The sequence below is a fragment of the Brugia malayi genome (assembly GCF_000002995.4).
Source record: "Brugia malayi strain FR3 genome assembly, contig: Bm_026, whole genome shotgun sequence".
NCBI lineage: Eukaryota > Metazoa > Nematoda > Chromadorea > Rhabditida > Onchocercidae > Brugia > Brugia malayi.
Window position 1 is genome coordinate 1 of NW_025062301.1, and position 59495 is coordinate 59495.

At 27.5% G+C, this 59495-nt stretch overlaps 1 protein-coding gene and 6 pseudogenes across 7 annotated transcripts; 3 read left to right on the forward strand and 4 right to left on the reverse strand.

The window, feature by feature from the left end:
* The first annotated feature begins 28035 nt into the window (after nucleotides 1–28035).
* Bm18382 lies at nucleotides 28036–28224 on the forward strand (annotated as a pseudogene). The gene has a single exon. A coding segment is annotated over exon 1 (189 nt).
* A 389-nt stretch (nucleotides 28225–28613) lies between these two features.
* Bm18383 lies at nucleotides 28614–28910 on the reverse strand (annotated as a pseudogene). Its single transcript has one exon. A coding segment is annotated over exon 1 (297 nt).
* Nucleotides 28911–29831: 921 nt separating this feature from the next.
* Nucleotides 29832–30065, forward strand: Bm18384 (annotated as a pseudogene). Its single transcript has one exon. A coding segment is annotated over exon 1 (234 nt).
* A 206-nt stretch (nucleotides 30066–30271) lies between these two features.
* On the reverse strand, nucleotides 30272–32489 carry Bm17151 (Uncharacterized protein; the record flags this gene model as incomplete). The annotated part of the gene is made up of 2 exons (XM_043082918.1): nucleotides 30272–30480; nucleotides 32261–32489. 2 exons carry the CDS (start codon nucleotides 32487–32489, stop codon nucleotides 30272–30274), a joined length of 438 nt encoding a protein of 145 aa, XP_042938852.1.
* Bm18385 lies at nucleotides 30611–30781 on the forward strand (annotated as a pseudogene). Its single transcript has one exon. A coding segment is annotated over exon 1 (171 nt).
* Bm18387 lies at nucleotides 31645–32286 on the reverse strand (annotated as a pseudogene). The gene has a single exon. A coding segment is annotated over exon 1 (642 nt).
* Bm18386 lies at nucleotides 31783–32280 on the reverse strand (annotated as a pseudogene). The gene has a single exon. A coding segment is annotated over exon 1 (498 nt).
* Nucleotides 32490–59495: the final 27006 nt, after the last annotated feature.

The window sequence follows — 59495 nt, forward strand, 5'->3', positions numbered from 1 at the left end:
AATCAATTAAGTTCGAAATATCTAACTTTTTTTTAATGAATTGCTATTTTTTAATAGTTCATCAACATTTAATTAAAATCAAAATTGAAAAAACTAGAAATTATTTTCCGTTTAATATACAAAAACTCTTGCAATTATAAAATTTTCACCAAAATTGATTTTTAGATTTGAAATAATGCTTAAGCCTAAGCCTAAGTATACCCTAAAGCTTAAGCCTAAGTACACCTAAGCCTAAGCCTAAGCATTATTTCATTATTTAAGATGTCAAATGACAACAATGTATGTGACCAGTTCCTGCACTATGCGTATATAATAATCATTTTTTTTTTATTAAATGATATTTTTTAATACTTTTAACATCCTTTGAAATTAAATTTTGATAATAGTAGGACTTCTTACCTAGTTTAGTAATCAAAACACCCGTACAAATTATGGATTTTATAAATGTATTTTTTAAATTTGAAATATAAATTAATTTTAATCGTAAGAAATGAATTAAAATCGTGAAAAATTAAAAATTTAATTAATTTGCTAATAAAATATTGATTAAAACTTAATTTTCTAAAGTTTATTTTTATTTTTTTGCTTGTCAAAATGGCCACGGTGTGTGTGACCAGTACCTTGCAACGCAATAAAATTCAATCAATTAAGTACAAAATATCTATTTCTTTAATGATTTGAGATTTTTTAATACTTAAAATTTAATTAAAAATAGTTTTTGATGATTTGATATTATTTAATATCTTAACATTTTAAATGTTAAGATATTATTTAATATCTTAACATTTTAATAATATCAAATTGATAATAACAGGGTTTATTTTCCAGTTTATTATGCAAAAATTCTTACAAATTATAAGGATTTTCATAAAAATCAATTTTAAATTTAAATTAAAATTAGCATGTATTGTAAAAAATGAATTAGATCTATGACTAATTAAAATTTATTATTTTCACGAGTGAAATTTAATTCAAAAACTCATTCTTAAAGTTTATTTAATTATTTATGCTGATCAAATGACCACAATGTATGTGACCAGTACCTGTACAATGCAAACAAATTAATCAATTAAGTTCAAATTATCTAATTTTTTAAATGATTCGATTTTTTTAATATTTCAACATTTAATCAAAATGATTCTTTGATATTGCTAGAATTTATTTTATAGTTTAATATACAAAATCCTAACAAATTATTGAATTTTCATAAAATTTGAAATAAGAATTGATTTCAATTGTAAGAATGAATCAAAAACCGTGATAAATAAAAATTTTAGTAATTTTGCCTATCAATTATTAATTAAAACTTAATTATTAAAGTTTATTTATTATTAATGTTTGTCAAATGACCACACGTAAATAACTAGTACTATGGAACGCTTATAAATTAATCAGTTAAGCCTCAAATTATCTATTTTTTTTTTTTAAACAATTGATATTTTGAAATTTTAAACATTTAATTAAATAAATTTTGACAACACAGGGATTCATTTTACTTTTAATATACAAAACTCTAATAAATCATTAAATTTTCACAGAATTTGATATTTAAATTTGAAATAAAAATTAATTTGAATTGTAAGGATGAATTAAAACCGTGATAAATTAAAATTTAATCAATTTTGCTAGTCGAATATTGATTGAAACTTAATTTTTAAAGTTTATTTAGTTATTTATGCTGATCAAATGAGCAACCGTAGATGACCAGTACCTGTGCAATGCATACAAATTAATCAATTAAGCTCAAAATATCTAACTTTTTTTAATGAATAATATATTTTTTAACAGTTTTAACATTTAATTAAAGTAAAATTGATATTACTAGAATTATAGAAAAAGTCTAATATACAAAAAAGGTTTTGATTCATTGCAAATCATAATAAATCATTAAATTCTATCTTAAGCTTTCAAACAAAAATTAATTTTTAGCTGCAGAAATGAATAAATCTACGACAAATTAAAAATCTTATTAATATCACTTCTCGAATATTAAAAAAGACATAGTTATTAAAGTTTATTTTCTTATTTATGTTGTCAATTGACCACACCGTAAATGACCAGTACCTATGAAATGCACACAAATTAATCAATTAAGTTCGAAATATCTAACTTTTTTTAATGAATTGCTATTTTTTAATAGTTTCAACATTTAATTAAAATCAAAATTGAGAAAACTAGAAATTATTTTCCCGTTTAATATACAAAAACTCTTGCAAATTATAAATTTTCACCAAAATTGATTTTAGATTTGAAATAATGCTTAAGCCTAAGCTAAGTATACCTAAGCTTAAGCTAAGTACACCCTAAGCCTAAGCCTAAGCATTATTTCATTATTTAAGATGTCAAATGACAACAATGTATGTGACAGTTCCTGCACTATGCGTATATAATAATCAATTTTTTTTTATTAAATGATATTTTTTAATACTTTTAACATCCTTTGAAATTAAATTTTGATAATAGTAGGACTCTTACCTAGTTTAGTATGCAAAACACCCGTACAAATTATGGGATTTTTATAAATGTATTATTTAAATTTGAAATATAAATTAATTTTAATCGTAAGAATGAATTAAAATCGTGAAAAATTAAAAATTTAATTAATTTTGCTAATAAAATATTGATTAAAACTTAATTTCTAAAGTTTATTTTATTATTTTTGCTTGTCAAATGACCACGGTGTGTGTGACCAGTACTTGCAACGCATAAAATTCAATCAATTAAGTACAAAATATCTATTTCTTTAATGATTGAGATTTTTTAATACTTTAAATTTAATAAAAATTAGTTTTTGATGATTTGATATTATTTAATATCTTAACATTTTAATGATTTGATATTATTTAATATTTTAACATTTAATTAAGATTAAATTTGATAATAACAGGGTTTATTTTCCAGTTTATCATGCAAAAATTCTTACAAATTATAGGATTTTCATAAAAATCAATTTTAAATTTAAATTAAAAATTAGCATTAATTGTAAAAATGAATTAGATCTATGACTAATTAAAAATTTTATTATTTTCACGAGTGAAATTTTAATTCAAAACTCAATTCTTAAAGTTTATTTAATTATTTATGCTGATCAAATGACCACAATGTATGTGACCAGTACCTGTACAATGCAAACAAATTAATCAATTAAGTTCAAATTATCTAATTTTTTAAATGATTCGATTTTTTTTAATATTTCAACATTTAATCAAAATGATTCTTTGATATTGCTAGAATTTATTTTATAGTTTAATATACAAAATCCTAACAAATTATTGAATTTTCATAAAATTTGAAATAAGAATTGATTTCAATTGTAAGAATGAATCAAAACCGTGATAAATTAAAAATTTTAGTTAATTTTGCCTATCAATTATTATTAAAACTTAATTATTAAAGTTTATTTTATTATTAATGTTTGTCAAATGACCACACCGTAAATAACTAGTACTATGGAACGCTTATAAATTAATCAGTTAAGCTCAAATTATCTATTTTTTTTTTTTTTAAACAATTGATATTTATAATATTTTAACATTTAATTAAAATAAATTTTGACAACACAGGGATTCATTTTACTTTTTAATATACAAAACTCTAATAAATCATTAAATTTTCACAGAATTTGATATTTAAATTTGAAATAAAAATTAATTTGAATTGTAAGGATGAATTAAAACCGTGATAAATTAAAAATTTAATCAATTTCGCTAGTCGAATATTGATTGAAACTTAATTTTTAAAGTTTATTTAGTTATTTATGCTGATCAAATGAGCAACCGTAGATGACCAGTACCTGTGCAATGCATACAAATTAATCAATTAAGCTCAAAATATCTAACTTTTTTTAATGAATAATATATTTTTTAACAGTTTTAACATTTAATTAAAGTAAAATTTGATATTACTAGAAATTATAGAAAAAAGTCTAATATACAAAAAAGGTTTTGATTCATTGCAAATCATAAAACTTTCATAAAATTCTATCTTAAGCTTTCAAACAAAAATTAATTTTAGCTGCAGAAATGAATTAAATCTACGACAAATTAAAAATCTTATTAATATCACTTCTCGAATATTAAAAAAGACATAGTTATTAAAGTTTATTTTCTTATTTATGTTGTCAATTGACCACACCGTAAATGACCAGTACCTATGAAATGCACACAAATTAATCAATTAAGTTCGAAATATCTAACTTTTTTTAATGAATTGCTATTTTTTAATAGTTTCAACATTTAATTAAAATCAAAATTGAGAAAACTAGAAATTATTTTCCCGTTTAATATACAAAAACTCTTGCAAATTATAAAATTTTCACCAAAATTGATTTTTAGATTTGAAATAATGCTTAAGCCTAAGCCTAAGTATACCTAAGCTTAAGCCTAAGTACACCCTAAGCCTAAGCCTAAGCATTATTTCATTATTTAAGATGTCAAATGACAACAATGTATGTGACCAGTTCCTGCACTATGCGTATATAATAATCAATTTTTTTTTTATTAAATGATATTTTTTAATACTTTTAACATCCTTTGAAATTAAATTTTGATAATAGTAGGACTTCTTACCTAGTTTAGTATGCAAAACACCCGTACAAATTATGGGATTTTTATAAATGTATTATTTAAATTTGAAATATAAATTAATTTTAATCGTAAGAATGAATTAAAATCGTGAAAAATTAAAAATTTAATTAATTTTGCTAATAAAATATTGATTAAAACTTAATTTCTAAAGTTTATTTTATTATTTTTGCTTGTCAAATGACCACGGTGTGTGTGACCAGTACCTTGCAACGCATAAAATTCAATCAATTAAGTACAAAATATCTATTTCTTTAATGATTTGAGATTTTTTAATACTTTAAATTTAATTAAAATTAGTTTTTGATGATTTGATATTATTTAATATCTTAACATTTTAATGATTTGATATTATTTAATATTTTAACATTTAATTAAGATTAAATTTGATAATAACAGGGTTTATTTTCCAGTTTATTATGCAAAAATTCTTACAAATTATAGGATTTTCATAAAAATCAATTTTAAATTTAAATTAAAAATTAGCATTAATTGTAAAAATGAATTAGATCTATGACTAATTAAAAATTTTATTATTTTCACGAGTGAAATTTTAATTCAAAACTCAATTCTTAAAGTTTATTTAATTATTTATGCTGATCAAATGACCACAATGTATGTGACCAGTACCTGTACAATGCAAACAAATTAATCAATTAAGTTCAAATTATCTAATTTTTTAAATGATTCGATTTTTTTTAATATTTCAACATTTAATCAAAATGATTCTTTGATATTGCTAGAATTTATTTTATAGTTTAATATACAAAATCCTAACAAATTATTGAATTTTCATAAAATTTGAAATAAGAATTGATTTCAATTGTAAGAATGAATCAAAACCGTGATAAATTAAAAATTTTAGTTAATTTTGCCTATCAATTATTAATTAAAACTTAATTATTAAAGTTTATTTTATTATTAATGTTTGTCAAATGACCACACCGTAAATAACTAGTACTATGGAACGCTTATAAATTAATCAGTTAAGCTCAAATTATCTATTTTTTTTTTTTTAAACAATTGATATTTATAATATTTTAACATTTAATTAAAATAAATTTTGACAACACAGGGATTCATTTTACTTTTTAATATACAAAACTCTAATAAATCATTAAATTTTCACAGAATTTGATATTTAAATTTGAAATAAAAATTAATTTGAATTGTAAGGATGAATTAAAACCGTGATAAATTAAAAATTTAATCAATTTTGCTAGTCGAATATTGATTGAAACTTAATTTTTAAAGTTTATTTAGTTATTTATGCTGATCAAATGAGCAACCGTAGATGACCAGTACCTGTGCAATGCATACAAATTAATCAATTAAGCTCAAAATATCTAACTTTTTTTAATGAATAATATATTTTTAACAGTTTTAACATTTAATTAAAGTAAAATTTGATATTACTAGAAATTATAGAAAAAAGTCTAATATACAAAAAAGGTTTTGATTCATTGCAAATCATAAAACTTTCATAAAATTCTATCTTAAGCTTTCAAACAAAAATTAATTTTAGCTGCAGAAATGAATTAAATCTACGACAAATTAAAAATCTTATTAATATCACTTCTCGAATATTAAAAAGACATAGTTATTAAAGTTTATTTTCTTATTTATGTTGTCAATTGACCACACCGTAAATGACCAGTACCTATGAAATGCACACAAATTAATCAATTAAGTTCGAAATATCTAACTTTTTTTAATGAATTGCTATTTTTTAATAGTTTCAACATTTAATTAAAATCAAAATTGAGAAAACTAGAAATTATTTTCCCGTTTAATATACAAAAACTCTTGCAAATTATAAAATTTTCACCAAAATTGATTTTTAGATTTGAAATAATGCTTAAGCCTAAGCCTAAGTATACCCTAAGCTTAAGCCTAAGTACACCCTAAGCCTAAGCCTAAGCATTATTTCATTATTTAAGATGTCAAATGACAACAATGTATGTGACCAGTTCCTGCACTATGCGTATATAATAATCAATTTTTTTTTTATTAAATGATATTTTTTAATACTTTTAACATCCTTTGAAATTAAATTTTGATAATAGTAGGACTTCTTACCTAGTTTAGTATGCAAAACACCCGTACAAATTATGGGATTTTTATAAATGTATTATTTAAATTTGAAATATAAATTAATTTTAATCGTAAGAATGAATTAAAATCGTGAAAAATTAAAAATTTAATTAATTTTGCTAATAAAATATTGATTAAAACTTAATTTCTAAAGTTTATTTTATTATTTTTGCTTGTCAAATGGCCACGGTGTGTGTGACCAGTACCTTGCAACGCATAAAATTCAATCAATTAAGTACAAAATATCTATTTCTTTAATGATTTGAGATTTTTTAATACTTTAAATTTAATTAAAATTAGTTTTTGATGATTTGATATTATTTAATATCTTAACATTTTAATGATTTGATATTATTTAATATTTTAACATTTAATTAAGATTAAATTTGATAATAACAGGGTTTATTTTCCAGTTTATTATGCAAAAATTCTTACAAATTATAGGATTTTCATAAAAATCAATTTTAAATTTAAATTAAAAATTAGCATTAATTGTAAAAATGAATTAGATCTATGACTAATTAAAAATTTTATTATTTTCACGAGTGAAATTTTAATTCAAAACTCAATTCTTAAAGTTTATTTAATTATTTATGCTGATCAAATGACCACAATGTATGTGACCAGTACCTGTACAATGCAAACAAATTAATCAATTAAGTTCAAATTATCTAATTTTTTAAATGATTCGATTTTTTTTAATATTTCAACATTTAATCAAAATGATTCTTTGATATTGCTAGAATTTATTTTATAGTTTAATATACAAAATCCTAACAAATTATTGAATTTTCATAAAATTTGAAATAAGAATTGATTTCAATTGTAAGAATGAATCAAAACCGTGATAAATTAAAAATTTTAGTTAATTTTGCCTATCAATTATTAATTAAAACTTAATTATTAAAGTTTATTTTATTATTAATGTTTGTCAAATGACCACACCGTAAATAACTAGTACTATGGAACGCTTATAAATTAATCAGTTAAGCTCAAATTATCTATTTTTTTTTTTTAAACAATTGATATTTATAATATTTTAACATTTAATTAAAATAAATTTTGACAACACAGGGATTCATTTTACTTTTTAATATACAAAACTCTAATAAATCATTAAATTTTCACAGAATTTGATATTTAAATTTGAAATAAAAATTAATTTGAATTGTAAGGATGAATTAAAACCGTGATAAATTAAAAATTTAATCAATTTTGCTAGTCGAATATTGATTGAAACTTAATTTTTAAAGTTTATTTAGTTATTTATGCTGATCAAATGAGCAACCGTAGATGACCAGTACCTGTGCAATGCATACAAATTAATCAATTAAGCTCAAAATATCTAACTTTTTTTAATGAATAATATATTTTTTAACAGTTTTAACATTTAATTAAAGTAAAATTTGATATTACTAGAAATTATAGAAAAAAGTCTAATATACAAAAAAGGTTTTGATTCATTGCAAATCATAAAACTTTCATAAAATTCTATCTTAAGCTTTCAAACAAAAATTAATTTTAGCTGCAGAAATGAATTAAATCTACGACAAATTAAAAATCTTATTAATATCACTTCTCGAATATTAAAAAAGACATAGTTATTAAAGTTTATTTTCTTATTTATGTTGTCAATTGACCACACCGTAAATGACCAGTACCTATGAAATGCACACAAATTAATCAATTAAGTTCGAAATATCTAACTTTTTTTAATGAATTGCTATTTTTTAATAGTTTCAACATTTAATTAAAATCAAAATTGAGAAAACTAGAAATTATTTTCCCGTTTAATATACAAAAACTCTTGCAAATTATAAAATTTTCACCAAAATTGATTTTTAGATTTGAAATAATGCTTAAGCCTAAGCCTAAGTATACCCTAAGCTTAAGCCTAAGTACACCCTAAGCCTAAGCCTAAGCATTATTTCATTATTTAAGATGTCAAATGACAACAATGTATGTGACCAGTTCCTGCACTATGCGTATATAATAATCAATTTTTTTTTTATTAAATGATATTTTTTAATACTTTTAACATCCTTTGAAATTAAATTTTGATAATAGTAGGACTTCTTACCTAGTTTAGTATGCAAAACACCCGTACAAATTATGGGATTTTTATAAATGTATTATTTAAATTTGAAATATAAATTAATTTTAATCGTAAGAATGAATTAAAATCGTGAAAAATTAAAAATTTAATTAATTTTGCTAATAAAATATTGATTAAAACTTAATTTCTAAAGTTTATTTTATTATTTTTGCTTGTCAAATGGCCACGGTGTGTGTGACCAGTACCTTGCAACGCATAAAATTCAATCAATTAAGTACAAAATATCTATTTCTTTAATGATTTGAGATTTTTTAATACTTTAAATTTAATTAAAATTAGTTTTTGATGATTTGATATTATTTAATATCTTAACATTTTAATGATTTGATATTATTTAATATTTTAACATTTAATTAAGATTAAATTTGATAATAACAGGGTTTATTTTCCAGTTTATTATGCAAAAATTCTTACAAATTATAGGATTTTCATAAAAATCAATTTTAAATTTAAATTAAAAATTAGCATTAATTGTAAAAATGAATTAGATCTATGACTAATTAAAAATTTTATTATTTTCACGAGTGAAATTTTAATTCAAAACTCAATTCTTAAAGTTTATTTAATTATTTATGCTGATCAAATGACCACAATGTATGTGACCAGTACCTGTACAATGCAAACAAATTAATCAATTAAGTTCAAATTATCTAATTTTTTAAATGATTCGATTTTTTTTAATATTTCAACATTTAATCAAAATGATTCTTTGATATTGCTAGAATTTATTTTATAGTTTAATATACAAAATCCTAACAAATTATTGAATTTTCATAAAATTTGAAATAAGAATTGATTTCAATTGTAAGAATGAATCAAAACCGTGATAAATTAAAAATTTTAGTTAATTTTGCCTATCAATTATTAATTAAAACTTAATTATTAAAGTTTATTTTATTATTAATGTTTGTCAAATGACCACACCGTAAATAACTAGTACTATGGAACGCTTATAAATTAATCAGTTAAGCTCAAATTATCTATTTTTTTTTTTTTAAACAATTGATATTTATAATATTTTAACATTTAATTAAAATAAATTTTGACAACACAGGGATTCATTTTACTTTTTAATATACAAAACTCTAATAAATCATTAAATTTTCACAGAATTTGATATTTAAATTTGAAATAAAAATTAATTTGAATTGTAAGGATGAATTAAAACCGTGATAAATTAAAAATTTAATCAATTTTGCTAGTCGAATATTGATTGAAACTTAATTTTTAAAGTTTATTTAGTTATTTATGCTGATCAAATGAGCAACCGTAGATGACCAGTACCTGTGCAATGCATACAAATTAATCAATTAAGCTCAAAATATCTAACTTTTTTTAATGAATAATATATTTTTTAACAGTTTTAACATTTAATTAAAGTAAAATTTGATATTACTAGAAATTATAGAAAAAAGTCTAATATACAAAAAAGGTTTTGATTCATTGCAAATCATAAAACTTTCATAAAATTCTATCTTAAGCTTTCAAACAAAAATTAATTTTAGCTGCAGAAATGAATTAAATCTACGACAAATTAAAAATCTTATTAATATCACTTCTCGAATATTAAAAAAGACATAGTTATTAAAGTTTATTTTCTTATTTATGTTGTCAATTGACCACACCGTAAATGACCAGTACCTATGAAATGCACACAAATTAATCAATTAAGTTCGAAATATCTAACTTTTTTTAATGAATTGCTATTTTTTAATAGTTTCAACATTTAATTAAAATCAAAATTGAGAAAACTAGAAATTATTTTCCCGTTTAATATACAAAAACTCTTGCAAATTATAAAATTTTCACCAAAATTGATTTTTAGATTTGAAATAATGCTTAAGCCTAAGCCTAAGTATACCCTAAGCTTAAGCCTAAGTACACCCTAAGCCTAAGCCTAAGCATTATTTCATTATTTAAGATGTCAAATGACAACAATGTATGTGACCAGTTCCTGCACTATGCGTATATAATAATCAATTTTTTTTTATTAAATGATATTTTTTAATACTTTTAACATCCTTTGAAATTAAATTTTGATAATAGTAGGACTTCTTACCTAGTTTAGTATGCAAAACACCCGTACAAATTATGGGATTTTTATAAATGTATTATTTAAATTTGAAATATAAATTAATTTTAATCGTAAGAATGAATTAAAATCGTGAAAAATTAAAAATTTAATTAATTTTGCTAATAAAATATTGATTAAAACTTAATTTCTAAAGTTTATTTTATTATTTTTGCTTGTCAAATGACCACGGTGTGTGTGACCAGTACCTTGCAACGCATAAAATTCAATCAATTAAGTACAAAATATCTATTTCTTTAATGATTTGAGATTTTTTAATACTTTAAATTTAATTAAAATTAGTTTTTGATGATTTGATATTATTTAATATCTTAACATTTTAATGATTTGATATTATTTAATATTTTAACATTTAATTAAGATTAAATTTGATAATAACAGGGTTTATTTTCCAGTTTATTATGCAAAAATTCTTACAAATTATAGGATTTTCATAAAAATCAATTTTAAATTTAAATTAAAAATTAGCATTAATTGTAAAAATGAATTAGATCTATGACTAATTAAAAATTTTATTATTTTCACGAGTGAAATTTTAATTCAAAACTCAATTCTTAAAGTTTATTTAATTATTTATGCTGATCAAATGACCACAATGTATGTGACCAGTACCTGTACAATGCAAACAAATTAATCAATTAAGTTCAAATTATCTAATTTTTTAAATGATTCGATTTTTTTTAATATTTCAACATTTAATCAAAATGATTCTTTGATATTGCTAGAATTTATTTTATAGTTTAATATACAAAATCCTAACAAATTATTGAATTTTCATAAAATTTGAAATAAGAATTGATTTCAATTGTAAGAATGAATCAAAACCGTGATAAATTAAAAATTTTAGTTAATTTTGCCTATCAATTATTAATTAAAACTTAATTATTAAAGTTTATTTTATTATTAATGTTTGTCAAATGACCACACCGTAAATAACTAGTACTATGGAACGCTTATAAATTAATCAGTTAAGCTCAAATTATCTATTTTTTTTTTTTTAAACAATTGATATTTATAATATTTTAACATTTAATTAAAATAAATTTTGACAACACAGGGATTCATTTTACTTTTTAATATACAAAACTCTAATAAATCATTAAATTTTCACAGAATTTGATATTTAAATTTGAAATAAAAATTAATTTGAATTGTAAGGATGAATTAAAACCGTGATAAATTAAAAATTTAATCAATTTTGCTAGTCGAATATTGATTGAAACTTAATTTTTAAAGTTTATTTAGTTATTTATGCTGATCAAATGAGCAACCGTAGATGACCAGTACCTGTGCAATGCATACAAATTAATCAATTAAGCTCAAAATATCTAACTTTTTTTAATGAATAATATATTTTTTAACAGTTTTAACATTTAATTAAAGTAAAATTTGATATTACTAGAAATTATAGAAAAAAGTCTAATATACAAAAAAGGTTTTGATTCATTGCAAATCATAAAACTTTCATAAAATTCTATCTTAAGCTTTCAAACAAAAATTAATTTTAGCTGCAGAAATGAATTAAATCTACGACAAATTAAAAATCTTATTAATATCACTTCTCGAATATTAAAAAAGACATAGTTATTAAAGTTTATTTTCTTATTTATGTTGTCAATTGACCACACCGTAAATGACCAGTACCTATGAAATGCACACAAATTAATCAATTAAGTTCGAAATATCTAACTTTTTTTAATGAATTGCTATTTTTTAATAGTTTCAACATTTAATTAAAATCAAAATTGAGAAAACTAGAAATTATTTTCCCGTTTAATATACAAAAACTCTTGCAAATTATAAAATTTTCACCAAAATTGATTTTTAGATTTGAAATAATGCTTAAGCCTAAGCCTAAGTATACCCTAAGCTTAAGCCTAAGTACACCCTAAGCCTAAGCCTAAGCATTATTTCATTATTTAAGATGTCAAATGACAACAATGTATGTGACCAGTTCCTGCACTATGCGTATATAATAATCAATTTTTTTTTATTAAATGATATTTTTTAATACTTTTAACATCCTTTGAAATTAAATTTTGATAATAGTAGGACTTCTTACCTAGTTTAGTATGCAAAACACCCGTACAAATTATGGGATTTTTATAAATGTATTATTTAAATTTGAAATATAAATTAATTTTAATCGTAAGAATGAATTAAAATCGTGAAAAATTAAAAATTTAATTAATTTTGCTAATAAAATATTGATTAAAACTTAATTTCTAAAGTTTATTTTATTATTTTTGCTTGTCAAATGACCACGGTGTGTGTGACCAGTACCTTGCAACGCATAAAATTCAATCAATTAAGTACAAAATATCTATTTCTTTAATGATTTGAGATTTTTTAATACTTTAAATTTAATTAAAATTAGTTTTTGATGATTTGATATTATTTAATATCTTAACATTTTAATGATTTGATATTATTTAATATTTTAACATTTAATTAAGATTAAATTTGATAATAACAGGGTTTATTTTCCAGTTTATTATGCAAAAATTCTTACAAATTATAGGATTTTCATAAAAATCAATTTTAAATTTAAATTAAAAATTAGCATTAATTGTAAAAATGAATTAGATCTATGACTAATTAAAAATTTTATTATTTTCACGAGTGAAATTTTAATTCAAAACTCAATTCTTAAAGTTTATTTAATTATTTATGCTGATCAAATGACCACAATGTATGTGACCAGTACCTGTACAATGCAAACAAATTAATCAATTAAGTTCAAATTATCTAATTTTTTAAATGATTCGATTTTTTTTAATATTTCAACATTTAATCAAAATGATTCTTTGATATTGCTAGAATTTATTTTATAGTTTAATATACAAAATCCTAACAAATTATTGAATTTTCATAAAATTTGAAATAAGAATTGATTTCAATTGTAAGAATGAATCAAAACCGTGATAAATTAAAAATTTTAGTTAATTTTGCCTATCAATTATTAATTAAAACTTAATTATTAAAGTTTATTTTATTATTAATGTTTGTCAAATGACCACACCGTAAATAACTAGTACTATGGAACGCTTATAAATTAATCAGTTAAGCTCAAATTATCTATTTTTTTTTTTTTAAACAATTGATATTTATAATATTTTAACATTTAATTAAAATAAATTTTGACAACACAGGGATTCATTTTACTTTTTAATATACAAAACTCTAATAAATCATTAAATTTTCACAGAATTTGATATTTAAATTTGAAATAAAAATTAATTTGAATTGTAAGGATGAATTAAAACCGTGATAAATTAAAAATTTAATCAATTTTGCTAGTCGAATATTGATTGAAACTTAATTTTTAAAGTTTATTTAGTTATTTATGCTGATCAAATGAGCAACCGTAGATGACCAGTACCTGTGCAATGCATACAAATTAATCAATTAAGCTCAAAATATCTAACTTTTTTTAATGAATAATATATTTTTTAACAGTTTTAACATTTAATTAAAGTAAAATTTGATATTACTAGAAATTATAGAAAAAAGTCTAATATACAAAAAAGGTTTTGATTCATTGCAAATCATAAAACTTTCATAAAATTCTATCTTAAGCTTTCAAACAAAAATTAATTTTAGCTGCAGAAATGAATTAAATCTACGACAAATTAAAAATCTTATTAATATCACTTCTCGAATATTAAAAAAGACATAGTTATTAAAGTTTATTTTCTTATTTATGTTGTCAATTGACCACACCGTAAATGACCAGTACCTATGAAATGCACACAAATTAATCAATTAAGTTCGAAATATCTAACTTTTTTTAATGAATTGCTATTTTTTAATAGTTTCAACATTTAATTAAAATCAAAATTGAGAAAACTAGAAATTATTTTCCCGTTTAATATACAAAAACTCTTGCAAATTATAAAATTTTCACCAAAATTGATTTTTAGATTTGAAATAATGCTTAAGCCTAAGCCTAAGTATACCCTAAGCTTAAGCCTAAGTACACCCTAAGCCTAAGCCTAAGCATTATTTCATTATTTAAGATGTCAAATGACAACAATGTATGTGACCAGTTCCTGCACTATGCGTATATAATAATCAATTTTTTTTTTATTAAATGATATTTTTTAATACTTTTAACATCCTTTGAAATTAAATTTTGATAATAGTAGGACTTCTTACCTAGTTTAGTATGCAAAACACCCGTACAAATTATGGGATTTTTATAAATGTATTATTTAAATTTGAAATATAAATTAATTTTAATCGTAAGAATGAATTAAAATCGTGAAAAATTAAAAATTTAATTAATTTTGCTAATAAAATATTGATTAAAACTTAATTTCTAAAGTTTATTTTATTATTTTTGCTTGTCAAATGACCACGGTGTGTGTGACCAGTACCTTGCAACGCATAAAATTCAATCAATTAAGTACAAAATATCTATTTCTTTAATGATTTGAGATTTTTTAATACTTTAAATTTAATTAAAATTAGTTTTTGATGATTTGATATTATTTAATATCTTAACATTTTAATGATTTGATATTATTTAATATTTTAACATTTAATTAAGATTAAATTTGATAATAACAGGGTTTATTTTCCAGTTTATTATGCAAAAATTCTTACAAATTATAGGATTTTCATAAAAATCAATTTTAAATTTAAATTAAAAATTAGCATTAATTGTAAAAATGAATTAGATCTATGACTAATTAAAAATTTTATTATTTTCACGAGTGAAATTTTAATTCAAAACTCAATTCTTAAAGTTTATTTAATTATTTATGCTGATCAAATGACCACAATGTATGTGACCAGTACCTGTACAATGCAAACAAATTAATCAATTAAGTTCAAATTATCTAATTTTTTAAATGATTCGATTTTTTTTAATATTTCAACATTTAATCAAAATGATTCTTTGATATTGCTAGAATTTATTTTATAGTTTAATATACAAAATCCTAACAAATTATTGAATTTTCATAAAATTTGAAATAAGAATTGATTTCAATTGTAAGAATGAATCAAAACCGTGATAAATTAAAAATTTTAGTTAATTTTGCCTATCAATTATTAATTAAAACTTAATTATTAAAGTTTATTTTATTATTAATGTTTGTCAAATGACCACACCGTAAATAACTAGTACTATGGAACGCTTATAAATTAATCAGTTAAGCTCAAATTATCTATTTTTTTTTTTTTAAACAATTGATATTTATAATATTTTAACATTTAATTAAAATAAATTTTGACAACACAGGGATTCATTTTACTTTTTAATATACAAAACTCTAATAAATCATTAAATTTTCACAGAATTTGATATTTAAATTTGAAATAAAAATTAATTTGAATTGTAAGGATGAATTAAAACCGTGATAAATTAAAAATTTAATCAATTTTGCTAGTCGAATATTGATTGAAACTTAATTTTTAAAGTTTATTTAGTTATTTATGCTGATCAAATGAGCAACCGTAGATGACCAGTACCTGTGCAATGCATACAAATTAATCAATTAAGCTCAAAATATCTAACTTTTTTTAATGAATAATATATTTTTTAACAGTTTTAACATTTAATTAAAGTAAAATTTGATATTACTAGAAATTATAGAAAAAAGTCTAATATACAAAAAAGGTTTTGATTCATTGCAAATCATAAAACTTTCATAAAATTCTATCTTAAGCTTTCAAACAAAAATTAATTTTAGCTGCAGAAATGAATTAAATCTACGACAAATTAAAAATCTTATTAATATCACTTCTCGAATATTAAAAAAGACATAGTTATTAAAGTTTATTTTCTTATTTATGTTGTCAATTGACCACACCGTAAATGACCAGTACCTATGAAATGCACACAAATTAATCAATTAAGTTCGAAATATCTAACTTTTTTTAATGAATTGCTATTTTTTAATAGTTTCAACATTTAATTAAAATCAAAATTGAGAAAACTAGAAATTATTTTCCCGTTTAATATACAAAAACTCTTGCAAATTATAAAATTTTCACCAAAATTGATTTTTAGATTTGAAATAATGCTTAAGCCTAAGCCTAAGTATACCCTAAGCTTAAGCCTAAGTACACCCTAAGCCTAAGCCTAAGCATTATTTCATTATTTAAGATGTCAAATGACAACAATGTATGTGACCAGTTCCTGCACTATGCGTATATAATAATCAATTTTTTTTTTATTAAATGATATTTTTTAATACTTTTAACATCCTTTGAAATTAAATTTTGATAATAGTAGGACTTCTTACCTAGTTTAGTATGCAAAACACCCGTACAAATTATGGGATTTTTATAAATGTATTATTTAAATTTGAAATATAAATTAATTTTAATCGTAAGAATGAATTAAAATCGTGAAAAATTAAAAATTTAATTAATTTTGCTAATAAAATATTGATTAAAACTTAATTTCTAAAGTTTATTTTATTATTTTTGCTTGTCAAATGACCACGGTGTGTGTGACCAGTACCTTGCAACGCATAAAATTCAATCAATTAAGTACAAAATATCTATTTCTTTAATGATTTGAGATTTTTTAATACTTTAAATTTAATTAAAATTAGTTTTTGATGATTTGATATTATTTAATATCTTAACATTTTAATGATTTGATATTATTTAATATTTTAACATTTAATTAAGATTAAATTTGATAATAACAGGGTTTATTTTCCAGTTTATTATGCAAAAATTCTTACAAATTATAGGATTTTCATAAAAATCAATTTTAAATTTAAATTAAAAATTAGCATTAATTGTAAAAATGAATTAGATCTATGACTAATTAAAAATTTTATTATTTTCACGAGTGAAATTTTAATTCAAAACTCAATTCTTAAAGTTTATTTAATTATTTATGCTGATCAAATGACCACAATGTATGTGACCAGTACCTGTACAATGCAAACAAATTAATCAATTAAGTTCAAATTATCTAATTTTTTAAATGATTCGATTTTTTTTAATATTTCAACATTTAATCAAAATGATTCTTTGATATTGCTAGAATTTATTTTATAGTTTAATATACAAAATCCTAACAAATTATTGAATTTTCATAAAATTTGAAATAAGAATTGATTTCAATTGTAAGAATGAATCAAAACCGTGATAAATTAAAAATTTTAGTTAATTTTGCCTATCAATTATTAATTAAAACTTAATTATTAAAGTTTATTTTATTATTAATGTTTGTCAAATGACCACACCGTAAATAACTAGTACTATGGAACGCTTATAAATTAATCAGTTAAGCTCAAATTATCTATTTTTTTTTTTTAAACAATTGATATTTATAATATTTTAACATTTAATTAAAATAAATTTTGACAACACAGGGATTCATTTTACTTTTTAATATACAAAACTCTAATAAATCATTAAATTTTCACAGAATTTGATATTTAAATTTGAAATAAAAATTAATTTGAATTGTAAGGATGAATTAAAACCGTGATAAATTAAAAATTTAATCAATTTTGCTAGTCGAATATTGATTGAAACTTAATTTTTAAAGTTTATTTAGTTATTTATGCTGATCAAATGAGCAACCGTAGATGACCAGTACCTGTGCAATGCATACAAATTAATCAATTAAGCTCAAAATATCTAACTTTTTTTAATGAATAATATATTTTTTAACAGTTTTAACATTTAATTAAAGTAAAATTTGATATTACTAGAAATTATAGAAAAAAGTCTAATATACAAAAAAGGTTTTGATTCATTGCAAATCATAAAACTTTCATAAAATTCTATCTTAAGCTTTCAAACAAAAATTAATTTTAGCTGCAGAAATGAATTAAATCTACGACAAATTAAAAATCTTATTAATATCACTTCTCGAATATTAAAAAAGACATAGTTATTAAAGTTTATTTTCTTATTTATGTTGTCAATTGACCACACCGTAAATGACCAGTACCTATGAAATGCACACAAATTAATCAATTAAGTTCGAAATATCTAACTTTTTTTAATGAATTGCTATTTTTTAATAGTTTCAACATTTAATTAAAATCAAAATTGAGAAAACTAGAAATTATTTTCCCGTTTAATATACAAAAACTCTTGCAAATTATAAAATTTTCACCAAAATTGATTTTTAGATTTGAAATAATGCTTAAGCCTAAGCCTAAGTATACCCTAAGCTTAAGCCTAAGTACACCCTAAGCCTAAGCCTAAGCATTATTTCATTATTTAAGATGTCAAATGACAACAATGTATGTGACCAGTTCCTGCACTATGCGTATATAATAATCAATTTTTTTTTATTAAATGATATTTTTTAATACTTTTAACATCCTTTGAAATTAAATTTTGATAATAGTAGGACTTCTTACCTAGTTTAGTATGCAAAACACCCGTACAAATTATGGGATTTTTATAAATGTATTATTTAAATTTGAAATATAAATTAATTTTAATCGTAAGAATGAATTAAAATCGTGAAAAATTAAAAATTTAATTAATTTTGCTAATAAAATATTGATTAAAACTTAATTTCTAAAGTTTATTTTATTATTTTTGCTTGTCAAATGACCACGGTGTGTGTGACCAGTACCTTGCAACGCATAAAATTCAATCAATTAAGTACAAAATATCTATTTCTTTAATGATTTGAGATTTTTTAATACTTTAAATTTAATTAAAATTAGTTTTTGATGATTTGATATTATTTAATATCTTAACATTTTAATGATTTGATATTATTTAATATTTTAACATTTAATTAAGATTAAATTTGATAATAACAGGGTTTATTTTCCAGTTTATTATGCAAAAATTCTTACAAATTATAGGATTTTCATAAAAATCAATTTTAAATTTAAATTAAAAATTAGCATTAATTGTAAAAATGAATTAGATCTATGACTAATTAAAAATTTTATTATTTTCACGAGTGAAATTTTAATTCAAAACTCAATTCTTAAAGTTTATTTAATTATTTATGCTGATCAAATGACCACAATGTATGTGACCAGTACCTGTACAATGCAAACAAATTAATCAATTAAGTTCAAATTATCTAATTTTTTAAATGATTCGATTTTTTTTAATATTTCAACATTTAATCAAAATGATTCTTTGATATTGCTAGAATTTATTTTATAGTTTAATATACAAAATCCTAACAAATTATTGAATTTTCATAAAATTTGAAATAAGAATTGATTTCAATTGTAAGAATGAATCAAAACCGTGATAAATTAAAAATTTTAGTTAATTTTGCCTATCAATTATTAATTAAAACTTAATTATTAAAGTTTATTTTATTATTAATGTTTGTCAAATGACCACACCGTAAATAACTAGTACTATGGAACGCTTATAAATTAATCAGTTAAGCTCAAATTATCTATTTTTTTTTTTTTAAACAATTGATATTTATAATATTTTAACATTTAATTAAAATAAATTTTGACAACACAGGGATTCATTTTACTTTTTAATATACAAAACTCTAATAAATCATTAAATTTTCACAGAATTTGATATTTAAATTTGAAATAAAAATTAATTTGAATTGTAAGGATGAATTAAAACCGTGATAAATTAAAAATTTAATCAATTTTGCTAGTCGAATATTGATTGAAACTTAATTTTTAAAGTTTATTTAGTTATTTATGCTGATCAAATGAGCAACCGTAGATGACCAGTACCTGTGCAATGCATACAAATTAATCAATTAAGCTCAAAATATCTAACTTTTTTTAATGAATAATATATTTTTTAACAGTTTTAACATTTAATTAAAGTAAAATTTGATATTACTAGAAATTATAGAAAAAAGTCTAATATACAAAAAAGGTTTTGATTCATTGCAAATCATAAAACTTTCATAAAATTCTATCTTAAGCTTTCAAACAAAAATTAATTTTAGCTGCAGAAATGAATTAAATCTACGACAAATTAAAAATCTTATTAATATCACTTCTCGAATATTAAAAAAGACATAGTTATTAAAGTTTATTTTCTTATTTATGTTGTCAATTGACCACACCGTAAATGACCAGTACCTATGAAATGCACACAAATTAATCAATTAAGTTCGAAATATCTAACTTTTTTTAATGAATTGCTATTTTTTAATAGTTTCAACATTTAATTAAAATCAAAATTGAGAAAACTAGAAATTATTTTCCCGTTTAATATACAAAAACTCTTGCAAATTATAAAATTTTCACCAAAATTGATTTTTAGATTTGAAATAATGCTTAAGCCTAAGCCTAAGTATACCCTAAGCTTAAGCCTAAGTACACCCTAAGCCTAAGCCTAAGCATTATTTCATTATTTAAGATGTCAAATGACAACAATGTATGTGACCAGTTCCTGCACTATGCGTATATAATAATCAATTTTTTTTTTATTAAATGATATTTTTTAATACTTTTAACATCCTTTGAAATTAAATTTTGATAATAGTAGGACTTCTTACCTAGTTTAGTATGCAAAACACCCGTACAAATTATGGGATTTTTATAAATGTATTATTTAAATTTGAAATATAAATTAATTTTAATCGTAAGAATGAATTAAAATCGTGAAAAATTAAAAATTTAATTAATTTTGCTAATAAAATATTGATTAAAACTTAATTTCTAAAGTTTATTTTATTATTTTTGCTTGTCAAATGACCACGGTGTGTGTGACCAGTACCTTGCAACGCATAAAATTCAATCAATTAAGTACAAAATATCTATTTCTTTAATGATTTGAGATTTTTTAATACTTTAAATTTAATTAAAATTAGTTTTTGATGATTTGATATTATTTAATATCTTAACATTTTAATGATTTGATATTATTTAATATTTTAACATTTAATTAAGATTAAATTTGATAATAACAGGGTTTATTTTCCAGTTTATTATGCAAAAATTCTTACAAATTATAGGATTTTCATAAAAATCAATTTTAAATTTAAATTAAAAATTAGCATTAATTGTAAAAATGAATTAGATCTATGACTAATTAAAAATTTTATTATTTTCACGAGTGAAATTTTAATTCAAAACTCAATTCTTAAAGTTTATTTAATTATTTATGCTGATCAAATGACCACAATGTATGTGACCAGTACCTGTACAATGCAAACAAATTAATCAATTAAGTTCAAATTATCTAATTTTTTAAATGATTCGATTTTTTTTAATATTTCAACATTTAATCAAAATGATTCTTTGATATTGCTAGAATTTATTTTATAGTTTAATATACAAAATCCTAACAAATTATTGAATTTTCATAAAATTTGAAATAAGAATTGATTTCAATTGTAAGAATGAATCAAAACCGTGATAAATTAAAAATTTTAGTTAATTTTGCCTATCAATTATTAATTAAAACTTAATTATTAAAGTTTATTTTATTATTAATGTTTGTCAAATGACCACACCGTAAATAACTAGTACTATGGAACGCTTATAAATTAATCAGTTAAGCTCAAATTATCTATTTTTTTTTTTTTAAACAATTGATATTTATAATATTTTAACATTTAATTAAAATAAATTTTGACAACACAGGGATTCATTTTACTTTTTAATATACAAAACTCTAATAAATCATTAAATTTTCACAGAATTTGATATTTAAATTTGAAATAAAAATTAATTTGAATTGTAAGGATGAATTAAAACCGTGATAAATTAAAAATTTAATCAATTTTGCTAGTCGAATATTGATTGAAACTTAATTTTTAAAGTTTATTTAGTTATTTATGCTGATCAAATGAGCAACCGTAGATGACCAGTACCTGTGCAATGCATACAAATTAATCAATTAAGCTCAAAATATCTAACTTTTTTTAATGAATAATATATTTTTTAACAGTTTTAACATTTAATTAAAGTAAAATTTGATATTACTAGAAATTATAGAAAAAAGTCTAATATACAAAAAAGGTTTTGATTCATTGCAAATCATAAAACTTTCATAAAATTCTATCTTAAGCTTTCAAACAAAAATTAATTTTAGCTGCAGAAATGAATTAAATCTACGACAAATTAAAAATCTTATTAATATCACTTCTCGAATATTAAAAAAGACATAGTTATTAAAGTTTATTTTCTTATTTATGTTGTCAATTGACCACACCGTAAATGACCAGTACCTATGAAATGCACACAAATTAATCAATTAAGTTCGAAATATCTAACTTTTTTTAATGAATTGCTATTTTTTAATAGTTTCAACATTTAATTAAAATCAAAATTGAGAAAACTAGAAATTATTTTCCCGTTTAATATACAAAAACTCTTGCAAATTATAAAATTTTCACCAAAATTGATTTTTAGATTTGAAATAATGCTTAAGCCTAAGCCTAAGTATACCCTAAGCTTAAGCCTAAGTACACCCTAAGCCTAAGCCTAAGCATTATTTCATTATTTAAGATGTCAAATGACAACAATGTATGTGACCAGTTCCTGCACTATGCGTATATAATAATCAATTTTTTTTTTATTAAATGATATTTTTTAATACTTTTAACATCCTTTGAAATTAAATTTTGATAATAGTAGGACTTCTTACCTAGTTTAGTATGCAAAACACCCGTACAAATTATGGGATTTTTATAAATGTATTATTTAAATTTGAAATATAAATTAATTTTAATCGTAAGAATGAATTAAAATCGTGAAAAATTAAAAATTTAATTAATTTTGCTAATAAAATATTGATTAAAACTTAATTTCTAAAGTTTATTTTATTATTTTTGCTTGTCAAATGACCACGGTGTGTGTGACCAGTACCTTGCAACGCATAAAATTCAATCAATTAAGTACAAAATATCTATTTCTTTAATGATTTGAGATTTTTTAATACTTTAAATTTAATTAAAATTAGTTTTTGATGATTTGATATTATTTAATATCTTAACATTTTAATGATTTGATATTATTTAATATTTTAACATTTAATTAAGATTAAATTTGATAATAACAGGGTTTATTTTCCAGTTTATTATGCAAAAATTCTTACAAATTATAGGATTTTCATAAAAATCAATTTTAAATTTAAATTAAAAATTAGCATTAATTGTAAAAATGAATTAGATCTATGACTAATTAAAAATTTTATTATTTTCACGAGTGAAATTTTAATTCAAAACTCAATTCTTAAAGTTTATTTAATTATTTATGCTGATCAAATGACCACAATGTATGTGACCAGTACCTGTACAATGCAAACAAATTAATCAATTAAGTTCAAATTATCTAATTTTTTAAATGATTCGATTTTTTTTAATATTTCAACATTTAATCAAAATGATTCTTTGATATTGCTAGAATTTATTTTATAGTTTAATATACAAAATCCTAACAAATTATTGAATTTTCATAAAATTTGAAATAAGAATTGATTTCAATTGTAAGAATGAATCAAAACCGTGATAAATTAAAAATTTTAGTTAATTTTGCCTATCAATTATTAATTAAAACTTAATTATTAAAGTTTATTTTATTATTAATGTTTGTCAAATGACCACACCGTAAATAACTAGTACTATGGAACGCTTATAAATTAATCAGTTAAGCTCAAATTATCTATTTTTTTTTTTTTAAACAATTGATATTTATAATATTTTAACATTTAATTAAAATAAATTTTGACAACACAGGGATTCATTTTACTTTTTAATATACAAAACTCTAATAAATCATTAAATTTTCACAGAATTTGATATTTAAATTTGAAATAAAAATTAATTTGAATTGTAAGGATGAATTAAAACCGTGATAAATTAAAAATTTAATCAATTTTGCTAGTCGAATATTGATTGAAACTTAATTTTTAAAGTTTATTTAGTTATTTATGCTGATCAAATGAGCAACCGTAGATGACCAGTACCTGTGCAATGCATACAAATTAATCAATTAAGCTCAAAATATCTAACTTTTTTTAATGAATAATATATTTTTTAACAGTTTTAACATTTAATTAAAGTAAAATTTGATATTACTAGAAATTATAGAAAAAAGTCTAATATACAAAAAAGGTTTTGATTCATTGCAAATCATAAAACTTTCATAAAATTCTATCTTAAGCTTTCAAACAAAAATTAATTTTAGCTGCAGAAATGAATTAAATCTACGACAAATTAAAAATCTTATTAATATCACTTCTCGAATATTAAAAAAGACATAGTTATTAAAGTTTATTTTCTTATTTATGTTGTCAATTGACCACACCGTAAATGACCAGTACCTATGAAATGCACACAAATTAATCAATTAAGTTCGAAATATCTAACTTTTTTTAATGAATTGCTATTTTTTAATAGTTTCAACATTTAATTAAAATCAAAATTGAGAAAACTAGAAATTATTTTCCCGTTTAATATACAAAAACTCTTGCAAATTATAAAATTTTCACCAAAATTGATTTTTAGATTTGAAATAATGCTTAAGCCTAAGCCTAAGTATACCCTAAGCTTAAGCCTAAGTACACCCTAAGCCTAAGCCTAAGCATTATTTCATTATTTAAGATGTCAAATGACAACAATGTATGTGACCAGTTCCTGCACTATGCGTATATAATAATCAATTTTTTTTTTATTAAATGATATTTTTTAATACTTTTAACATCCTTTGAAATTAAATTTTGATAATAGTAGGACTTCTTACCTAGTTTAGTATGCAAAACACCCGTACAAATTATGGGATTTTTATAAATGTATTATTTAAATTTGAAATATAAATTAATTTTAATCGTAAGAATGAATTAAAATCGTGAAAAATTAAAAATTTAATTAATTTTGCTAATAAAATATTGATTAAAACTTAATTTCTAAAGTTTATTTTATTATTTTTGCTTGTCAAATGGCCACGGTGTGTGTGACCAGTACCTTGCAACGCATAAAATTCAATCAATTAAGTACAAAATATCTATTTCTTTAATGATTTGAGATTTTTTAATACTTTAAATTTAATTAAAATTAGTTTTTGATGATTTGATATTATTTAATATCTTAACATTTTAATGATTTGATATTATTTAATATTTTAACATTTAATTAAGATTAAATTTGATAATAACAGGGTTTATTTTCCAGTTTATTATGCAAAAATTCTTACAAATTATAGGATTTTCATAAAAATCAATTTTAAATTTAAATTAAAAATTAGCATTAATTGTAAAAATGAATTAGATCTATGACTAATTAAAAATTTTATTATTTTCACGAGTGAAATTTTAATTCAAAACTCAATTCTTAAAGTTTATTTAATTATTTATGCTGATCAAATGACCACAATGTATGTGACCAGTACCTGTACAATGCAAACAAATTAATCAATTAAGTTCAAATTATCTAATTTTTTAAATGATTCGATTTTTTTTAATATTTCAACATTTAATCAAAATGATTCTTTGATATTGCTAGAATTTATTTTATAGTTTAATATACAAAATCCTAACAAATTATTGAATTTTCATAAAATTTGAAATAAGAATTGATTTCAATTGTAAGAATGAATCAAAACCGTGATAAATTAAAAATTTTAGTTAATTTTGCCTATCAATTATTAATTAAAACTTAATTATTAAAGTTTATTTTATTATTAATGTTTGTCAAATGACCACACCGTAAATAACTAGTACTATGGAACGCTTATAAATTAATCAGTTAAGCTCAAATTATCTATTTTTTTTTTTTTAAACAATTGATATTTATAATATTTTAACATTTAATTAAAATAAATTTTGACAACACAGGGATTCATTTTACTTTTTAATATACAAAACTCTAATAAATCATTAAATTTTCACAGAATTTGATATTTAAATTTGAAATAAAAATTAATTTGAATTGTAAGGATGAATTAAAACCGTGATAAATTAAAAATTTAATCAATTTTGCTAGTCGAATATTGATTGAAACTTAATTTTTAAAGTTTATTTAGTTATTTATGCTGATCAAATGAGCAACCGTAGATGACCAGTACCTGTGCAATGCATACAAATTAATCAATTAAGCTCAAAATATCTAACTTTTTTTAATGAATAATATATTTTTTAACAGTTTTAACATTTAATTAAAGTAAAATTTGATATTACTAGAAATTATAGAAAAAAGTCTAATATACAAAAAAGGTTTTGATTCATTGCAAATCATAAAACTTTCATAAAATTCTATCTTAAGCTTTCAAACAAAAATTAATTTTAGCTGCAGAAATGAATTAAATCTACGACAAATTAAAAATCTTATTAATATCACTTCTCGAATATTAAAAAAGACATAGTTATTAAAGTTTATTTTCTTATTTATGTTGTCAATTGACCACACCGTAATAGTAGGACTTCTTACCTAGTTTAGTATGCAAAACACCCGTACAAATTATGGGATTTTTATAAATGTATTATTTAAATTTGAAATATAAATTAATTTTAATCGTAAGAATGAATTAAAATCGTGAAAAATTAAAAATTTAATTAATTTTGCTAATAAAATATTGATTAAAACTTAATTTCTAAAGTTTATTTTATTATTTTTGCTGGTCAAATGACCATGGTGTATGTGACCAGTATCCGTGCAATGCATATAAATTAATCAATTAAGTTCAAAATATCTATTTGTTTTAAGGAGTTGAAATTTTTCAATATTTTATCATTTAATTAAAATTAGTTTTTGATGATTTTATATTATTTAATATTTTAACATTTTAATGATTTGATATTATTTAATATTTTAACATTTAATTAAGATTAAATTTGATAATAGCAGGGTTTTTTCCCAGTTTATTACGCAAAAATTCTTACAAATTATAGAATTTTCGCAAAAATCAATTTTAAATTTGAATTAAAAATTAGCATTAAATGCAAAAATGAATTAGATCGATGACTAATTAAAAATTTTATTATTTTCGCAACTGAAATTTTAATCAAAACTCAATTTCTAAACTTGATTTTATTATTTTTGCTGGTCAAACGACCACAATGTATGTGACCAGTATCCATGCAATGCATATAAATTAATCAATTTAGTTCAAAATATCTATTTGTTTTAAGGAGTTGAAATTTTTCAATATTTTATCATTTAATTAAAATAAATTTTTGGTATTATTAGAATTTTTTTTATAGTTTAACATGCAAAATTCTAATAAATTATTGTTTTTTCATAAAATTTCCTATTTCCTTTAAGGGTTAGACGGTTGTACTCTAGAGCCTATAATTCAAATGGTGGAGAAATTGAAAATGGTGCTAAAATATTTCAGTTTTGCAACCACATACCTGAAGTTTATGACGGGGTATCAGAAATTGAGTGCGCTTTTTTGTTTTTTTCTCAAAACAATTTTTTTGAAAAACTGAGGGACTCTACCAATTATTATTAGGTTCCTTGTATAACCGTACACTTGATAGCATTCTGTCATTCTGTCCGCGTCCCGCGTTGGGTTAACTGATGAGCGTCTTCTGATCCTGCATTATTTTCATTTTCACTGATGGAAAGACCAGTAAACTTGAGAATAGTATTGGTGTCAACACTATCAGCCAGCCTTTGTCTTTGCCACTTCAATTTTTCCTTCTTCCATACCTTGCAAGTTTCTTTTCAAGGATAGCTTCCTCTCTGTACAGATTCATTATTCTTTCTTCATACGCTGTTAGGTACTTTTCATCCCAATGAAACTTGTTTAACTCATCATATGCTTAATTTATGATTAATACTTCTCCTGCTATCTTTTTTGAGTTTTTATCTGTTATTTCTTCTGCATACTTAAAGAAAGAAACACCAGCGTTCTACTATGCTTGTTAATTAGTCTACTTTACTTTTAGGAAATTTAGATAGTTCAATGAACACGAATTGAAAATCTTGTAAATCATGCTCACTAGTTTCATCGTCTCTTATGTTATAGCTAGATATATAATTGACTCACTCATCGGGAAATAAAGTGCAGTTTGATATTATAATAAAGAAAATCTTTTGTAAATCCACCAGATAGCCTTGAGAAGCTTTGGCAGTGTAATATTGAGCACATTTTTCAAAGTCCTTGTCACGAGTAAGCTCCATTTCAACCACAAACTTATTACCAACAGAATCGTTGAGAGAACATCAACCATGCTTTGTTTCTCAGAAGCAAATTCAGAATTCATAATGACGCTGATGAATTCTATTTTTTGCATAGTATTAACTTCAGTATACCCTAAAACTTCGCTCAAAAATGGGTAAGAATATTCTTACTTCTTTCGTGCCAAAGATCTTTTTGAAAGTCAGGTCCAGTTTTGGTAAGGAATTTAGAAAAAGCCATAAGAAATTAACTTAATAGTAATACACTATTTTTTGCAAATATTCAACTATATTTTTTAACTTATAATTTTAAGCTTCCTTATAACATTTAAAGTGTAGATGCAAAATATAATTCATCGAAATTTCGAAAAAAGTATAGATAATTGGCTTGAGACGCATTTAACAGCCTTACATTACCATTTTATAGCTCTATAGATCTTAGAAACTCTCTTACAAAATTGCCCCCCTAGAGGCCAATTTTCTATTGTCCTCTCTTGCAATCTTACCTAAATTTCAGGTTTTTACCTCTACAAATCGAAACGCACCTATAAAAAGTTTAAGACACTACGGCAATTTACAGGATTAGAGAGTGAACAACTTCTATATGAAGTTCTTTTACCTTTAATCTGCTGCTAACTTTGGATATCTCAATTCACTTTATTCCACAATTTACAATAAACATAGGGGTAACGTTGGACACTCTTCTAACCACTTAGCATAACTTTGCCACTGCTTAGCTACGGCGGCTCCTCTTTTTTCGAGCATTGCATTTGGCATAATGCTGTCCTCAGTAGAAATCAGACTATCATATTAAATCTTCGTGAGCGTATTTCTTTTAAAAGACAAGCTATAGACTAGTTCCTTTATACTATACCTTTCCTCTTTCTCCTGAAGTCAAAATCCATAACTTAACTTTAGAAACTTCAAAATAAGATGCGATCTAATACCAGGCAATTATTTCATTACATAAAACCTAATCTGCATTATTTCATCTTAACGATTCTCCTTGTTGGCAGAGGCTTGAGTAACATAATCGATTGTGGTGCAGAGCACAACTTCACCGCTAAGCTATTAGTTACTATATTCATAGTTTTAGCCATTTCTCGCAGTGCATTTATTAAATTGTATTTCATTGGGATTGGCAGTGAGAAAGTTACTGCAAGAATAGATGTGACTTATATGGTAATATCACTGATTTGCAACCAAGTTTCTTTGAGAATACAAGTGTTCCTGCTATTGCTACTGTAATCAATAATACCAATGCTATCTATTTATTGTCATGACGTCACTTGGGAAGAAAGTGCGCAAATGTGCATGTTTTGCCCAGAATAAGCTAAGTAAGTGAGCTTGCATCACTCTTTGACGCCTTATCCTTAACTCCAGCTCTTGCCTCTCTTGTTGCTCTTGCAATTACCGAGCGCTGCGCCTGTTACAGTGCCATTACCCATCCCTGCCACATGCTCCTCCATCGATGACTCTCCTGCTGCACCCTTGCCGACATCTCCTACCTCTGAAGGGTAACGCTCTACCCAGCTGAATATTGCTTGTGTAAAACGTGTACAGTCTTCTTTGCAAGCTGTGTCTATTGAATATGGAGAAAATAAGCAATTTTTTGTCTTTTTCTGAAATATCTCCAAATTATTTCAATATGGAGAAAGGAACTTTCTTTGAGGGTTGTTTGAATGATGATTGTGCAGAGGAAGGAGTGAATCAAAGGTAATATAATAACTCCAAAATCGATACTTGATACATACGGTGCAGATGTAGTGCGTTATTGGACAGCAGACTGAAGGCTTGGAGTTGATACAGTCTACTCTGAAAACATACTCAAAATTGGCAAGTGCCTGGTTACAAAACTTTTCAATGCCAGCAAGTTTGTTTCTAATTCATGGAAAGGTATCCAGATGAGATAGTGGATCAATAGATACTGTCTAAACTATATAAAGTTATAGCAACGAATAACTTATTAAAATTTGAATACTGTGAAGCTTTGGGTGCAGTAGAAGGATTTTTTTGGAAAGACTTTTGTGACAATCACTTGGAATTAGCAACAAACAACAAGTGCATATGGAGATAAAGTAAGCAGAGAGGCAAACAAAGTTTGACATATGTGTTGAATACTACTTTGCGGTTATTTGCTTTGCACCTTCTCTGCCATACATTACTGAACAAATATATCACCAACTATAGCTGTAATTCTGTGCACAATCGAATTGGCCGAATAAGGAAGGAGGAGCTTATCTGTGATAAGCATTCTGAAGAAATGGAAGATATTCATGTAGATAGATATTAAACCACGTGAGGAAAATAAAAGCAAATGTAAAAGAGGATAAGTTGAATCAGTCGGCGCAGAATGATTTACAGACAGCCTGCAATGCCGAAATGATAGAATGGAGTGAAAACGCACAAGAGGACTTATAACTGATAATGGGAAGTTTATTGTTGGTAGGATTTCCTCATGTAACGACATCATGTGGTCGATTTGAGGGTATGGGTGAGCATACTCCTCATACTGTTTCAGGAGGTGAACCAGTAGCGATGGTAGTTGTTGATGTGTGCGTTAGACTTCTTCCTGATGTGGTAAATAATTCCGGTAGTATTCATTTGTTTCTGCATTAGAATGATTTTCATTACTATCCTTGCTAGCATCTGAAGTTATTGATTTCATAATTATTTGTTCTATTTTTATTTTTTCTACTAGGTTTAGTTCTTTTGATTTTATTATTTCTCTTTTCAACGTTGGAAGACTTATAGACATACCTGCCTTAAGTGAATTTTTCGGTACTGCTATTTTAGCTTTCTTCACTCTACCTTTCTCTGCTCCAATTTGATGCCTCTCTCTTTGCTGGTTTTGACACCTTCTCCTCTACCTTTTTTAGTAGCTGTATTCAAGGATGGCTTTGTCTTTCTGTAGATTCATTAGATTCCTCTTTCTTCATACGCTATTTTATCTTCTTCATTCCAACGGAACTCATCTAACCCATCGTATGCTAGCTTTTACATCTGTTTCAGTGGTATCCTCTGCATTCTTAAAAAAGAAGCGTCAATGCTCTACTATATTTATTAATTGCTCTACTTTACTCCTAGACAATTTAGGTAGTTCAATAAAAATAAATTGAAAATCTTTCAAGTAATAGCCATTGGTTTTTGTATCATGTATATTATGAGTAGATACACAATCAACCTTTTTAGAGAGTAAGTTACAATTGGAAATTACAATAAAGAAAACCTTCTTTAAATCAATGTCTAATTGAGCAAGCCTTAACCGATTTATTTAATTGCCTTAGTAAGCCTTAGCAGCATAAAGTTGAACACGTTCCTTAAAGTCTTTGTTTATAGCGAGCTACACTTCAATTATACACCTGGTTCCAGTGGCATCCTTGCGAAAACATCAACTATGCTTTGTTTGTCAGAGGTAATATCAGGATCGATTATAGCGCTTAAGAATTCTACCGCTTGTATAGCATTTATTTCAGTGAATCCTAAAATATCATTGAGAAAGCGAATAAGAATCTTCTTATTCTTTTCAGTGCCAAAGATTTTCTTAAATATTAGGTCAAATTTCAGATCAGGAAATTTTGATAAAGCCATGATACAATAACCTTTAAAACTTTAATATTATATATTACGATACAAAATTTATCAAAAATTTTTTTATATAGTAAAATCGGCATATATATTAAACTGTAGAATGTAGAATGATACCATTTAATTGAGCAACCAATATATTACCCAAGTTTGAGGTAATTGAATGTTTCGGCCCAGAGTTTAGGCTACTGTGGCTTGAAGTAAAATTTTGGAACGTCCTGCATATTTGTGGGACAATAATAAATGCTTTTAGCAAGAATGAGATTTTGCTCAGGTTTTATCATTTGTATAAAATATATCATCAATCTATATTACTTACTTTGAATGCATGAAGATCGAAATTTTTCTCTACTTGCAATCTGTTTTGTTCCAGTGATAATGTAAATTTAGCAATTGAAATATTGTTGAATAATAAATTTGGGCGCAAATGTTGCTTGAAGTGAAGTAAAAATCATCGCTACAATTAAATGTGTGCTATTATCGAAAGTGATAAAAAATGGATCACAGTTTGATCTGTTCGCCGAATAATAATCAGCTGAATGTTGAATACACAACAACTATATGATAATGATGCAGGTATGATCGACGGTTTAATTACCCAAGTTTGAGGTAATTGAATGTTTCGGCCCAGAGTTTAGGCTACTGTGGCTTGAAGTAAAATTTTGGAACGTCCTGCATATTTGTGGGACAATAATAAATGCTTTTAGCAAGAATGAGATTTTGCTCAGGTTTTATCATTTGTATAAAATATATCATCAATCTATATTACTTACTTTGAATGCATGAAGATCGAAATTTTTCTCTACTTGCAATCTGTTTTGTTCCAGTGATAATGTAAATTTAGCAATTGAAATATTGTTGAATAATAAATTTGGGCGCAAATGTTGCTTGAAGTGAAGTAAAAATCATCGCTACAATAAATGTGTGCTATTATCGATTGGATGTGATTTATGCTTCAACATATTTGTAACAATAGTCTACGACCATACCACGTTGAAAGCACGACATCTCGTCCGATCTGTCAAGTTAAGCAACGTTGGGCCTGGTTAGTACTTGGATCGGAGACGGCCTGGGAATCCCAGGTGTTGTAGACATATTTTTGGTGTTTTTTAGACATGCATTAAATGTGATAAAAAAAATGGTTCATAGTTTGATCTGTTTGCCGAAAAATAATCAGCTGAATGTTGAATACACAACAACTATATGATAATGATGCAGGTATGATCGACGGTTTAATTACCCAAGTTTGAGGTAATTGAATGTTTCGGCCCAGAGTTTAGGCTACTGTGGCTTGAAGTAAAATTTTGGAACGTCCTGCATATTTGTGGGACAATAATAAATGCTTTTAGCAAGAATGAGATTTTGCTCAGGTTTTATCATTTGTATAAAATATATCATCAATCTATATTACTTACTTTGAATGCATGAAGATCGAAATTTTTCTCTACTTGCAATCTGTTTTGTTCCAGTGATAATGTAAATTTAGCAATTGAAATATTGTTGAATAATAAATTTGGGCGCAAATGTTGCTTGAAGTGAAGTAAAAATCATCGCTACAATTAAATGTGTGCTATTATCGAAAGTGATAAAAAATGGATCACAGTTTGATCTGTTCGCCGAAAAATAATCAGCTGAATGTTGAATACACAACAACTATATGATAATGATGCAGGTATGATCGACGGTTTAATTATCCAAGTTTGAGATAATTGAATGTTTCGGCCCAGAGTTTAGGCTACTGTGGCTTGAAGTAAAATTTTGGAACGTCCTGCATATTTGTGGGACAATAATAAATGCTTTTAGCAAGAATGAGATTTTGCTCAGGTTTTATCATTTGTATAAAATATATCATCAATCTATATTACTTACTTTGAATGCATGAAGATCGAAATTTTTCTCTACTTGCAATCTGTTTTGTTCCAGTGATAATGTAAATTTAGCAATTGAAATATTGTTGAATAATAAATTTGGGCGCAAATGTTGCTTGAAGTGAAGTAAAAATCATCGCTACAATTAAATGTGTGCTATTATCGAAAGTGATAAAAAATGGATCACAGTTTGATCTGTTCGCCGAAAAATAATCAGCTGAATGTTGAATACACAACAACTATATGATAATGATGCAGGTATGATCGACGGTTTAATTACCCAAGTTTGAGGTAATTGAATGTTTCGGCCCAGAGTTTAGGCTACTGTGGCTTGAAGTAAAATTTTGGAACGTCCTGCATATTTGTGGGACAATAATAAATGCTTTTAGCAAGAATGAGATTTTGCTCAGGTTTTATCATTTGTATAAAATATATCATCAATCTATATTACTTACTTTGAATGCATGAAGATCGAAATTTTTCTCTACTTGCAATCTGTTTTGTTCCAGTGATAATGTAAATTTAGCAACTGAAATATTGTTGAATAATAAATTTGGGCGCAAATGTTGCTTGAAGTGAAGTAAAAATCATCGCTACAATAAATGTGTGCTATTATCGATTGGATGTGATTTATGCTTCAACATATTTGTGACAATGCCACGTTGAAAGCACGACATCTCGTCGGGTCTGTCAAGTTAAGCAACGTTGGGCCTGGTTAGTACTTGGATCGGAGACGGCCTGGGAATCCCAGGTGTTGTAGACATATTTTTGGTGTTTTTTAGACATGCATTAAATGTGATAAAAAAAATGGTTCATAGTTTGATCTGTTTGCCGAAAAATAATCAGCTGAATGTTGAATACATAACAACTATATGATAATGATGCAGGTATGATCGCGAAGTAAAAATCATCGCTACAATAAATGTGTGCTATTATCGAAAGTGATAAAAAATGGATCACAGTTTGATCTGTTCGCCGAAAAATAATCAGCTGAATGTTGAATACACAACAACTATATGATAATGATGCAGGTATGATCGACGGTTTAATTATCCAAGTTTGAGATAATTGAATGTTTCGGCCCAGAGTTTAGGCTACTGTGGCTTGAAGTAAAATTTTGGAACGTCCTGCATATTTGTGGGACAATAATAAATGCTTTTAGCAAGAATGAGATTTTGCTCAGGTTTTATCATTTGTATAAAATATATCATCTATCTATATTACTTACTCTGAATGCATGAAGATCGAAATTTTTCTCTACTTGCAATCTGTTTTGTTCCAGTGATAATGTAAATTTAGCAATTGAAATATTGTTGAATAATAAATTTGGGCGCAAATGTTGCTTGAAGTGAAGTAAAAATCATCGCTACAATAAATGTGTGCTATTATCGATTGGATGTGATTTATGCTTCAACATATTTGTGACAATGCCACGTTGAAAGCACGACATCTCGTCGGGTCTGTCAAGTTAAGCAACGTTGGGCCTGGTTAGTACTTGGATCGGAGACGGCCTGGGAATCCCAGGTGTTGTAGACATATTTTTGGTGTTTTTTAGACATGCATTAAATGTGATAAAAAAAATGGTTCATAGTTTGATCTGTTTGCCGAAAAATAATCAGCTGAATGTTGAATACATAACAACTATATGATAATGATGCAGGTATGATCGACGGTTTAATTACCCAAGTTTGAGGTAATTGAATGTTTCGGCCCAGAGTTTAGGCTACTGTGGCTTGAAGTAAAATTTTGGAACGTCCTGCATATTTGTGGGACAATAATAAATGCTTTTAGCAAGAATGAGATTTTGCTCAGGTTTTATCATTTGTATAAAATATATCATCAATCTATATTACTTACTTTGAATGCATGAAGATCGAAATTTTTCTCTACTTGCAATCTGTTTTGTTCCAGTGATAATGTAAATTTAGCAATTGAAATATTGTTGAATAATAAATTTGGGCGCAAATGTTGCTTGAAGTGAAGTAAAAATCATCGCTACAATAAATGTGTGCTATTATCGATTGGATGTGATTTATGCTTCAACATATTTGTGACAATGCCACGTTGAAAGCACGACATCTCGTCGGGTCTGTCAAGTTAAGCAACGTTGGGCCTGGTTAGTACTTGGATCGGAGACGGCCTGGGAATCCCAGGTGTTGTAGACATATTTTTGGTGTTTTTTAGACATGCATTAAATGTGATAAAAAAAATGGTTCATAGTTTGATCTGTTTGCCGAAAAATAATCAGCTGAATGTTGAATACATAACAACTATATGATAATGATGCAGGTATGATCGACGGTTTAATTACCCAAGTTTGAGGTAATTGAATGTTTCGGCCCAGAGTTTAGGCTACTGTGGCTTGAAGTAAAATTTTGGAACGTCCTGCATATTTGTGGGACAATAATAAATGCTTTTAGCAAGAATGAGATTTTGCTCAGGTTTTATCATTTGTATAAAATATATCATCTATCTATATTACTTACTCTGAATGCATGAAGATCGAAATTTTTCTCTACTTGCAATCTGTTTTGTTCCAGTGATAATGTAAATTTAGCAATTGAAATATTGTTGAATAATAAATTTGGGCGCAAATGTTGCTTGAAGTGAAGTAAAAATCATCGCTACAATTAAATGTGTGCTATTATCGAAAGTGATAAAAAATGGATCACAGTTTGATCTGTTCGCCGAAAAATAATCAGCTGAATGTTGAATACACAACAACTATATGATAATGATGCAGGTATGATCGACGGTTTAATTACCCAAGTTTGAGGTAATTGAATGTTTCGGCCCAGAGTTTAGGCTACTGTGGCTTGAAGTAAAATTTTGGAACGTCCTGCATATTTGTGGGACAATAATAAATGCTTTTAGCAAGAATGAGATTTTGCTCAGGTTTTATCATTTGTATAAAATATATCATCAATCTATATTACTTACTTTGAATGCATGAAGATCGAAATTTTTCTCTACTTGCAATCTGTTTTGTTCCAGTGATAATGTAAATTTAGCAACTGAAATATTGTTGAATAATAAATTTGGGCGCAAATGTTGCTTGAAGTGAAGTAAAAATCATCGCTACAATAAATGTGTGCTATTATCGATTGGATGTGATTTATGCTTCAACATATTTGTGACAATGCCACGTTGAAAGCACGACATCTCGTCGGGTCTGTCAAGTTAAGCAACGTTGGGCCTGGTTAGTACTTGGATCGGAGACGGCCTGGGAATCCCAGGTGTTGTAGACATATTTTTGGTGATTTTTAGACATGCATTAAATGTGATAAAGAAAATGGTTCATAGTTTGATCTGCTTGCCGAAAAATAATCAGCTGAATGTTGAATACACAACAACTATATGATAATGATGCAGGTATGATCGACGGTTTAATTACCCAAGTTTGAGGTAATTGAATGTTTCGGCCCAGAGTTTAGGCTACTGTGGCTTGAAGTAAAATTTTGGAACGTCCTGCATATTTGTGGGACAATAATAAATGCTTTTAGCAAGAATGAGATTTTGCTCAGGTTTTATCATTTGTATAAAATATATCATCAATCTATCTTACTTACTTTGAATGCATGAAGATCGAAATTTTTCTCTACTTGCAATCTGTTTTGTTCCAGTGATAATGTAAATTTAGCAATTGAAATATTGTTGAATAATAAATTTGGGCGCAAATGTTGCTTGAAGTGAAGTAAAAATCATCGCTACAATAAATGTGTGCTATTATCGATTGGATGTGATTTATGCTTCAACATATTTGTAACAATAGTCTACGACCATACCACGTTGAAAGCACGACATCTCGTCGGGTCTGTCAAGTTAAGCAACGTTGGGCCTGGTTAGTACTTGGATCGGAGACGGCCTGGGAATCCCAGGTGTTGTAGACATATTTTTGGTGTTTTTTAGACATGCATTAAATGTGATAAAAAAAATGGTTCATAGTTTGATCTGTTTGCCGAAAAATAATCAGCTGAATGTTGAATACATAACAACTATATGATAATGATGCAGGTATGATCGACGGTTTAATTACCCAAGTTTGAGGTAATTGAATGTTTCGGCCCAGAGTTTAGGCTACTGTGGCTTGAAGTAAAATTTTGGAACGTCCTGCATATTTGTGGGACAATAATAAATGCTTTTAGCAAGAATGAGATTTTGCTCAGGTTTTATCATTTGTATAAAATATATCATCTATCTATATTACTTACTTTGAATGCATGAAGATCGAAATTTTTCTCTACTTGCAATCTGTTTTGTTCCAGTGATAATGTAAATTTAGCAATTGAAATATTGTTGAATAATAAATTTGGGCGCAAATGTTGCTTGAAGTGAAGTAAAAATCATCGCTACAATAAATGTGTGCTATTATCGATTGGATGTGATTTATGCTTCAACATATTTGTAACAATAGTCTACGACCATACCACGTTGAAAGCACGACATCTCGTCCGATCTGTCAAGTTAAGCAACGTTGGGCCTGGTTAGTACTTGGATCGGAGACGGCCTGGGAATCCCAGGTGTTGTAGACATATTTTTGGTGTTTTTTAGACATGCATTAAATGTGATAAAAAAAATGGTTCATAGTTTGATCTGTTTGCCGAAAAATAATCAGCTGAATGTTGAATACACAACAACTATATGATAATGATGCAGGTATGATCGACGGTTTAATTACCCAAGTTTGAGGTAATTGAATGTTTCGGCCCAGAGTTTAGGCTACTGTGGCTTGAAGTAAAATTTTGGAACGTCCTGCATATTTGTGGGACAATAATAAATGCTTTTAGCAAGAATGAGATTTTGCTCAGGTTTTATCATTTGTATAAAATATATCATCAATCTATATTACTTACTTTGAATGCATGAAGATCGAAATTTTTCTCTACTTGCAATCTGTTTTGTTCCAGTGATAATGTAAATTTAGCAATTGAAATATTGTTGAATAATAAATTTGGGCGCAAATGTTGCTTGAAGTGAAGTAAAAATCATCGCTACAATAAATGTGTGCTATTATCGATTGGATGTGATTTATGCTTCAACATATTTGTGACAATGCCACGTTGAAAGCACGACATCTCGTCGAGTCTGTCAAGTTAAGCAACGTTGGGCCTGGTTAGTACTTGGATCGGAGACGGCCTGGGAATCCCAGGTGTTGTAGACATATTTTTGGTGTTTTTTAGACATGCATTAAATGTGATAAAAAAAATGGTTCATAGTTTGATCTGTTTGCCGAAAAATAATCAGCTGAATGTTGAATACACAACAACTATATGATAATGATGCAGGTATGATCGACGGTTTAATTACTCCAAGTTTGAGGTAATTGAATGTTTCGGCCCAGAGTTTAGGCTACTGTGGCTTGAAGTAAAATTTTGGAACGTCCTGCATATTTGTGGGACAATAATAAATGCTTTTAGCAAGAATGAGATTTTGCTCAGGTTTTATCATTTGTATAAAATATATCATCAATCTATATTACTTACTTTGAATGCATGAAGATCGAAATTTTTCTCTACTTGCAATCTGTTTTGTTCCAGTGATAATGTAAATTTAGCAATTGAAATATTGTTGAATAATAAATTTGGGCGCAAATGTTGCTTGAAGTGAAGTAAAAATCATCGCTACAATAAATGTGTGCTATTATCGATTGGATGTGATTTATGCTTCAACATATTTGTGACAATGCCACGTTGAAAGCACGACATCTCGTCGGGTCTGTCAAGTTAAGCAACGTTGGGCCTGGTTAGTACTTGGATCGGAGACGGCCTGGGAATCCCAGGTGTTGTAGACATATTTTTGGTGTTTTTTAGACATGCATTAAATGTGATAAAAAAAATGGTTCATAGTTTGATCTGTTTGCCGAAAAATAATCAGCTGAATGTTGAATACACAACAACTATATGATAATGATGCAGGTATGATCGACGGTTTAATTACCCAAGTTTGAGGTAATTGAATGTTTCGGCCCAGAGTTTAGGCTACTGTGGCTTGAAGTAAAATTTTGGAACGTCCTGCATATTTGTGGGACAATAATAAATGCTTTTAGCAAGAATGAGATTTTGCTCAGGTTTTATCATTTGTATAAAATATATCATCAATCTATATTACTTACTTTGAATGCATGAAGATCGAAATTTTTCTCTACTTGCAATCTGTTTTGTTCCAGTGATAATGTAAATTTAGCAATTGAAATATTGTTGAATAATAAATTTGGGCGCAAATGTTGCTTGAAGTGAAGTAAAAATCATCGCTACAATAAATGTGTGCTATTATCGATTGGATGTGATTTATGCTTCAACATATTTGTGACAATGCCACGTTGAAAGCACGACATCTCGTCGGGTCTGTCAAGTTAAGCAACGTTGGGCCTGGTTAGTACTTGGATCGGAGACGGCCTGGGAATCCCAGGTGTTGTAGACATATTTTTGGTGTTTTTTAGACATGCATTAAATGTGATAAAAAAAATGGTTCATAGTTTGATCTGTTTGCCGAAAAATAATCAGCTGAATGTTGAATACACAACAACTATATGATAATGATGCAGGTATGATCGACGGTTTAATTACCCAAGTTTGAGGTAATTGAATGTTTCGGCCCAGAGTTTAGGCTACTGTGGCTTGAAGTAAAATTTTGGAACGTCCTGCATATTTGTGGGACAATAATAAATGCTTTTAGCAAGAATGAGATTTTGCTCAGGTTTTATCATTTGTATAAAATATATCATCAATCTATATTACTTACTTTGAATGCATGAAGATCGAAATTTTTCTCTACTTGCAATCTGTTTTGTTCCAGTGATAATGTAAATTTAGCAATTGAAATATTGTTGAATAATAAATTTGGGCGCAAATGTTGCTTGAAGTGAAGTAAAAATCATCGCTACAATTAAATGTGTGCTATTATCGAAAGTGATAAAAAATGGATCACAGTTTGATCTGTTCGCCGAAAAATAATCAGCTGAATGTTGAATACACAACAACTATATGATAATGATGCAGGTATGATCGACGGTTTAATTACCCAAGTTTGAGGTAATTGAATGTTTCGGCCCAGAGTTTAGGCTACTGTGGCTTGAAGTAAAATTTTGGAACGTCCTGCATATTTGTGGGACAATAATAAATGCTTTTAGCAAGAATGAGATTTTGCTCAGGTTTTATCATTTGTATAAAATATATCATCAATCTATATTACTTACTTTGAATGCATGAAGATCGAAATTTTTCTCTACTTGCAATCTGTTTTGTTCCAGTGATAATGTAAATTTAGCAATTGAAATATTGTTGAATAATAAATTTGGGCGCAAATGTTGCTTGAAGTGAAGTAAAAATCATCGCTACAATAAATGTGTGCTATTATCGATTGGATGTGATTTATGCTTCAACATATTTGTGACAATGCCACGTTGAAAGCACGACATCTCGTCGATCTGTCAAGTTAAGCAACGTTGGGCCTGGTTAGTACTTGGATCGGAGACGGCCTGGGAATCCCAGGTGTTGTAGACATATTTTTGGTGTTTTTTAGACATGCATTAAATGTGATAAAAAAAATGGTTCATAGTTTGATCTGTTTGCCGAAAAATAATCAGCTGAATGTTGAATACACAACAACTATATGATAATGATGCAGGTATGATCGACGGTTTAATTACCCAAGTTTGAGGTAATTGAATGTTTCGGCCCAGAGTTTAGGCTACTGTGGCTTGAAGTAAAATTTTGGAACGTCCTGCATATTTGTGGGACAATAATAAATGCTTTTAGCAAGAATGAGATTTTGCTCAGGTTTTATCATTTGTATAAAATATATCATCAATCTATATTACTTACTTTGAATGCATGAAGATCGAAATTTTTCTCTACTTGCAATCTGTTTTGTTCCAGTGATAATGTAAATTTAGCAATTGAAATATTGTTGAATAATAAATTTGGGCGCAAATGTTGCTTGAAGTGAAGTAAAAATCATCGCTACAATAAATGTGTGCTATTATCGATTGGATGTGATTTATGCTTCAACATATTTGTGACAATGCCACGTTGAAAGCACGACATCTCGTCGGTCTGTCAAGTTAAGCAACGTTGGGCCTGGTTAGTACTTGGATCGGAGACGGCCTGGGAATCCCAGGTGTTGTAGACATATTTTGGTGTTTTTTAGACATGCATTAAATGTGATAAAAAAAATGGTTCATAGTTTGATCTGTTTGCCGAAAAATAATCAGCTGAATGTTGAATACACAACAACTATATGATAATGATGCAGGTATGATCGACGGTTTAATTACCCAAGTTTGAGGTAATTGAATGTTTCGGCCCAGAGTTTAGGCTACTGTGGCTTGAAGTAAAATTTTGGAACGTCCTGCATATTTGTGGGACAATAATAAATGCTTTTAGCAAGAATGAGATTTTGCTCAGGTTTTATCATTTGTATAAAATATATCATCAATCTATATTACTTACTTTGAATGCATGAAGATCGAAATTTTTCTCTACTTGCAATCTGTTTTGTTCCAGTGATAATGTAAATTTAGCAATTGAAATATTGTTGAATAATAAATTTGGGCGCAAATGTTGCTTGAAGTGAAGTAAAAATCATCGCTACAATAAATGTGTGCTATTATCGATTGGATGTGATTTATGCTTCAACATATTTGTGACGACCATACCACGTTGAAAGCACGACATCTCGTCCGATCTGTCAAGTTAAGCAACGTTGGGCCTGGTTAGTACTTGGATCGGAGACGGCCTGGGAATCCCAGGTGTTGTAGACATAATTTTGGTGTTTTTTAGACATGCATTAAATGTGATAAAAAAAATGGTTCATAGTTTGATCTGTTTGCCGAAAAATAATCAGCTGAATGTTGAATACACAACAACTATATGATAATGATGCAGGTATGATCGACGGTTTAATTACCCAAGTTTGAGGTAATTGAATGTTTCGGCCCAGAGTTTAGGCTACTGTGGCTTGAAGTAAAATTTTGGAACGTCCTGCATATTTGTGGGACAATAATAAATGCTTTTAGCAAGAATGAGATTTTGCTCAGGTTTTATCATTTGTATAAAATATATCATCAATCTATATTACTTACTTTGAATGCATGAAGATCGAAATTTTTCTCTACTTGCAATCTGTTTTGTTCCAGTGATAATGTAAATTTAGCAATTGAAATATTGTTGAATAATAAATTTGGGCGCAAATGTTGCTTGAAGTGAAGTAAAAATCATCGCTACAATAAATGTGTGCTATTATCGATTGGATGTGATTTATGCTTCAACATATTTGTGACAATGCCACGTTGAAAGCACGACATCTCGTCCGATCTGTCAAGTTAAGCAACGTTGGGCCTGGTTAGTACTTGGATCGGAGACGGCCTGGGAATCCCAGGTGTTGTAGACATATTTTTGGTGTTTTTTAGACATGCATTAAATGTGATAAAAAAAATGGTTCATAGTTTGATCTGTTTGCCGAAAAATAATCAGCTGAATGTTGAATACACAACAACTATATGATAATGATGCAGGTATGATCGACGGTTTAATTACCCAAGTTTGAGGTAATTGAATGTTTCGGCCCAGAGTTTAGGCTACTGTGGCTTGAAGTAAAATTTTGGAACGTCCTGCATATTTGTGGGACAATAATAAATGCTTTTAGCAAGAATGAGATTTTGCTCAGGTTTTATCATTTGTATAAAATATATCATCAATCTATATTACTTACTTTGAATGCATGAAGATCGAAATTTTTCTCTACTTGCAATCTGTTTTGTTCCAGTGATAATGTAAATTTAGCAATTGAAATATTGTTGAATAATAAATTTGGGCGCAAATGTTGCTTGAAGTGAAGTAAAAATCATCGCTACAATAAATGTGTGCTATTATCGATTGGATGTGATTTATGCTTCAACATATTTGTAACAATAGTCTACGACCATACCACGTTGAAAGCACGACATCTCGTCCGATCTGTCAAGTTAAGCAACGTTGGGCCTGGTTAGTACTTGGATCGGAGACGGCCTGGGAATCCCAGGTGTTGTAGACATAATTTTGGTGTTTTTTAGACATGCATTAAATGTGATAAAAAAAATGGTTCATAGTTTGATCTGTTTGCCGAAAAATAATCAGCTGAATGTTGAATACACAACAACTATATGATAATGATGCAGGTATGATCGACGGTTTAATTACCCAAGTTTGAGGTAATTGAATGTTTCGGCCCAGAGTTTAGGCTACTGTGGCTTGAAGTAAAATTTTGGAACGTCCTGCATATTTGTGGGACAATAATAAATGCTTTTAGCAAGAATGAGATTTTGCTCAGGTTTTATCATTTGTATAAAATATATCATCAATCTATATTACTTACTTTGAATGCATGAAGATCGAAATTTTTCTCTACTTGCAATCTGTTTTGTTCCAGTGATAATGTAAATTTAGCAATTGAAATATTGTTGAATAATAAATTTGGGCGCAAATGTTGCTTGAAGTGAAGTAAAAATCATCGCTACAATAAATGTGTGCTATTATCGATTGGATGTGATTTATGCTTCAACATATTTGTGACAATGCCACGTTGAAAGCACGACATCTCGTCGGGTCTGTCAAGTTAAGCAACGTTGGGCCTGGTTAGTACTTGGATCGGAGACGGCCTGGGAATCCCAGGTGTTGTAGACATATTTTTGGTGTTTTTTAGACATGCATTAAATGTGATAAAAAAAATGGTTCATAGTTTGATCTGTTTGCCGAAAAATAATCAGCTGAATGTTGAATACACAACAACTATATGATAATGATGCAGGTATGATCGACGGTTTAATTACCCAAGTTTGAGGTAATTGAATGTTTCGGCCCAGAGTTTAGGCTACTGTGGCTTGAAGTAAAATTTTGGAACGTCCTGCATATTTGTGGGACAATAATAAATGCTTTTAGCAAGAATGAGATTTTGCTCAGGTTTTATCATTTGTATAAAATATATCATCAATCTATATTACTTACTTTGAATGCATGAAGATCGAAATTTTTCTCTACTTGCAATCTGTTTTGTTCCAGTGATAATGTAAATTTAGCAATTGAAATATTGTTGAATAATAAATTTGGGCGCAAATGTTGCTTGAAGTGAAGTAAAAATCATCGCTACAATAAATGTGTGCTATTATCGATTGGATGTGATTTATGCTTCAACATATTTGTAACAATAGACCATACCACGTTGAAAGCACGACATCTCGTCGATCTGTCAAGTTAAGCAACGTTGGGCCTGGTTAGTACTTGGATCGGAGACGGCCTGGGAATCCCAGGTGTTGTAGACATATTTTGGTGTTTTTTAGACATGCATTAAATGTGATAAAAAAAATGGTTCATAGTTTGATCTGTTTGCCGAAAAATAATCAGCTGAATGTTGAATACACAACAACTATATGATAATGATGCAGGTATGATCGACGGTTTAATTACCCAAGTTTGAGGTAATTGAATGTTTCGGCCCAGAGTTTAGGCTACTGTGGCTTGAAGTAAAATTTTGGAACGTCCTGCATATTTGTGGGACAATAATAAATGCTTTTAGCAAGAATGAGATTTTGCTCAGGTTTTATCATTTGTATAAAATATATCATCAATCTATATTACTTACTTTGAATGCATGAAGATCGAAATTTTTCTCTACTTGCAATCTGTTTTGTTCCAGTGATAATGTAAATTTAGCAATTGAAATATTGTTGAATAATAAATTTGGGCGCAAATGTTGCTTGAAGTGAAGTAAAAATCATCGCTACAATAAATGTGTGCTATTATCGATTGGATGTGATTTATGCTTCAACATATTTGTAACAATAGTCTACGACCATACCACGTTGAAAGCACGACATCTCGTCCGATCTGTCAAGTTAAGCAACGTTGGGCCTGGTTAGTACTTGGATCGGAGACGGCCTGGGAATCCCAGGTGTTGTAGACATAATTTTGGTGTTTTTTAGACATGCATTAAATGTGATAAAAAAAATGGTTCATAGTTTGATCTGTTTGCCGAAAAATAATCAGCTGAATGTTGAATACACAACAACTATATGATAATGATGCAGGTATGATCGACGGTTTAATTACCCAAGTTTGAGGTAATTGAATGTTTCGGCCCAGAGTTTAGGCTACTGTGGCTTGAAGTAAAATTTTGGAACGTCCTGCATATTTGTGGGACAATAATAAATGCTTTTAGCAAGAATGAGATTTTGCTCAGGTTTTATCATTTGTATAAAATATATCATCAATCTATATTACTTACTTTGAATGCATGAAGATCGAAATTTTTCTCTACTTGCAATCTGTTTTGTTCCAGTGATAATGTAAATTTAGCAATTGAAATATTGTTGAATAATAAATTTGGGCGCAAATGTTGCTTGAAGTGAAGTAAAAATCATCGCTACAATAAATGTGTGCTATTATCGATTGGATGTGATTTATGCTTCAACATATTTGTAACAATAGTCTACGACCATACACGTTGAAAGCACGACATCTCGTCCGATCTGTCAAGTTAAGCAACGTTGGGCCTGGTTAGTACTTGGATCGGAGACGGCCTGGGAATCCCAGGTGTTGTAGACATATTTTGGTGTTTTTTAGACATGCATTAAATGTGATAAAAAAAATGGTTCATAGTTTGATCTGTTTGCCGAAAAATAATCAGCTGAATGTTGAATACACAACAACTATATGATAATGATGCAGGTATGATCGACGGTTTAATTACCCAAGTTTGAGGTAATTGAATGTTTCGGCCCAGAGTTTAGGCTACTGTGGCTTGAAGTAAAATTTTGGAACGTCCTGCATATTTGTGGGACAATAATAAATGCTTTTAGCAAGAATGAGATTTTGCTCAGGTTTTATCATTTGTATAAAATATATCATCAATCTATATTACTTACTTTGAATGCATGAAGATCGAAATTTTTCTCTACTTGCAATCTGTTTTGTTCCAGTGATAATGTAAATTTAGCAATTGAAATATTGTTGAATAATAAATTTGGGCGCAAATGTTGCTTGAAGTGAAGTAAAAATCATCGCTACAATAAATGTGTGCTATTATCGATTGGATGTGATTTATGCTTCAACATATTTGTAACAATAGTCTACGACCATACCACGTTGAAAGCACGACATCTCGTCGATCTGTCAAGTTAAGCAACGTTGGGCCTGGTTAGTACTTGGATCGGAGACGGCCTGGGAATCCCAGGTGTTGTAGACATAATTTTGGTGTTTTTTAGACATGCATTAAATGTGATAAAAAAATGGTTCATAGTTTGATCTGTTTGCCGAAAAATAATCAGCTGAATGTTGAATACACAACAACTATATGATAATGATGCAGGTATGATCGACGGTTTAATTACCCAAGTTTGAGGTAATTGAATGTTTCGGCCCAGAGTTTAGGCTACTGTGGCTTGAAGTAAAATTTTGGAACGTCCTGCATATTTGTGGGACAATAATAAATGCTTTTAGCAAGAATGAGATTTTGCTCAGGTTTTATCATTTGTATAAAATATATCATCAATCTATATTACTTACTTTGAATGCATGAAGATCGAAATTTTTCTCTACTTGCAATCTGTTTTGTTCCAGTGATAATGTAAATTTAGCAATTGAAATATTGTTGAATAATAAATTTGGGCGCAAATGTTGCTTGAAGTGAAGTAAAAATCATCGCTACAATTAAATGTGTGCTATTATCGAAAGTGATAAAAAATGGATCACAGTTTGATCTGTTCGCCGAAAAATAATCAGCTGAATGTTGAATACACAACAACTATATGATAATGATGCAGGTATGATCGACGGTTTAATTACCCAAGTTTGAGGTAATTGAATGTTTCGGCCCAGAGTTTAGGCTACTGTGGCTTGAAGTAAAATTTTGGAACGTCCTGCATATTTGTGGGACAATAATAAATGCTTTTAGCAAGAATGAGATTTTGCTCAGGTTTTATCATTTGTATAAAATATATCATCAATCTATATTACTTACTTTGAATGCATGAAGATCGAAATTTTTCTCTACTTGCAATCTGTTTTGTTCCAGTGATAATGTAAATTTAGCAATTGAAATATTGTTGAATAATAAATTTGGGCGCAAATGTTGCTTGAAGTGAAGTAAAAATCATCGCTACAATAAATGTGTGCTATTATCGATTGGATGTGATTTATGCTTCAACATATTTGTGACAATAGCCACCACGTTGAAAGCACGACATCTCGTCCGATCTGTCAAGTTAAGCAACGTTGGGCCTGGTTAGTACTTGGATCGGAGACGGCCTGGGAATCCCAGGTGTTGTAGACATAATTTTGGTGTTTTTTAGACATGCATTAAATGTGATAAAAAAAATGGTTCATAGTTTGATCTGTTTGCCGAAAAATAATCAGCTGAATGTTGAATACACAACAACTATATGATAATGATGCAGGTATGATCGACGGTTTAATTACCCAAGTTTGAGGTAATTGAATGTTTCGGCCCAGAGTTTAGGCTACTGTGGCTTGAAGTAAAATTTTGGAACGTCCTGCATATTTGTGGGACAATAATAAATGCTTTTAGCAAGAATGAGATTTTGCTCAGGTTTTATCATTTGTATAAAATATATCATCAATCTATATTACTTACTTTGAATGCATGAAGATCGAAATTTTTCTCTACTTGCAATCTGTTTTGTTCCAGTGATAATGTAAATTTAGCAATTGAAATATTGTTGAATAATAAATTTGGGCGCAAATGTTGCTTGAAGTGAAGTAAAAATCATCGCTACAATAAATGTGTGCTATTATCGATTGGATGTGATTTATGCTTCAACATATTTGTAACAATAGTCTACGACCATACCACGTTGAAAGCACGACATCTCGTCCGATCTGTCAAGTTAAGCAACGTTGGGCCTGGTTAGTACTTGGATCGGAGACGGCCTGGGAATCCCAGGTGTTGTAGACATAATTTTGGTGTTTTTTAGACATGCATTAAATGTGATAAAAAAAATGGTTCATAGTTTGATCTGTTTGCCGAAAAATAATCAGCTGAATGTTGAATACACAACAACTATATGATAATGATGCAGGTATGATCGACGGTTTAATTACCCAAGTTTGAGGTAATTGAATGTTTCGGCCCAGAGTTTAGGCTACTGTGGCTTGAAGTAAAATTTTGGAACGTCCTGCATATTTGTGGGACAATAATAAATGCTTTTAGCAAGAATGAGATTTTGCTCAGGTTTTATCATTTGTATAAAATATATCATCAATCTATATTACTTACTTTGAATGCATGAAGATCGAAATTTTTCTCTACTTGCAATCTGTTTTGTTCCAGTGATAATGTAAATTTAGCAATTGAAATATTGTTGAATAATAAATTTGGGCGCAAATGTTGCTTGAAGTGAAGTAAAAATCATCGCTACAATAAATGTGTGCTATTATCGATTGGATGTGATTTATGCTTCAACATATTTGTAACAATACGACCATACCACGTTGAAAGCACGACATCTCGTCCGATCTGTCAAGTTAAGCAACGTTGGGCCTGGTTAGTACTTGGATCGGAGACGGCCTGGGAATCCCAGGTGTTGTAGACATAATTTTGGTGTTTTTTAGACATGCATTAAATGTGATAAAAAAAATGGTTCATAGTTTGATCTGTTTGCCGAAAAATAATCAGCTGAATGTTGAATACACAACAACTATATGATAATGATGCAGGTATGATCGACGGTTTAATTACCCAAGTTTGAGGTAATTGAATGTTTCGGCCCAGAGTTTAGGCTACTGTGGCTTGAAGTAAAATTTTGGAACGTCCTGCATATTTGTGGGACAATAATAAATGCTTTTAGCAAGAATGAGATTTTGCTCAGGTTTTATCATTTGTATAAAATATATCATCAATCTATATTACTTACTTTGAATGCATGAAGATCGAAATTTTTCTCTACTTGCAATCTGTTTTGTTCCAGTGATAATGTAAATTTAGCAATTGAAATATTGTTGAATAATAAATTTGGGCGCAAATGTTGCTTGAAGTGAAGTAAAAATCATCGCTACAATTAAATGTGTGCTATTATCGAAAGTGATAAAAAATGGATCACAGTTTGATCTGTTCGCCGAAAAATAATCAGCTGAATGTTGAATACACAACAACTATATGATAATGATGCAGGTATGATCGACGGTTTAATTACCCAAGTTTGAGGTAATTGAATGTTTCGGCCCAGAGTTTAGGCTACTGTGGCTTGAAGTAAAATTTTGGAACGTCCTGCATATTTGTGGGACAATAATAAATGCTTTTAGCAAGAATGAGATTTTGCTCAGGTTTTATCATTTGTATAAAATATATCATCAATCTATATTACTTACTTTGAATGCATGAAGATCGAAATTTTTCTCTACTTGCAATCTGTTTTGTTCCAGTGATAATGTAAATTTAGCAATTGAAATATTGTTGAATAATAAATTTGGGCGCAAATGTTGCTTGAAGTGAAGTAAAAATCATCGCTACAATAAATGTGTGCTATTATCGATTGGATGTGATTTATGCTTCAACATATTTGTAACAATAGTCTACGACCATACCACGTTGAAAGCACGACATCTCGTCCGATCTGTCAAGTTAAGCAACGTTGGGCCTGGTTAGTACTTGGATCGGAGACGGCCTGGGAATCCCAGGTGTTGTAGACATAATTTTGGTGTTTTTTAGACATGCATTAAATGTGATAAAAAAAATGGTTCATAGTTTGATCTGTTTGCCGAAAAATAATCAGCTGAATGTTGAATACACAACAACTATATGATAATGATGCAGGTATGATCGACGGTTTAATTACCCAAGTTTGAGGTAATTGAATGTTTCGGCCCAGAGTTTAGGCTACTGTGGCTTGAAGTAAAATTTTGGAACGTCCTGCATATTTGTGGGACAATAATAAATGCTTTTAGCAAGAATGAGATTTTGCTCAGGTTTTATCATTTGTATAAAATATATCATCAATCTATATTACTTACTTTGAATGCATGAAGATCGAAATTTTTCTCTACTTGCAATCTGTTTTGTTCCAGTGATAATGTAAATTTAGCAATTGAAATATTGTTGAATAATAAATTTGGGCGCAAATGTTGCTTGAAGTGAAGTAAAAATCATCGCTACAATAAATGTGTGCTATTATCGATTGGATGTGATTTATGCTTCAACATATTTGTAACAATAGTCTACGACCATACCACGTTGAAAGCACGACATCTCGTCCGATCTGTCAAGTTAAGCAACGTTGGGCCTGGTTAGTACTTGGATCGGAGACGGCCTGGGAATCCCAGGTGTTGTAGACATAATTTTGGTGTTTTTTAGACATGCATTAAATGTGATAAAAAAAATGGTTCATAGTTTGATCTGTTTGCCGAAAAATAATCAGCTGAATGTTGAATACACAACAACTATATGATAATGATGCAGGTATGATCGACGGTTTAATTACCCAAGTTTGAGGTAATTGAATGTTTCGGCCCAGAGTTTAGGCTACTGTGGCTTGAAGTAAAATTTTGGAACGTCCTGCATATTTGTGGGACAATAATAAATGCTTTTAGCAAGAATGAGATTTTGCTCAGGTTTTATCATTTGTATAAAATATATCATCAATCTATATTACTTACTTTGAATGCATGAAGATCGAAATTTTTCTCTACTTGCAATCTGTTTTGTTCCAGTGATAATGTAAATTTAGCAATTGAAATATTGTTGAATAATAAATTTGGGCGCAAATGTTGCTTGAAGTGAAGTAAAAATCATCGCTACAATAAATGTGTGCTATTATCGATTGGATGTGATTTATGCTTCAACATATTTGTAACAATAGTCTACGACCATACCACGTTGAAAGCACGACATCTCGTCCGATCTGTCAAGTTAAGCAACGTTGGGCCTGGTTAGTACTTGGATCGGAGACGGCCTGGGAATCCCAGGTGTTGTAGACATATTTTTGGTGTTTTTTAGACATGCATTAAATGTGATAAAAAAAATGGTTCATAGTTTGATCTGTTTGCCGAAAAATAATCAGCTGAATGTTGAATACACAACAACTATATGATAATGATGCAGGTATGATCGACGGTTTAATTACCCAAGTTTGAGGTAATTGAATGTTTCGGCCCAGAGTTTAGGCTACTGTGGCTTGAAGTAAAATTTTGGAACGTCCTGCATATTTGTGGGACAATAATAAATGCTTTTAGCAAGAATGAGATTTTGCTCAGGTTTTATCATTTGTATAAAATATATCATCAATCTATATTACTTACTTTGAATGCATGAAGATCGAAATTTTTCTCTACTTGCAATCTGTTTTGTTCCAGTGATAATGTAAATTTAGCAATTGAAATATTGTTGAATAATAAATTTGGGCGCAAATGTTGCTTGAAGTGAAGTAAAAATCATCGCTACAATTAAATGTGTGCTATTATCGAAAGTGATAAAAAATGGATCACAGTTTGATCTGTTCGCCGAAAAATAATCAGCTGAATGTTGAATACACAACAACTATATGATAATGATGCAGGTATGATCGACGGTTTAATTACCCAAGTTTGAGGTAATTGAATGTTTCGGCCCAGAGTTTAGGCTACTGTGGCTTGAAGTAAAATTTTGGAACGTCCTGCATATTTGTGGGACAATAATAAATGCTTTTAGCAAGAATGAGATTTTGCTCAGGTTTTATCATTTGTATAAAATATATCATCAATCTATATTACTTACTTTGAATGCATGAAGATCGAAATTTTTCTCTACTTGCAATCTGTTTTGTTCCAGTGATAATGTAAATTTAGCAATTGAAATATTGTTGAATAATAAATTTGGGCGCAAATGTTGCTTGAAGTGAAGTAAAAATCATCGCTACAATAAATGTGTGCTATTATCGATTGGATGTGATTTATGCTTCAAATATTTGTAACAAAGTCCAACCGTGAAAGCACGACATCTCGTCCGATCTGTCAAGTTAAGCAACGTTGGCCTGGTTAGTACTTGGATCGGAGACGGCCTGGGAATCCCAGGTGTTGTAGACATATTTTGGTGTTTTTTAGACATGCATTAATGTGATAAAAAAATGGTTCATAGTTTGATCTGTTTGCCGAAAAATAATCAGCTGAATGTTGAATACACAACAACTATATGATAATGATGCAGGTATGATCGACGGTTTAATTACCCAAGTTTGAGGTAATTGAATGTTTCGGCCCAGAGTTTAGGCTACTGTGGCTTGAAGTAAAATTTTGGAACGTCCTGCATATTTGTGGGACAATAATAAATGCTTTTAGCAAGAATGAGATTTTGCTCAGGTTTTATCATTTGTATAAAATATATCATCAATCTATATTACTTACTTTGAATGCATGAAGATCGAAATTTTTCTCTACTTGCAATCTGTTTTGTTCCAGTGATAATGTAAATTTAGCAATTGAAATATTGTTGAATAATAAATTTGGGCGCAAATGTTGCTTGAAGTGAAGTAAAAATCATCGCTACAATAAATGTGTGCTATTATCGAAAGTGATAAAAAATGGATCACAGTTTTGATCTGTTCGCCGGAAAAATAATCAGCTGAATGTTGAATACACAACAACTATATGATAATGATGCAGGTATGATCGACGGTTTAATTACCCAAGTTTGAGGTAATTGAATGTTTCGGCCAGAGTTTAGGCTACTGTGCTTGAAGTAAAATTTTGGAACGTCCTGCATATTTGTGGGACAATAATAAATGCTTTTAGCAAGAATGAGATTTTTGCTCAGGTTTTATCATTTGTATAAATATATCATCAATCTATATTACTTACTTTGAATGCATGAAGATCGAAATTTTTCTCTACTTGCAATCTGTTTTGTTCCAGTGATAATGTAAATTTAGCAATTGAAATATGTTGATAATAATAAATTCTGGGAGCGGCAAATGGATTGCTTGCAAGTGAATGTAAACAACATCTCGTCTCTTCATTAAATGTGTGCTATTATCGAATAGGTGATAAAAAATGGATCATCAGTTTGATCTGTTCGCCGAAAATAATCAGCTGAATGTTGAATACACAACAACTATATGATAATGATGCAGGTATGATCGACGGTTTAATTACCCAAGTTTGAGGTAATTGAATGTTTCGGCCCAGAGTTTAGGCTACTGTGGCTTGAAGTAAAATTTTGGAACGTCCTGCATATTTGTGGGACAATAATAAATGCTTTTAGCAAGAATGAGATTTTGCTCAGGTTTTATCATTTGTATAAAATATATCATCAATCTATATTACTTACTTTGAATGCATGAAGATCGAAATTTTTCTCTACTTGCAATCTGTTTTGTTCCAGTGATAATGTAAATTTAGCAATTGAAATATTGTTGAATAATAAATTTGGGCGCAAATGTTGCTTGAAGTGAAGTAAAAATCATCGCTACAATTAAATGTGTGCTATTATCGAAAGTGATAAAAAATGGATCACAGTTTGATCTGTTCGCCGAAAAATAATCAGCTGAATGTTGAATACACAACAACTATATGATAATGATGCAGGTATGATCGACGGTTTAATTACCCAAGTTTGAGGTAATTGAATGTTTCGGCCCCAGAGTTTAGGCTACTGTGGCTTGAAGTAAAATTTTGGAACGTCCTGCATATTTGTGGGACAATAATAATGCTTTTAGCAAGAATGAGATTTTGCTCAGGTTTTATCATTTGTATAAAATATATCATCAATCTATATTACTTACTTTGAATGCATGAAGATCGAAATTTTCTACTTCTAATCTGTTGTTCCATGATAATGTAAATTTAGCAATTGAATTGTTGAATAATAAATTTGGCGCAAATGTTGCAGTGAATAAATCTCGTAAATTGTAGCATATTGATATTTGTTGATAATTACAATATTGGAAGCCGCACATCGTTTGTCTTGCAAGTGAAGTAAACTGAATCGGATGACGCCTGGACCAGATGTGAGACAATGTGTGCTTTTTATCATTAAATGTGATAAAAAAAATGGATCACAGTTTGATCTGTTCGCCGAAAAATAATCAGCTGAATGTTGAATACACAACAACTATATGATAATGATGCAGGTATGATCGACGGTTTAATTACCCAAGTTTGAGGTAATTGAATGTTTCGGCCCAGAGTTTAGGCTACTGTGGCTTGAAGTAAAATTTTGGAATCGTCCTGCATGTTTGTGGGACAATAATAAATGCTTTTAGCAAGAATGAGATTTTGCTCAGGTTTTATCATTTGTATAATAATATATCATCAATCTATATTACTTACTTTGAATGCATGAAGATCGAAATTTTTCTCTACTTGCAATCTGTTTTGTTCCAGTGATAATGTAATTTAGCAATTGAAATATTGTTGAATAATAAATTGGGGCGCAAATGTTGCTTGAAGTGAAGTAAAAATCATCGCTACAATTAAATGTGTGCTATTATCGAAAGTGATAAAAAAATGGATCACAGTTTGATCTGTTCGCCGAAAAATAATCAGCTGAATGTTGAATACACAACAACTATATGATAATGATGCAGGTATGATCGAACGGTTTAATTACCAAGTTTGAGGTAATTGAATGTTTCGGCCCAGAGTTTAGGCTACTGTGGCTTGAAGTAAAATTTTGGAAGTCCTGCATATTTGTGGGACAATAATAAATGCTTTTAGCAAGAATGAGATTTTGCTCAGGTTTTATCATTTGTATAAAATAAATATATCATCTATCTATATTACTTACTTTGAATGCATGAAGATCGAAATTTTTCTCTACTTGCAATCTGTTTTGTTCCAGTGATAATGTAAATTTAGCAATTGAAATATTGTTGAATAATAAATTTGGGCGCAAATGTTGCTTGAAGTGAAGTAAAAATCATCGCTACAATTAAATGTGTGCTATTATCGAAAGTGATAAAAAATGGATCACAGTTTGATCTGTTCGCCGAAAAATAATCAGCTGAATGTTGAATACACAACAACTATATGATAATGATGCAGGTATGATCGACGGTTTAATTACCCAAGTTTGAGGTAATTGAATGTTTCGGCCCAGAGTTTAGGCTACTGTGGCTTGAAGTAAAATTTTGGAACGTCCTGCATATTTGTGGGACAATAATAAATGCTTTTAGCAAGAATGAGATTTTGCTCAGGTTTTATCATTTGTATAAAAATATATCATCAATCTATATTACTTACTTTGAATGCATGAAGATCGAAATTTTTCTCTACTTGCAATCTGTTTTGTTCCAGTGATAATGTAAATTTAGCAATTGAAATATTGTTGAATAATAAATTTGGGCGCAAATGTTGCTTGAAGTGAAGTAAAAATCATCGCTACAATTAAATGTGTGCTATTATCGAAAGTGATAAAAAATGGATCACAGTTTGATCTGTTCGCCGAAAAATAATCAGCTGAATGTTGAATACACAACAACTATATGATAATGATGCAGGTATGATCGATATATATCGACGGTTTAATTACCCAAGTTTGAGGTAATTGAATGTTTCGGCCCAGAGTTTAGGCTACTGTGGCTTGAAGTAAAATTTTGGAACGTCCTGCATATTTGTGGGACAATAATAAATGCTTTTAGCAAGAATGAGATTTTGCTCAGGTTTTATCATTTGTATAAAATATATCATCAATCTATATTACTTACTTTGAATGCATGAAGATCGAAATTTTTCTCTACTTGCAAATCTTTTGTTCCAGTGATAATGTAAATTTAGCAATTGAAATATGTTGAATAATAAATTTGGGCGCAAATGTTGCTTGAAGTGAAGTAAAAATCATCGCTACAATTAAATGTGTGCTATTATCGAAAGTGATAAAAAATGGATCACAGTTTGATCTGTCGCCAAAAAAATAATCAGCTGAATGTTGAATACACAACAACTATATGATAATGATGCAGGTATGATCGACGGATAATTACCCAAGAACTATTTCGTTCAATTTTCGGCCCAGAGTTTAGGCTACTGTGGCTGGAAGTAAAATTTGAACGTCCTGCATATTTGTGGGACAATAATAATGCTTTTAGCAAGAATGAGATTTTGCTCAGGTTTTATCATTTGTATAAAAATATATCATCAATCTATATTACTTACTTTGAATGCATGAAGATCGAAATTTTTCTCTACTTGCAATCTGTTTTGTTCCAGTGATAATGTAAATTTAGCATTGGAAAATATTATTGAATAATTAATTTGGCGCAAATGTTGCTTGAAGTGAAGTAAAAATCATCGCTACAATAAATGTGTGCTATTATCGATTGGATGTGATTTATGCTTCAACATATTTGTGACAATACCACGTTGAAAAGCACGAACATCTCGTCGGGTCTGTCAAAGTTAAGCAACGTTGGGCCTGTTAGTACTTGGATCGGAGACGCGCCTGGAATCCCAGATTTTGTAGACATATTTTTGTGTTTTTGACATGCATAAATGTGATAAAAAAAAATGGTTCATAGTTTATCTGTTTGCCGAAAAAATAATCAGCTGAATGTTGAATACACAAAAACTATATGATAATGATGCAGGTATGATCGACGGTTTAAAATAACCAAGTTTGAGAATTGAATGTTTCGGCCAGAGTTAGGCTACTGTGGCTTGAAGTAAAATTTTGGAACGTCCTGCATATTTGAGCAATAATAAATGCTTTTAGCAAGAATGAGATTTTGCTCAGGTTTTATCATTTGTATAAAAAAATAATAGCATAATATTACTTACTTTGAATGCATGAAGATCGAAATTTTTCTCTACTTGCAATCTGTTTGTTTCAGTGATAATGTAAATTTAGCAATTGAAATATTGTTGAATAATAATAAATTTGGGCGTGTTGCTTGAAGTGAATAAAAATCATCGCTACAATTAAATGTGTGCTATTATCGAAAGTGATAAAAAATGGATCACACAGTTTGATCTGTTCGCCGAAAAATAATCAGCTGAATGTTGAATACGAATACACAACAACTATATGATAATGATGCAGGTATGATCGACGGTTTAATTACCCAAGTTTGAGGTAATTGAATGTTTCGGCCCAAGATTTAGGCTTCAATGCCTTCAACTAAAATTGGAACGTCCTGCATATTTGTGGGACAATAATAAATGGCTATTATCGAAGAATGAGATTGAGCTCAAGGTTTATCATTTGTATAAAATATATCATCAATCTATAATACTACTTGAATGCATGAAGATCGAAATTTTTCTCTACTTGCAATCTGTTTTGTTCCAGTGATAATGTAAATTTAGCATACAAATATGTTGAATAATAAATTTGGGCGCAAATGTTGCTTGAAATGAAGTAAAAATCATCGCTAACAACTATATGTGTGCTATTATCGAAAGTGATAAAAAATGGATCAGTGATTTATGCTTCAACATATTTGTAACAACTGAATGTTGAATACACAACAACTATATGATAATGATGCAGGTATGATCGACGGTTTTATACCCAAGTTTAGGTAATTTGAATGTTTCGGCCCAGAGTTTAGGCTACTGTGGCTTGAAGTAAAAATTTTGAACGTCCTGCATATTGTGGGACAATAATAAATTGCTTTTAGCAAGAATGAGATTTTGCTCAGGTTTTATCATTTGTATAAAATATATCATCAAATCTATATTACTACTTTGAATGCATGAAGATGAAATTTTTCTCTACTTGCAATCTGTTTTGTTCCAGTGATAATGTAAATTTAGCAATTGAAATATTGTTGAATAATAAATTTGGAGCAAATGTGCTTGAAGTGAAGTAAAAATCATCGCTACAATTAAATGTGTGCTATTATCGAAAGTGATAAAAAATGGATCACAGTTTGATCTGTTTGGCCGAAAAATAATCAGCTGAATGTTGAATACACAACAATGTATGATCATTGATTTAGTATGACCGACGGTTTAATTACCCAAGTTTGAGGTAATTGATGTTTCGGCCCAGAGTTTAGGCTACTGTGGCTTGAAGTAAAATTTTGGAACGTCCTGCATATTTCCCACAAATAATAAATGCTTTTAGCAAGAATGAGATTTTGCTCAGGTTTTATCATTTGTATAAAATATATCATCAATCTATATTACTTACTTACTTTGAATGCATGAAGATCGAAATTTTTCTCTACTTGCAATCTGTTTTG